Source organism: Conger conger, chromosome 12 (genome assembly GCF_963514075.1).
Source record: "Conger conger chromosome 12, fConCon1.1, whole genome shotgun sequence".
Lineage (NCBI taxonomy): Eukaryota > Metazoa > Chordata > Actinopteri > Anguilliformes > Congridae > Conger > Conger conger.
In genome coordinates, this window is record NC_083771.1 from 33,198,733 (window position 1) to 33,258,775 (window position 60,043).

The following is a 60,043-nucleotide window of genomic DNA, read 5'->3' on the forward strand; positions in this document are numbered from 1 at the left end:
ACAGCACATAGGGCCTATAGGGTTGATACAGCACAGTGAAATGTAAGACTTGAATAGCAGGGAGCATAGATCAGTGGGCACGATGTAACAAGTTGGAGATTTGCCTGAGCCCAAGGATTTGAACGCCGAGGATTTGAACGCTGGCCTCTCACTTGTCCAAAAATTCCATAGACAAAGGTGTTACCAGTCTGCTACCAGGCCTTTATTAAGAAACCAGTCGAACTCCACTCGTTACTCACAGACCTACCTATCTGGGATCCCCACACACAGGCAAGCAGACAAACTCACATAATGGCATGTAAGTAACATGCAGTAACGTCACAGTACATCACAGTAACATGCATGGGCAGATGTAAATGTGCTTGTGTGCAGTTGCACATGCACGCATTGCACAGACACACACAGGCACATCCAGTACCATATAAACACAAGACGGCATTAGCTAACATACTACATAAACTTTATTCGTAAACCAGCACTCAAAAACTGCAGGAAGTCATTCTGTCTTCCGCTCCCTGTTTTTCTTTCCGCCTACATCCCTCATTCAATCCCTCAAATGACTCCCATCAGTAACTGCTGGGTCTTGGGAGGAGCAAGAAATGAAAAATGAACATGGTTTATTACGAAAGTATAATCTAGGATTATTTCCCCCGGTAACCATGAAGTTATAGGCATCAAACAACTTGAAACAAAAAAATATACCTGCTTACTGGTTACTTACAGTTGAAACAGGCAGTTTTCTCTAGTACTGACATTTTCCACTGTTTAATTCTCCTGATGATGATACACTCGGAGATGTATACCTTATTAAACATTATGCTATGGTCTAATAGTATACTAAGCATTTATTTAAATTGCAACAGGCCCAGAGCCCCTGAATCAGAAAAGGTGGGAGCTCTTCTCTTCTTCTCAGGACATTTTCTGTAAGGAAAACAGAATTTTTTTTTTTTAATGTAAATATATCCATTGATTTTAACTATGTTCTGCCAAGCTTAGTCAAAGGAAATACTTGCATTTAAGTGGTTCAACTCTTTTAGCACTTTGGTTTGAGCACCGCCCTCCTGGTTGCTTGGGGCGTGACTGAATGCACTGCAGGATACACTGTCCAGTGTTCATACGCTATGATATTGCACTGAATGTAGTGTGACATCCGGGCAGTTTTAGCACACTATTTTATGCAACTATGGTTTCGGACATACTAATACTATGTTGACATCCCATAAATACAGTGGGCTCCGGAATGATTTGCACCCTTGATAAATATGCACAACAAATGATGTAAGCTAAAAAATAATATAGCTATTTACATAAGCTTTATTTTCCAAAAGGTAAAGCAGTGTGCTTTATTTAGGATTAAATGGAGTCAGCCAAAATCTTACAGTACATTTTTCAAATAAAAAATGTATTTCCCAATGTTCCACAATTATCTTTCTTAATCTTTGGTTTAATTGTGCAAACACCTGTGGCAAAGTTGACAGCCATGAGTATTTTCCTATAATTTGTGATAAGGTTAGAGAACATGCTTTTTTCCAACTTTTCAGAATCATTGAGGGGTTTAAGTCTGGGAACTGGAGTGGCCATTGCAGAATGCAGAATTGTTTTTACTTAACTATTTCTGTATTTTGATGTATGCTTGGAATCATTGTGCTGCTGGACTACCAATCTACTAGTCTACCTTAGACAAAGTCTCAGCTTCCTAGCAGAGGCAACCAGATTTTCTGGTACTTTGTTGAATTCATTGTGCAATTGATATACGGTAAATAGATTAAATAGTGCCCCCGGACCACTGGCAGCAAAACATCTCCAAATCATCAATGACCCACTGTCATACTTGACAGTAGGTATGAGGTGCTTCTCTTTGCATTCCATTTTGCAGCCAAACATGTCAATGGTGTGTATGGCCAAATTGTTTTGGTCTCATCTGACCAAAGCATTCTCTTCCAGTCATAATTACAATGAGGTTTGGCAAACTTGAGATGCTTGCTTTTGTTTATTGTGCCCAGTAAGGGCTGTCTTCATGCCACTCTTCCAAATAATTTTCTGGTATGGCGTTGCCATTTTATGTTTTTTCTTTTCTTTCAGACTTGGTGACCTGAAGACACAACCAATCTCTGCACATCTTATGGCCTCCCTCACAATCTTCCTTACCGTCTGCAGGGATATGCAGTTGTATCCCCTCCCTGTCAAGTTTACAACCATTCCATACGTTTTATGCCTTTTTATTATTGCTCTTAAAGTGATAAGCAGTATGGATTACACCAACATTTTGGGTGTACCTCCTGCGCTCAACTAGTGGAAGATGAAAGGATACATGTGTGTTCAGCGGTTATGGTTCCAACTGTCAAACTTCTCTAAAAACATCATCTCTTGTTTTTACTGTTTTTTTTCTGCGCGTGTATTTCAAATATACATGATACCTGCTGTAAATAAGACAGCTTTCGAGTCACTGTAAGGTGTATTTCTTCACTTTGAAGGAGGTAGACTACTGACTCATATAGGCTTCAAGTCTTTATGCTAAGCTAACATGCTAGCTAACATGGAAACCAAGCCACTGAATGCACAAAAATGAAATTGAACATCTCGTCTAAGTCTGGGTAAGTCAGAAAAAAGGTATATTTCCCAAAATGTCGGTGTATCCCTTTAACCATTTATGTATTTTTTTGTACCCCTTACCAGACTTGTAATGGGCAATTACCATCTGTGTCTGCTGAATTGACTGTTATTCGGCTTTTCCCATGCTGACAGTTGACAAACAGATTTTGCATGCTTGTTGCCTCATTTTTATTCTTGAGTGAAACAGGAAGTGATGGAATAACACAATATAGTTCCTTTAGATTGAGATTAACAGAATTAAAGTAAAATTGCATTGCCAATTTCACGTTGTTTGATTTTATTTGATTAGGGGGTGCCAATTAGGGGTGCCAATAATTTAGTATATTTTTTTCAAAATGAGATTACGAAATGAAAAACATTGAAACATGAAAGTAAATGTGTAGAAATAAAAGTATATAGTTTTCTTGTATTTTTGAACAAAAATATAGTTAGACCATTATCCATGTTTGTTTATTAAGGGTGCCAATAATTCTGGAGTCCACTGTAGTAAGATTGTATATGATTTTAGACACAGCCAAAGACAGACTGGTACATCAAAGGGCAATTGCCATTTTCAGTACTGTCGTTATTTTGCTAAAAGAAGAGTGTGTGATCTTTGTAAATATGATTTGTGGAAAGGTTGCCAATACTATAAAGAAAACAATAAATACACAAATAAATAAAAGCAGGAAAATAAATAAATGAGTACATAAAGGTATGTTTTATTTCATTACTTACATGCTAAAATGCTAATGAGTGCTGTCAAGCAAATTCAAAGAGAAGCACAGTTGACTTACAAAAAGACTTGGGAGTATGGGAGAATGCATTGTGCATACGGTAATAATTCTCACAATTGGCCATTTAGTAAACATTGGACAAGCACACTGTTTCTTTACCATGCACCAGCTAAGCAATGTGAGGGGCAGGAAGCAGTATCAATGCAATGATACATTCATTTGGGATGGGTTTATATGCACAGAAAATAATTGTGCATCGAGCCAGTCCAAAGTGGGTAAGTAGGCACTTAACATTATTGAGGCATTTGATATTTGACCATATGGCAGTATGATGTAGGTGTCTGGGAATTACATTACATTTACATTATTGGCATTGGGCAGACTCTCTTATCCAGAGTGATGTACAGTTGATTAGCAGGAGACAATTCTCCCCTGGAGCAATGCAGGGTTAAGGGCCTTGCTCAAGGGCCCAACGGCTATGCGGATCTTATTGTGGCTACACCGGGATTGGAAACACCGACCTTGCCTGCCCCAGTCATTTACCTTAACCACTACGATACAGGCCGAACCCAGAACTGAGAATGTGACTTGAGGGTTCATTCCCAGGCTGGCTGCATCCTTGAGCAAACTACTTCACCTGCGCAAGCTTTAATGAATTAAGAAAATCCAGTACCCAGACAACTGAACCAATTACAAAACTTTGCATAGAAATAGATTAATGCTGACATCTAGAGGACGTTTACTAAACAGGCATTAGAATATACTGTTGTGACTGGAATGAATTGGAGGCTGTATAATATCATGGACATGATATGACTGCACTCCTGTCTGGAACACATAGTTGCATAATCGCTCTGACAACACAAAATGACAATAGGAAATATATTTTGTGTGAACCCAAACAAACGACCCAGGCGAACTCTGTGTACAGCGACTAGCCTAATGTTGCTTTACTTGCTTATTCCTCACTGAACCAGAAAGTTACTTGCCTACTGACATGTACAGCTTGCATCAATGTGATACCTAAAGTGGTAGGTGAAGCAGGTCCTGTGTGAGGCGAGGACAATCAAGGTCTACCAAAAGACATCCGTAGAGCTGGTCACTCTCCGGAGGAGGATTCAGAACCTCCTCCAGGACGGCATCGTTGTGGACATGCACCAAAACAAAAACCTGGCTAGAGAGGAGTGGGGGGTGGATCATTGGAAGGAATTTATCATATAGTACACCCCCCAAGGAACATAGAAGGGACACAGAAGCCTCTCAGGACAGCAAACCTGAGCAAAACTGACTTTCTTCTTTACAATTTTTCATTCTTCAGACTTTTAATCCACCTTTGTTTCTTTGTATTTGGTACTGATTTTGCTAAGTTTTGTCAAGTTTAGTTTTTCTTATTTTGTAATCATTTGTTCCAACTCTTTTTCTGAAAGTTTGTTTTCATTCTTTTGATGTTTGTTCATTAGTTATGTGTCTGTTTAAATTATTATTTTGACTTATTGAGTGTGTTGAAAAATTTTATTGAAAAATGTTTTTAAATTGTAAAGAATTTGCAATAACCAAGAAAACCACAAGTGGTAGGTGACAGTTAACTCTGAAATATTAGGCTATTACAATTAACCAACGATGAAAACTACGATTTAAGTAGGGACCCAAAATTCAAAGAGAGAACGCTCTTTTACAAAAACCGAACAAAACCCAACCTGCCCCAGCAATGTCGCCGGCATAACACGTCAATTTAACTTATTTTGACATACATTTGTACCAGTGGAACTACGTAGCACTTGTACATTAACTGTGTTGGGTAGATCCACCGATTCTTATATTGTGTGGATGGTACATATATTCGCCTTCCTGGATTTTGGACATGCGCACCACTGGACTAATTGGCGGTAAAGAAAACATTTGCGCCTGGCGCGGGAATTGAAATTATCAGAAAACATAGCTTCAGTAACTGATTTCTTTTACGATATTTAGAAAACACAGTAATGTCTCGCAGATTGAACTGTATCGTTGCCGTTTGTCCTAATATGGGAATAGGCAACGATGGAAATTTACCATGGCATCCGAAACGACTTAGGTAATACAAAACAACATTACAGTGTTAAATATTTGTTGCTGCTGTGGCGAGCTATAGCTAGTCTAGCGAACGACTTTAACCGCACTGATTTATGTTACCACTGATAAAATAAAGCTACAGCTAAAATAAAAAAGAACAACTTGCCATAGTCTCGTAACTGTCACGCTTGACGATAACGTTAGCTGATGTCTGTGACTTCGCTAGCTTGTAATGCCAGTGTTGTGGTTTTGTGCTCCTTGATGCATGCAGCTGGCTAGCTAGCCAGCTAATATGATTCATTTAAAAAATATGTTTCTTATCAGCATAGTATTATGCTTGTGTTTGTTAGGTTTTTACTGTGTTGTAGCCAAATATCACGACGTTAGCTAACTTAAATGTATAATGATTTATCAGTAAGGAATTTAAACACTTCCAGAAGATGACAATGACGTCTATGGGGGAAGGTAAGTGGTAAAGCTCTTTGTATATAATACATATCAACAAATCAGTTTAAAAAATCGATTGTTTAAGGTTGTACATTTTGTTTGAGAAGTCACTTGAGTTGAAGTTAGATTATACTGCTAGAGAGTGTGCATTAACTTGGTGAATAAACGAATACTCCCCTTTCGCTGTGTCTGCCACTACCCACTTTAACAGGTAAGCAGAACGTCGTGATTATGGGTCGGAAGACGTGGTTCTCAATTCCAGAACGGAACAGACCCCTGAAAAACAGAATCAATATTGTTCTCAGCAGAGAGTTGAAGTGAGTATCGTCTCGCCTTTTGAGGAGCTAGCTACACTCTCGGTAAAAGTGTCTAAAAAGTTACAAATTCTTGTCACTGGGGTGTTGCCCTATAGGTAAACACTTGTACTCCGTTCTAACCAGAAAAATAATTAATTTGCCCATTTGTTTGCTTGTACTGTAAAAGGTACTCATTAGTACCAAAATAGAACATCATTGTACTTTCACCGTACATTGGCAAAATTTACTTGGTAAAGAACAAAAATGTACCTCCGCTGTACCCTTTTTTCTGGGAGTGTATGTACAATGTGAATATATCTGCATACATACTGTTAGTGTATGGTGTGCACTTCATATAGGACACAAGATGCAATCAATCATTTACAAATCATGAAACAAATCTCTTCCAGTGCAGTTGAGTCTTAATGAAAGCTGATAACACTCAGTGACCACTTTATTAGACTTATTTTCTTGGATTTATTGGTCTTCTGCTGCTTCAAGGTTCTGCATGTTCAGAGGTGCTGTTCTGCATGCCACGGTTGTAACACATGGTTATTTGAGTTAGTGTCACCCTGCTGTCAACTTGAACCAGTTTGGCCATTCTCCTCTGACCTCTCGTTAACAAGGCATTTTCACCCACAGAACTGCGGCTCAAACCAACCTGGCTGGCACCAACAATCTTTCTACGAAACTCACTTTGATTACATTTCTCCCCCCATTCTGATTTTTGGTCTGAACAACAACTGAACCTCTTGACCGTGTTTGCATAGTATTATGCATTGAGTTGCTGCCACATGATTGGCTGATTCGATATTTGCATTAATGAGCTGGTGTACAGATTTACCTTATATAGCGGTCACTGAGTGTATATAGATATTATAATGCTTTGCTGCATATTTATTTTGGTGGTATCATGTCATTATTGATGAGCATTTAAAAAGCAATGTAATTTTGTGTTAAGTGGCAGTAAAGCTGATCGCCTGTTGGATAACATTGCACATTTTCAGAATGTATAATTGAAGAATTGAGAAAGGTATTTGGGCCTAATTCACTACAGCTACGATACTACAAATTAAATTTAAAGACTACTTCTCCACATTAATTGTTCTTTATGTCAAGGCTACAGTGCAGTATAAGTATTTGGACAGTGGTAAAATTTCTGTCCTTTTGGCTCTGTACTCCAAGAGAAAAAATGAGGTTACATTGCAGACTGTCACCTTTAATTTGAGGGTATTTACATCAATATCAGGTGATCCGTAACTATTTATAAAAATTGACTACACGGATCACCCAATATGGTTGTAAATGCCCTCAAATTAAAATGGCAGCCTGCACTTTAACCTCATATTCATTGTTTAGTTTCAAATCCAATCGACTGGAGTACAGAACCAAAACAACAAAAATTGTACTACTGTACTACTTGTGCTACTGCCCAAATACTTACGGACTGCAAATCTGTTTTTGGAAGTTCATTGTTTGCAGCATGTGATGTTGGCATTTATATATGACTCCAATAGCGCCATTAAGCATTGGACAATCAGGTAGTCCCAGGGCAAATTGACAGCCGTTTGAGTTTGTTGAACACTTTCAAGTGTCTGTGGCCGTGTGCGCTTAGATGTAGGCGCTAAACTGGCGATGATTTAAAATGATAATGTTTTGTAACGGTGAGTTGTGTCCAGTGTCTATGATAAAAGCCTTTTGATGATGTTTGTGCCGTACAGAGAGGCCCCGGAAGGTGCCCACTACCTGGCCTCGGATTTCAGCGCCGCGCTCCGCCTGCTGGACAGCACTGAGGTTGCAGAGCAGGTTGGCCAGGTGTGGGTCATCGGCGGGAGCTCCCTGTACAAGGTAAAGAAGCGAGAGACACTGTCCGCTTCCATTCACCTTTTCAATGGCTTCAGCAAATGGAAATAAAAGAAGTATTTGGTAAATACGTTTTTGAGAAAAGTAGAGGTCCCAACATTGAACCTTGGTACTCCACTTCCTCTCAGACCATGTCCGGATGTGATTCCCCTTACTACAACTCTTTTGTTCTTTGGCTAAAGATGTAGTAATTTATTTATTTTTTTGACAGGCAGGTGCTGGATGAAATTAGCACAGTTTGCCTTAACAGAAAGAGTGGAAACATCAACAGCAAATGGACACACTGAATAGACTGAAATTAGGCTTTTATGGAATATATATATATATATATACGGTATAATTTGCTCAAATAAATGGCGTTTTTTGCAGTTACATTGCACAGATTAAAATGGACAACAACCTCAATTTAAAATGGAGGTATGATTAATTGACTATGTGTGTCATCTGTGGGGGCGGCCTGTAGCGTAGTGGTTAAGGTACATGACTGGGACACACAAGGTTGGTGGTTCTAATCCCTGGTGTAGCCCACAATGAGATCCGCACAGCCATTTGGCCCTTGAGCAAGGCCCTTAACCCTGCATTGCTCCAGGGGAGGGTTGTCCCCTGCTTAGTCTAATCAACTGTACGTCGCTTTGGATAAGAGCGTCTGCCAAATACCATTAATATAATGTCATGTCAAATATCATAGTCATATTCCATAATGGTGTCCCCTTCACCGCCGGTGATTTCCCCTTATCCTTCATTGCAGAGCTCGGTGATTTTTCAGACATGTCGCTTTCCGATTTCTGTCCTACCAGGGAGGGCATTTACCAGTAGTTTTGTCGACTGCACACACAAACCCAACCCCTATAACCACATGCACTAAGAGATTTTGGTGTGGATTTGCACATTCACTAGATCTGAAATGACACCCTAAGGAGAAGCACAGAGAGTTAGTAAGTCCAGCTAAAGTAATTATACAGGCACATTTAAATGCATTTAAAAACTCAGGTACTCAGCAGACTGCATGTTCAGGCCCTTAATCATCTGTAAAACTCATCTGAGGTCAAGCTCAGATGCAAAGACCAGAAGCATCACTAGCACTTTAAAACTAGAGTTTCCTACTCCTGTTCTGAAAGTAATGTTACCATGTACCTGGAAATGTTACCATGTACTTAACACATATCAAATGTGACTTTCATAAACAAGGACTCAAATGAAAGGCACAGGACAATGTCAGTCAGATGTATTTCGTTTTAAATTGAAAGTGAGCACTCTAGTTGCCGTTTAGTTTTAGTTTCTTGGACAGGCATGTCATTTTTTTTTCGCTTCACAAATTTGTTTATTTGCGGCTAGTTTTGGTTTCAGTGTTCTTTCATGATAATACGCTTGCTATGATTGTCCTTCTGCATTTAAATACCCAGATGGGCTGTTTCTATTGAGGTCCCACTGATAAATCCATGAATATTTATTTGTGTATGAATCAGTGAATTGAGTGAACAGGCGGTTTTATCCCTGGCAGCTGGCTGTTATGCTTCTGAGAGAAGAGGAGGAGGAATGCTTTTCACATGGATCATAAGTATATTAATCTTACAGATTTTGACTCCAAAATGGAAAAGGGGGATCTATAGTTTCCTATGCAGGATAGTTAATTGTAAGGATAGTTTCACAGTTGTAATTTATATGCAAATTATCAAATAAAATATAAAAGGCAAAGTAAATGGTAAAAACAGTTACATAATAAGAAGCCAATTCCAGTGAGAATGAAAAGCTACTGAATTACGGTACATTTCAAATCAGACTGCAAGGCAGCAGGGCCATAGAAGCCTGAGTCACCTGTCTGTCTGTGGGTCTGAGGGAGCAGGAGGGGGCCAATATAGCAGCCGTCTTACCTGCTATATGGTAATGTTCGTTAGTAGGCTTTCTAACGCTAGTTGTTACTAGCAAGCAGGTGTTCCCCATCCTAGCCATCTAGCTACCCTGTGTGTGGACCATACGTTTGTGTTTGGTCACAGTTCTAATGTTTTATAAACTTACATTTTGTTAAGCTGCTTGGAATTCTCTCTTGCTTGCTTTGCTTCTCTGGGCGGCAGGTGGAATTAGAGCTTGTTAGGTTGCAGTAGCCTAATTTCCGAATGCAAAAACCTTGAGAACCTAAGGAAAAATGTGCAACCAGTTAAGTTAAGACGTTTGGTTAGTAGCTACAGTATGGACAAAACCACTGTGCTTTTGTAAGTAGTACAATATAAAAGTTGACTGATGTATGGGAAGTTGATGCAGATTCCTGGAGTGTAGGACTGATATGGTGGTGTGTGCCTGCCATAGAAATTGTAACTGATGATGTGTGATCTCTAACGGAATAAGCAACAGGCCATAGTGAGACGCATCACCTAGCAAGAAAAAATGAACTTCAGATGTGAGCTTAGCCACATCAGCATCAGGAGTGTCTTCGTTTGGCTTATCAATTATAGAGTCACAAGAGGAATCTACTCATTAAAAAAAGTGTTGCTATGGTAGCTCCCTCTATACCCCCCTCTGCTATTCTAATAGATCAACTTGAGAAAGGCCTTTGAATTAATTTGTTCTAAATTAATTCCTTTCTAAACACACACACACACACAAATTCAAATAAACACACCTGGGCTAGACCTCATTAGTTTGAGCTCATTTACTGTGATGGTGCTGGGTACAGCAAGGGGAACTACATAATATCAACTGCTAAGCACATTAAACTTAAATTTGCAGCACAGACTCCACTCAAGTAATAGTAGTGCGATGATGATTTCTAAACATTTTCTGAATAACCTGTTCACCCAGTCTCCTGAGTGCTCCTTTGAGCACTGCCCATTGGAAAGGGCAAGATTCAAAACTATGAACTGGTGACTCGACAACATCCTCCCCCCCCTGCCCTCCATCCTCCTCGTGTCTCCAGGTGAACCAAGTCCTTGCTTATGCAACAATAAACTGTACGCGCACACCTTCTCTTTCCTGCCGCCTGTTTCCATGGAGACTTCGTCGCTCAAGGATACGGAGATGACGTTTCGCCTGTCCCCTCCAGTCAGCGTAGCCTTTCGTTAAAAAATAGAACATTTTATTGAAGCTTTTTTTTTTTTTTTTTTTAGTTTACAAAAAGACATGGAACAAAACATCTGTGTGTACAGACGGAAGTGGTGCTGCGCGTGTCATACCTGCGCGTGTCATACCTGCGCGTGTCATACCTGCGCGTGTCACACCTGCGCGTGTCACACCTGCGCGTGTCACACCTGCGCGTGTCACACCTGTGACGTACCTGTGCCTTTGCCTTCACAGGAAGCCATGGAGGCCCCCTGCCCGCGCAGGCTGTTTGTGACTCGTGTGCAGGAGCAGTTCCACTGCGACACCTTCCTGCCCCAGTTCTCCCTGGAAAAATACCGCCTGCTGCCCAGGTGGGTGGGTCCTACCGAGGCTCCTCTCCCTGTCCTTTCGGTGTCCATCTTACCCTCTGAAACCATACTGTTCAGTCACCCGCTTTCCCTCTGTCTCGGTACAATTAGTTTTTTTCCCCTCCCCTGTACAGTTTGAGGCTTTAGTGGTGAGGCGTGTATGGGTAAAGGGGACTGGCGTTGGGGGGAGTGGCAGTAAATGACTTTATAGGCAGTGTAATTTCTCGTTGTAGCCTTATATACTTATATATGGTTATAGCCTGCCGCTGCCCTTGAACCTGCTTTTCTGTCTGGCTATGCTTCATGACTCCAGATTCCAGTCTGCCACAGGCTGCCAGGCTGAATAGTGACCCTTCTAGCTATTACATTTACATTCCAAATAACACTTAACATTTCTTTATAATGGTATTACATATGTATAGAATTTAGTGTTTTTCTGTGTAGTAATTAGCCTTATTTATGCAACTAGACTGAATTTGAGCTGTTGTCACAGCTGACAGAACTCCTAGGCTGGCTGCCAGGAACATAGCTGGGCTCGGAGAGAAACTGTTTTTATTCAACAAATTGTTCTAATTTAATCCTTAATTATGATATTAGGTCTATTAACATTCAGCCTGGCTTTTCCTTAAATTCTCATAGTTCAAGCTGAATTGCACATGTAGTCAGACCTCAACCAATGAGCTGATTAAGAATAGCTATAGATCTTGGATTCACACTCTTAGAATAAGTGATTGTGCTGTTTTGTTACAGAACAATATCACAAAGGCTAATTTTATTGCACTGCCATCAACTTGAATGTAAAAAGTATTTTGATATAGATTGAAGCGTGTGTTCAACATCGCCTCATTTGGCTGAAAGCAGACTCCATCATTAGCTTTCATAAACTAGCTGGTAGCAACAGGGTTAGTCATTTCATGATATAAACACAGAATTTCCTTTCCTGATGCAACAATAATGCATTGTACAAAATTTTTTATTGCATAGTATGGAAAATACACCCATCACATACTGTTAGAGATCACACACAAAGTCTGCATCATCATGATGTCCTGTACACATTCTGTCCCTCTCTCCACAGTTTCCCAGAAGTACCAGAAGGTGTACAAGAGGAAAATGGGCTTCACTACCATTTTGAGGTGTATGAAAGCATTAAAAACTAACCGCGCGGATCGTCAAAATCCCTGCCACACCGCTACACCTTCAGCTCAAGGCCACAGAAGATGTATTGATGAAGGTATAGTGTGGCTCATGGCAGTTTGGTTGTACTTTAATTATGATCTTTGTGTAAAAAACATTCTTGTTTTAATAAAAAAAATCCAGTAAATGAATGGGCCTTCATTTAATTTGGTTGGACACATAATCTTCAGTCAGCAGTGACGACTTGAAAGCCTGAATGCAAATATTGCCGTAACGTATTAGCGACAAGCGCACCCTACAGTATTGTGCAAGACCCTTGCTCAAAACAATTCTACTAAATGTGTCAATATGCTTCTCAGCTTACCCTCACCTAAACCCACACAAAGCCAAGTGACGAGTGAATTTTAATACTTTAGCTTGTGGGCCTTTGCTAAGATTATGTTTTGTCCTACGAAGCGTGTGACTTAAGGGAAGTTAGGTTAAGGGGATGCCAGTTGGACAGTGAGGCATGGCAGTGCACAGTCCACCATCTAATCCAGCCTTTTTACCACAGGGGTTTTGTCTCTTCTTTTTAAATCATCCCAGCAGTTCCTTCCACTGCACAAAGCCATTAATGGCAATTTAAACTCATTTCTGGTACCACTTAATATCCAGAGATTGGCACTGCACTCAAAAGCAGCTCATCCACACCGTGCGCTAACAATGGAGAGCATTTGCATTTCTGATGGAGCCACACAGCCATTATCAGCACTATTGTAGACGGGAACACCTGGTGAATGTATATTAGTGGCCAGCATCTCTCTTCTTTCACACACTGTGTTGTAGTTGTTAGGAAAGGACATTTATTAAAAACGGATTCTCCTTCTGGAGCAAAGGGATAACACAGTTTTTATTTATTTTTCTTTTGTAAATACAGTTGAACCGAAAACATGGAGAACGAACACGGTTCGGAAAACACTGAAATCTTCCTAACACAAACATTAGCTTCATCTAAAGTGCAAACGAATAAGCAATAGGCTGAAATTGGCCTTCCAGTAATGTAGTTGCCAGGTTTCTCAGATAGGGGCAGGTTAACTGCATGAGCGCTGTGGCCAGTCACCTGTGAAACACCGTGTTTCTCGTTAGTGACTTACATAAGGCAAGTCATTGGTGTCTACGTCTTTCCTCAAGGGCTTCCAGTTATGTATGTAGTATGTCCTACCTCAAATTAAACCTCTCCACTGTATAGATTTATAATCCCCCTCATGTTGTTCATTGTCAAATTTAATCCATGTGATTTCTGCCACACTTGTCATGTCCAGGGTTCTATAGTGTAAACCTATTTTAATCTCCATTAAAAAAAAATATACACATTTTTTATTCTTTTCAGCCAAAATGAGACATTGACTATCAATTACAGACCTTCACATCAAGACCTCACTCGGCGGTGCATCCAAGGTGTGATGTTACCATGAAATCTGTCGGGAAAATGTACGGAGAAACAAAAAAATCTATTTGCTCATGTGAGTGGTGGAGACCACAGTGTAGTCTGCTTCAGATTGAATATTGGAGTAAAATTAAAGCACTTGTCTAGTAAAAAAAAAAAAAAGAACCCGATCAGTGCGTGTCTGTGGGAGGTAGACAGTGTCACGTTGCCCCTTGATAACAGATGGGAAATATGGCGTCATTACACGCCAGAATGTTCCTACTGTACGGGCAGCAGGAAATGCGGAGGGGGTGAGGAGAAACTCTAATTACGCACAGATTCTACCTGCAGGCATGCCAACTTCCCCCCCCCCCCACTGCCCTTGAGAGCAGCTCCCTTATTGGTCAGGCTCGTCCTGTCACTCAGTGCCGAGTCTCCACCCATTGTTCCAGACTCTCCACTCAAACCAGTGGCAACACTCACTCTCTCACTGTCCCTTCCCTCTGTAAGGCAGAACAGCACATTGCCACAGACCTGAGAAACATCCCACCTGTTCCCCACACACACACACACACCCACACACACACAGTCCTGCCTGCAGGCAGGTGGCACTCAGTCCACAGACTGCCGCATATCTTTATTTATTTTTTGTGTGCTTCATCACTCCATCCATTACCATCTCTTCGGTCTCTTATTTTGTGATGTAACTTCCAGAGCCGCATTGTACACTCTGGAACGCAGTGGATTGCTTGCTCTTTCATGAATATGTAACATAGCGCAAGACAGGAGGAGTGCATCCAGGAGGCCTTGAGAAGAAGGTTCATCACCAAGAGCTACTGGTGAGTACACTCACTTTCTACCCGCGTTGAACGGATGATGTCGGTAGTACACTTTGGTCTCTTTAGTCTCGGAACACTATGGCAGCTCACCGTTCAGGACACGCAAAGCAAAACCTTTCTGTGCCGAATGCAGTCATTTGTCTTTCCTTGTCACAGGATTTAGACAGGCTGGAGAGCTTTTTCCCCCCTCTCTCTCACTCCCACAGTGCTGCCTGCATCGCTGCCCTTTCCTCCGCTCTCCGAGCGAGCAGAGGCAGCAGGAGAGGCTGTCAGCAGCCACTCCACATTCTTTATTTGGTGTGCACTTGTCCCCCGGCTTCGCGCTCCCGCTGGCTCCTCTCCCTCACTGAAGAGCAGTTTTCAAACAGCGCACCCCCAACCCCCTGGGGGGTTAGGAGCACCCCGGGCAGAACATCGCTGACAGGGCAGGAGTTACAGTCCCACGCCCGCTAACTTCCTCCATGGAAACCAGAAGCACTGGTGTTGCACAGCATGTGCTGAAGTCTGTGTAACAGGTCAACAAATTAGACATGAATTGCTCATGACTGCAGAAACATCCTTGCACAACAAATTGAAAGGTGTGAAAGAAAAGTTGATTCTGGAGGAAAATTTACATGTAGGGTATCGTTTGCTTTTTTCTTGCGAAATTATGGCAGAAATGACCCGTTGTATCAAGCTGGCTTTGATTTCATAAGAAAATTCTACCTCTGCTTTCTTAAATGTTTTCTTTTTTATGTGCATGCAAAGTAAACCCTAAAGTTTTTTGCTTAAGTAAGAATTAATTTGTATTAATTACTAGTGCCCATGTTCTGTTTACTGTCAGATTGTACCTTTAGCACATTGGATGACACCAGGCACTGAGATTGATCAGCGTGCCCATGATGGCTGGGTGTTTCTGCTGGGGTCTCTGCTGGCACTGGTGCCTTTTCTGTCTCCCAGACCCATAACAGCACCACAGATAATGAGGAGGCAGGATGTATAGAGCCATATAGGGCTGGCGAACTCATTGAAAAGTGCATTGGTGGTGAGGGGGAGCAAATCGGCTGGCGCAGCTAAAGGCTGGTTTATAGCTTTGTTTCCCCTTGCGGCCGTGTCCTATAGATAGGCAGTTGGCTGAGATCCACCTCGTATTTGCTTTGCTCAGGTACAAAACCAAAGAAACCCAGAACTACGCCACCAGTCCCTTTCAATCCTATACCCGGGATGGGGCTGAATTATTTTCTCCGGTTTTCATACCAATCAATGAATCACAATGACAAATGAAGGTTAAGTTTCGATTCTACCGATACAGGTTAGATGGAGAAAAAAAAAAATTGCAACAAAAATATTGTCACCATTGACTCATCTCTTCCATCCCAAAGCAAAAGTATAAATTATTCTGCCTGTGACTAAAATGATGGAGGATTCAGTCAGTGTATGAAGAGTCACTGCTAGCATCAGGTAGATCAATGGGTCTGAAGCGGGGGCCCAAAAGCTTGCCTCAGGGAGCTGCAAGGGGGGCTTTCGGATGATGGGAAATTACTGAAAGCTTTAATTAACAAAACATAACGACAAAACTGATTATTCAGTTAAATTAACGCAACGCAAGCAATTCATAGTACATAAAATACAATTGCCTTTTTACTTTCTGAATCACACTCATGCTTGCTATGAATGGGAGAAGGGAGATTAGGAAGGATTTTGCTTTGCAAGTATAAGCTTGACTACATGCACTGGACTGTGTACAGATGGAGTTGAAATGATGACAGGCTGGAATATTTCCATGGACACGGTGGACCTTGGGAGAATAACGCTTGAGAACGCTTGTTTTAGAGGACCAGAAAGCATATCAGGAGCTATCAGGGAGCTTTCATTATGCATTACATCTCTGTGAATATCTCTTAAATACCAAACTAAATTATCTCTAGGCTGGCTGTATTATTCTTATTTTAAAGAAGAAAAAAAATATTGTGCTATCATTATGCTTAGCCCTGTAATCAATCCAAGGTGTTTGCTCAGCCCCCTGAATAGCTCCATCAGCCTTTGTCACTGGCTTTTCGAGAGAGCGACTGCCCATAATGGACTCTCTCTGCTCAGCCAACGCTTCAAGGCCATAGATGAACAAAATGCTCACTGCAGATTTAAATTCCATCCAGCAGAGCTCTCCTGAGTCTGGGTGTACAATGCGAGAGAACACCGCAGAAACTATACAAAAGACAAGGTTACATCTGCATTTAACGCGCAACTCCAGGACACCTTTTTCATTGGTCAGGGCAGGGTTTGTTCCACCATTTCCAAAAGAACAAATTAATTGGTGTTACAGCATACAGCGGCTTCAGAAATTATTCAGACCCCTTCACTTTTTGCACAATTTAATAAAATTGCAATTTTTGCCCATAAATCTACACTCAATAACGCATAATGACAAAGTGAAAACATGTTTATACATTTTAGCTAATTTATTAAAAAGTGAAATCTCTTATTTACATAAGCATTCAGACCCTTAATTCAGTACTTTGTAGAAGCCCCTTTGGGGTCTCTACAAGCTTTGTACACCTGGATTTGGGAAGCAGATCATCAGAAGCTCTGTCAGATTTGGTATGAAGTGTCTGTGAACTGAATCTTTAGGTCTCTCCACAGATGTTCTATGAAGTCTGGGCTTTGGCTGGGCCACTGAAGGACAGTGAGAGACTTGTCCCAAAGCCACTCCAGCGTTGTCTTGGCTGTATGCTTTGGGTCATTGTCGTGCTGAAAATCGCCCCAGTCTGAGGTTAAATACACTCTGGAGCAGGTTTTCTTATAGGACCTCCGTATTTGACTGCATTCGCCCTTCCCTCAATTCTGACCAGTCCCTGTCCCTGCCACTGAGAAGCACCCAATAGCATGATGCTGCCACCACCATGCTTCACTGTAGGAATGGTATTGGCCAGGTGATGAGCAGTGACATGCAATGGGACCTTATCTACACAGGTGTGTACCTTTCTAAACATCCAATCAATTCAATTTACCACAGATGGACTCCAATCAAGTTCTTGACACATCTCATAGATAATTAAAGCAAATAGGTTGCAGCTGACCACCATCCATTTAAAATTAAATCTACAACACAACTGTGCAAAAGGTAAAGGGGTCTGAATACTTCCTGAAACCACTGTGTATTTAACCACTTATCTACCTGGAGCTCAATACAAGCCATCACACAGGATAACAGTATCTGTCAGCCAAATATGGATTAGCAAACAACACTTGTGTTTACAGTATTAATGCTCAATAAGAGTATCAGGGTGCTTAGCATATTCTCATACACCCAAGCATAATACCCAAGTATAAAAGTTTTTTTTAAGCTTGCATTTTCAGTAAGTTCTTTTCCAAGTCCTCACCTTGAAGTCCTCAAATGTATACCTAAAGACACAGACTTCATCTGAGATGTTGATTGTTAAGAAACTAGATTTCCATTTTTTACTACTGTGTAGAGATACATTTGCTCAGTGTTTGCTGGTCGCTGGTTTTCCATCTGAGACAGAACAGTCAGCCAGTACACAGAGAGCTTAGAATGGGGTAAAAATACACAAAAAAAAGGTCAATTGGAGTTTTCTTTTCCAGAGAGGGTGGAAGAGAAGATCATGACACTGAGAAAATAGCTACTGCTGCAAAAGTCACTGTTTAACATGTTTATAAGCACTTAAAACAAAGTCCAGGTTCACCTTTATTCTGCACACCTAATACAATGCAGTTGAGACAGAGCTAAAGACAGAGCTAAAGCAAGGCTTTACAGTGCAGACAGGGTAGAGCTGATGGAAAAGGCTTCTCCCTGGTGAAAGAGAGTTATTAATTGTGCTGCGCGCATTTAACAATACATAAACATCACCATAATGGTAAATGAAAAACAGCATACCACGACGAGTTAAACTAAAGAGCACCTGTCAAAGCAATTCCATGGCAAATGCACTTAAGAGCTCCACTGTCTAGAAATCATATTTGACTTTTGAATCCAAAGACGCAAAATAAACTGTCACTCCACTCCATTTAGAAGGTGACTGGTTGAAGACTATTGAAATAAAAAAACAATAAAATGATCACAGACAGACAACAGTCTTCTTTAAATAGGAAATATAGGAAATAGGACATTTCTATGGGCTTGTTTAGATCTGTCAAGTGACCATGCAAACATCCACTACAGAAGGTACCCACTGAAGCTTCCATAACAGTGTGATTAGTTCCCCTAGCTGAACACCTGTTGTCGTTACCTTGGCAAGTTAATCATATCTCTTGTGGCAGGCAGGAAATTTTGTAAATTTTTTTCATGCTGTTCCGTTAATAATCTGAGCACCTCTGTTTATGCTGTTTTGAATATCTGAGTGGCAGATGAAGGCTAATATATTTTTGCAGTTCAGTTAGAATTTTACTTTCTTGTTAGATTATTGCCTTCTTTCACCTGCAGTATTGCCAAGCTTAGTTTTTTGACTGTAAGCGACAACATCCCGCGAGTCCGTGAATTAATTAAAAACCTTCATTTGATTTCGGTTCCCAGGGCCTCAGAAAGAGCGGCAGGGCCAGGGGTCTATGAGGCTGCAGTCTGCGAGGCCGTGAGCAGCGATGGCGGACGTGTCTGAGGTGCGCAGCGACGGCAGCTCCCTGCTGAAGGCCGTCTACCTGAGCCGCCTGCGCCTCACGCGCCTGCTCCTGGAGGGCGGGGCCTACATCAACGAGAGCAACGAGCGTGGCGAGACGCCGCTCATGGTGGCCTGCAAGACCAGGCACGCCGACCAGCAGAGCGTGCCCAAGCCCAAACTGGTCAAGTACCTGCTGGAGAGCGGGGCCGACCCCAACATCCAGGACAAGGGCGGGAGGACGGCGCTAATGCACGCCTGCCTGGAGCGGACGGGGCCCGAGGTGGTGGCCCTGCTCCTGGGGAGCGGGGCCGACCCCAGCCTGGAGGACCACGGCGGCTCGTCCGCCCTCATCCACGCCGTCAACACCGGCGACAAGGAGACCCTGCGGGTCCTGCTGGACTCCTGCAAGGCCAGGGGCAAGGACGTGATCATCATCACCACCGACAAGCTGCCCTCCGGGCACCAGATGACCAAGCAGTACCTCAACGTGCCCCCGTCCCCGCACCTGGTCGACTGGCCCTGCGCGTCCCCGTCCGAAATCGAGCTGCACGCCGCACCCCGGCCCCCCCGAGGGCCCCTCTTCACCTTCGGGGACAGCCAGGGCCCTGGGCCGGGCGTGGCCACCTCCCAGCCCGGCTCTCCCACCCACCGGCCCAGCCCCACCCACAGCAGCCTGGCCAAGCTGCTCCACCTGCAGCGGCTCAACTCCGAGCCCTGGCTGAAGATCCCGCCGGACCTGCTGGCGCAGCAGACCAAAGCCTCCTCCCTGGCCGAGGACCTCCCAGACATCTCCCCCGAGGAGGAGATCTCCTTCAGGCTGAACGGGCTGAGCCTCCCGAAGGCACCCGCCACCCGCCACCAGGGAGCAGATGCCCGGGACGCCCCCTGCTGGGGCCAGGGGATGGAGCAGGCGGGGTACGGCGACGGGACGTCCGTGGGGGGAGCGTGGCCGAGCCAGAAGAACCCCTACGAGGACGTCTCCCTCCTGCGCTCCTCCGCCTCTCACCCGGACCTGCGGCGCCAGTGCAGAGCAGCGACCTCCGGCGCCGGCCGGGACACGGACTGCTTCCCCAACCTGGCGGTGTCCAGCCTGCGCAACATCCTGCAGCGCCGGGCGGTGGGCGTGGAGCACTACAGCTCCGACTCCCAGCTGTGCCAGCGCAGCGCCCTGCCGCCCGACGACAGCAAGGGCCTGCTGGAGAAGAGACGGCTGGTGTCCTCCCGCTCCTCCACCCTGCTGGGCTCCCGCGAGGCCCAGGAGGGCCCGCCGCAGGGGCCCCGCAGGCACCCGGCCCTTCTGGAGCGCAGGAGCTCGGGGACCACCCTCCCCAACCCCGTCCCCCACCCCAGGCCTGGCTACCTGCCCCCGCTCAACCCGCACACGCCCATCCCCCAGATCGGGGTCACCCCCTGGGCGGGGGCCGGGGGCAGCATTGACGTGCTCAAGCCCCTGGTTCCTGTGGCTCCCAGCTTCCCCAAAGAAGATGCTCCTCAGGCGACACTCCATGCAGCCGGAGCAGATCAAGCAGCTGGTTAACATGGAGGAGGTCTACAGCCACTGAACCTCACGCAGACTAGGAACAAATGAAAAGAAAATGACCGCGCATTCTGTGCTCTTAACATGGCATGCACACGTGTACACCATGTCTCACGTGTGCAAGCTCTACCTACATTCCATCCAGCTTTAGCAACATATAGATATTTTTTGTATGTTATTTTATTGTTCTTACATGTAACTATAAGAGAAAAAGTTAATCTAATGAGACTGTACTATGGGGATACTCAAATCTACTCAAATATTGCTAGTTCTCTCTTCTGCCTGATAGTCCATAGTCCAATAATGTCACTGATTGCCAGAGTTTACCTAGTGTATCAGTTATAAATCATCAGTCCCTGATTAGAGGGGAGGAATTAGCAGATCTGAGTATCCCGGCTGTGCGGGATTCATGCCGGCATCCTTGAAAGGGTTTGTAAACACTACTGTGATTCACCTGGCCAATATTTGGTAAAAGATGCTACATTGTACATAACCATGTTATATAACACTTACGTGCTCATTGTTCCTCTGATTATAAGCAAAGCGATAATGTTGACAGTACTGACTCAGAGGGAGTCAGTGTAGCATAGTCGTGCCAAGAAACTGGGCTCAGTAATCTAAAGGGTATCATTGTTCAGGCACAACTGAAACATGCTTAAAAAGAGCCATTGTTCTAAAGAGCCCTCTGACCAGGTGTAAATGACTGGCATCCAACAGGCACGTACTGAGTCACAGAACAAATGAGAGGCTAATGCGTACGAAAACGTCTCTGGGAATGAGTAAATCTAGAATTTCAAGAGGACACAGGATCTTAGTCATTATTTCTGGACTAAAATTGTGCAATTTTAGGAATGTACATGCTTATGATTAAGAAAGCTAAAAGGCGGCTGCAGATAAATTATCCCACTTCATAACCTGTATTAATTCCTGGAGAAGGGTCACTAATGCAAGAATAAGTGTGTCATTTACTGTATGTTTAACAATGTCACCTGTACAACAGTTATTCATCTTTCTTCTCAATGGCTATGGCAAGGAATCGCGTCTCCCCACCATATTCACATCTGAAGCTACACCAATGCATTTGCTATTCTACAATATTCCTCACTGGTTTGTCTGTTCACGACTAGAGGCTGTGGTTTGTGTAAATCTGTGGATCATTTTGTGCAAATATGTTACGCGTTTAAGAGGATAGGGTGGGGGGGTCAATACAGAGCATGCTGCATCTGTAAAGATCTTGAAAAAATAAGAGTAAGAAAAAAAGCTGATCCTTAAGGCTCATCCATTAATAGGTGATATAGTCACATCTGAAATAAAATAAAGGCATTGCTGAACCACGCTTCCTTCCTTATAATTATTTTATTTGCGTATTTTCTGCCCACTGTTTAAACACTAATTTCTAGCGCATCACACATTCTAGAATCAGGACTGCTGCTTCTGAGAAATTCATTCATAGTTTTCTGCTCTCTGTCTCTACTGAGCAAGAATTGCTCCTGACAAGCTGGTCAATGTCTTGCATGGCAGCCAATTGCCGTTGGTGTGTGTGTGGGTGTGTGTATGAATGGATGAATGAGAAGCATCAATTGTATAGCGCTTTGGATGAAGGCGCTATATTAATGCCAACCATTTATCACATTAGGCCAAAGTTTCCGGCAGATAGGATGGCTGGATCATTCACGTTTCCTTTTGCAAGGGAAATGTTCCCATAGTTCAACAGGACACTTCCATCCGAAATGGAGTCTCCATAGAAGTGAAGAAAAAGATTAATTTACTTCTTGCATTTTTGAAATGTTGGACATGATTATGCATAATGGACTCATATTTGTGTACACTTACCTGGAGCAATATTTGTTATACACTTCATCAGTTCTGAAGTGCTGCTTTCCAGTTGATTCTACAGAGATTCAATGAGCAAGCTAGACGCCCTTTCCAACTGCTGCAAAACACCATTTGCATTTAAACTACTTTTTAAATGAGAGCACAGACATTGAATAACAATGTATTACTAATTTTATTAATGCATTTTGTTACTAACTTTTCAGTCATTACATTTTAAGCATTTTGCAGACATTCTTAACCAGAACAACCTGTACAGCCAATGTTCTTTACATTCAGCAGTGAGGCAATGCAGGTAGTTTTGTGGATAAGTTTCTCACCTGTACAAGAACAGTTTGTACAAGCCCAGTTTCTTTAACAGTTATGCTAAAGCTATAACCCCCCTTGTCATTTTCTTACCTTTTGTCCATGTTGGGTCTGCAGGAATGCAAACATGCAGAAAAGCACTGACCAGTTTACCATTTTTCTTGCATAATTCAAATACATTAAAATGCAGTCACTGCCTGGAGGTTCAGAGGATGTGTAGGTAGCATGGAGTGTGATTGCAGCATAAGAGAAGGTATGTGTAAGAATGAAAACATGGAGAAAGGTATACATTACATATTGAATATACACTCAGTCAGCACTTTATTCGACTTGTTTTAGCCTTCTACTGCTGTAGCCTATCCACTTAAGAGTCATGATGCCTTGTGTGTTCAGAGGTGCTCTCCTGCATACCACTGTTGTAATGTGTGCTTATTTGTGTTATGGTCACCTTCCAGTCAGCTATGACCAGTCTGACCATCTTCTCTGACTAGTCTCATTAACAAGGCGTTTCTGTATGCAGAACTGCTGCTCATTGGATTTTTTTAGTTTTTTGCATCATTCCTTGCAAACTCTAGAGACTAGTGTGTGTGCAAACCCCCAGGAGATCAGCAGTTTCTGAAATACACAAACCACCCAGGTCTGCCACCAACAACCATTCCACGGTCAAAGTCACTTAGATCACATTTCTACCCCCGTTCTGATGGTTGATGTTAACTGAAGCTCCTGACCCGTATCCACATGATGCATTGCACTGCTGCCACGCAATTGGCTGATTAGATCATTTACATGAATAAGTAGGTGTAATAAAGTAAAAATGGTCGTAATAGTGCTCGGTGAGCTTATGTATAAAGAAAGAGAGTGACACCCTCGGCCCGGTTTGAGTGCGGTAAGGCACGTGGAAGCAGTGAGGCTGAACTGGGAGAAAGGCATCGAGCATCGCACAGCACAATGGAGAGAGTAGCCCCTGGAAACCTGTTGCTAAGTGATGGCACAGTTTTTGCCGTTGTTCATATCGTTGCAGAGCGTTGGGATGATGTCACTCACTGCCTGATGGGAAGGGCACCAGTCAGTAATGTCCTACAGGCTGTGAAAAGAGCACGGATCCATCGTTCAGCTGAATAATGCCAACCCAAGGAAGAAACTAAACCACAATTCATGCGATAAAGTAAATTCGAATGAATCGCTTCCTGGCTGGCTCTTGACAGATCATGCAATTCTGAGTCTCAAAATGTTTTTCAAACTCACAAATTGTGACGTTGATTTAATGCTGTAAAAAGCTTCCAGAATGCATTGATGAGAACACGCATCACGTGCTGGATTTAAGGGCTAACCTGCACTGCTGTACGTACACACCACGAAGGTCATATATGCAGAAATGCAACAGCGGCCCCACAGGCAAACAATACTGCAACATGGCATTTTTAAACGACTGTTATTGTGTGAACACCACACAATAACTCGGTCACAAAACACACTGGCTGGCAAGCTGCCTCCTTTCATTTAGCACTGCAAACCATTCCAACACACAGATGAGGGATATGCATTTTACACAATGCTTGCATGATGAATGCAGTTGCTACCAGATGTACATGACTGTTACAAAAAAAAAAAAAACAGTAACTAGTTTACCTACTCCACAATGGAAAAATGAAAGATCCAACAACTGTGTGACATACAAATAATATTTTATTCTATAGGCAATACATCTATACAAATGTATTTTATGAAGAAAAAAAGATCCTTAGCTCCCAGATGTAAGTATCATCAAATGCATCTGCTGGTTTTCATGATTATATACAGGTACATATACAATTCACAAAACGGTACAGATAAATAGCTCCTTAAAAAGCATAAAAATACATTTTGTCATGACGTGAATGAAAGCTCCATTAATCAACATCGATCAACTTCATATTAAACAGTGACAAAAATAAATTAACCCCTTGACGTTTCACGGCAAACACACAGGAGCAGAACGTTTGTCTTTGTTTAAAAATGCTGCAAAAATAACCTTAAACTTAAACACAACCTCTTTCCTCTGCATGGAAATCTCTGGAAACCTCCATCTTAGAGAATGTTCACAAAACCTCCTTAAAGCCATATAGTACTGTAGTAGTTCAATCAATATTATGTTTGCTCCAAAGGTTAAATTGCTTTGTTGCCATGGATATTAACGCACACAGCACTGGTGTGATCATTTAAATGAACAAAAGCACAGCATTAATAAGGTTGGCAGGAGTGCACAGAGCTTAATACCTCTTCATTTGTAGTGTGATTTAGACTGGAACAAGGAAAGAGTCCGAGTGATTAAGTGGAGAAGAGGGGTGATTTATTTTTATTTTAATAAAATCATAATATAGGATGAAAATAGCTGTACAAACCCTGCAGCGAATTACATTATAACACTGTGCCAATGGGGCAGCTTTGTCACACAACCATGTCAAAAAAAGCATGTTATGCAGCATACAGGCCCCATCAAGCCCATGTTTATTGTGTAATATGAAATAAAAAAGAAGGAATATAAAGCATTTGAGAGAGGTGTTGTAGTTCAGGGTTTTGTAGTCCGCTGCACTTGACAGCTTTGGCTAATCAGAGGCCGAAGGGCTTTACAGAAAGGCCACGGGGTCCAGGATTGGCTGAGGGCGAGCCGTGCTTGTGCATCTCCGGGCAGAAACATAAAGAACAGAAAAGCATCGACGGCACGGTCCCACTACCCCCATCTAGTGGCCAACACACAGCACAGCATGGGCTCCTCCGTCCCTCAGCGAATAAATTAAAGTGCAAACGCCAGGGGTGTTTATTTCCTTTTCCCCACATAGTCATCCTCCCCCAGCATGTTCCTGAATTCCTTCCTAAACGGGCTGGCAGGTGCAGAACAGCCCGCAGGGGCACCATGGCAGTATTAGCAGCACTGGACTCATCTGAGTCAACCAGAAACTTAGCAGCACTGGCTGGGTTTGTGGCACTGACCAAACCTTTTCTTAAAAAACCTTCCAATTCAACCACAGGCACTCTGCACTCGCTATGCGTCACCCCTGGGTCATTCAGTCTCATTACCAACGCAAGAACCTTCAGCTTGCCTGAGCAGGCACCTCTCACACTCACACACACTCGCTCAAAATGGGCTCCAGCAAAGTATAAAATAGCCTAATTTAAGGGTTTAAGTCACAGTCGTCTTAGATGCTTATCAACTGAGGCAAAAAACGTTTATGTAACGCATGACAAACGGTTTCTAAAGCTGTCTTTTTGTATGTTTATAGTATCATTTGGAGGCTAAGCTTACACATCCAAAAATGTCCTATCAAAAATATTAATTTTAGTTAATTCACGAAACCATTCAAAAATATGTTTAAGCTCATTATTCAGAGCTTGATATAATTTCAGTAAGCTTACATTTTCTATACAATCACAAAAATATAATTGTCAGGTGTGTAACTTTACACACCAACAGAAAAAAGCATTGTACTTCACCAAAAGAAATAATCATCTCTATAAATCTGCATCTATAATTTATAGGCTTACAAAGTTACCTTAAAACGGCCACAATATGAAACAATACTTTCAAATAATAGTCATAATGCACATCCGTAATTCCTCTTCAGGAGCGGATACGGCATGTCAATCTTGAAGTCAGTGTTTCTAAAAATCTACGTAGCATTTCAGCCTGCATTCCCACATGACCATCATCCTTCAAACTAAAACCTCAGAACTATTGCTTTCAACAGCAAATCAGTTTTGAAAGATTAAAAAAAATAATAAATTGCCACACCCATACTAATACATGCGATCGGGACAGTGTTCTCACACTCCTTCATAACTTGAGTAGTGTCACCCTAGAATGGCTGAACAGCACCCACCTGCTGATTCAATCTGCTCGTAGAAACCTGAGGGCTCCGGAAACAGGGCAGCCCAAAAGGACACAAAATGGCCGCCGTGGGCTCGGTCTCTCTCCGCTCTTCCCCGTTGCCAGGGGTTGCGGGGTGGAAAGGGGTCTAAACCGCACCGGGTCCCTGACAGGGGCTGTGACTGAGGCGGGGCTCAGCTGGTGCACTCGGTGATGTAGAAGAGGAACTCCATGTCCATTGGCTGCTGCGGGACGCTGGACCCGCCCCCGTGGATGACAGGGATGAGGGCTCCGTCCAGCTCGTTCATGTAGCGCTGCGGCAGGAGCTGCCCGCCCGACCCGGCCTGGTACTCCACCTGCACGACACACACACACACTCGTCTGCACGCACACGGATATGCACACATGCATCTGCTTGAGTCCGAGGTGGGATTTGAACCCGGAGATTTCCTAGACAAATGCACTACCTGTCATCCATCCATCCATCCATTATCTTAACCCGCTTATCCTGAACAGGGTCGCAGGGGGGCTGGAGCCTATCCCAGCATACATTGGGCGAAAGGCAGGAATACACCCTGGACAGGTCGCCAGTCCATCCAGCTAAAGGCAAATCAGTAACCTGCTACGAGCCTTCGTACTTCACCGTGCTTTTACTAACAAACTAGCTAACCCTGCTACACATGCACATGTGTACCCCCCGGCTGGACATACGCACGCCTGCGCAGTGCACACACATACAAACATGCGTGAACTGTAAAACACGTGAAAGGGACAGACCGCGGCTCGCTGACCCCCCCCCCTCCCCCGGCGCGGGTTACCATGTCGGTGTCCGTGGAGACGCGGAGGGCCAGGCGGTTCCTGCCGCTGGCCATCAGGACGCTGAGGTGAGGGCAGAGGGCCGCGCAGCTGGCCATGGCGATCTCCCGCGGGAACGGGCAGCGGGAGGGCAGGAAGGCCGACACGGAGCCTTCGGGGGTCTTGGGCAGGTAGAACACCTGGGCCAGGGGACACAGAGGGGGGTCAGAGCCAGGCCGGAGGTAACGGGAGGGGGGCCTCTTTCAGCCCGAAAGGTTAGACTCTGAACGTAAAGCAGACGCACCTCGGTGCACTTTATGGTCTTTCCGTCCAACTCGAACTCTCCGTCCTGGTGAATACGGACGCTTTGTGCCCCTTCAAGAGACTTCCCATCCACCGGGCTGGACACACTGCAGAGAGACACCACACACCATAACATACCATTAACACCAAAACACTCCACACAGTGAATACACTCCATTCTGCTCTAGGAAGCTGCTTTCACAAACTCTTCCACAGATGAAACTGTGTATTGAATACTGGAACAGCTCTCACTGAAATGAGTTACACACGTAACTAGTGATGACCTGCATTTTGTACAAACACAAAAGCCATATTCTTTGGCTTATTAGGTGTGTAAATCAGCTGAAGGGACTGAAGGTGTGAATGCGACAGGCTCTGGAGAGGCTCAGCTGAGGGGCGACCTGCGGAAGGTTCCGGGCGTGTGCGTACCCGGTGTTGACGGCCGGGGTCCAGTCCACCCAGCGCACGTGGACGGTCTCCCGCACCTCCTCCGAGTCGGCCCTGCCGCACGGGATCTGGAAGTCAGTCTGATCCCGCAGCGCCTGCCGCAGAGCCTCCATGGTGTCCGGAGGGATCTGCACCATCAGCCCGTCTGTGGGGTAGAGGGAGAGGGTCATACACAGAGACCAGCGTCACACAGAGACAGAGACAGAGACAGACCAGTATTATACAGGCACACAGCACCATCAGCCCGTCTGTGGGGTAGAGGGAGAGCGTCAGAGACCAGAGACCAGAGACAGAGACAGAGACAGAGACAGAGACAGAGACAGAGACAGAGACAGAGACAGAGACAGAGACAGAGACAGACAGACAGACAGACAGACCAGTATTACACAGGCACACAGAGCACCATCAGGACGTCTGAGGGTTAGAGGGAAAGGGTCACCACCACCGCCCCACACACAGTTTCTCAGTACCTTCCACAATGCTGGACTTGGCAATGAATCCTGAGGAGGCTTTGAGTGCGCCGTTGAACACCACAAAGCTGGCCCCGGTCACTGCAACACCAACAGCATCCAGACACGGTCAATTAGCCCAAACACAGCTCACATTTCAACCATTAACACGTGCTCTTATGAAGAGATACTTACACAGTTTACACTGTTCCACATAAAACACATTTCTACAGGCGAACATTAACTGAAGGCAGCTCAGAAAATTGCTCAGAGCCACAACAACAGCCATGCACATCCCAGTTCAGTTCATCTATATAAAATTAAATCCCAATATAGTGCGTACAATGACCACCTGTAAGTAAAACCAGGCAGGCCCAGCTCACCTTTCCTGGTCTTTCCCAGCATGCTGTTGGCCTGGGTCTGGTAGTTTCCGTCCTCGTTCTGGAAGCAGACCAGGTGGGAGTCTGCCTCCGTGCTGAAGTTGGCTCCCATACTGATCACGTGCTCGTTGGATGCATTCACCACCTTCAGCATCTGAGAAACACAGGCAACCAGACGCTACAGTGAGCTGCACTGTACACTCCAGACCTGCTCTCTACTGACACAACAGTGCTAGACTGACCTGCTCTGTACTGACACAACAGTGCTAACCTGACCTGCTCTCTACTGACACAACAGTGCTAGACTGACCTGCTCTGTACTGACACAATAGTGCTAGCCTGACCTGCTCTCTACTGACACAACAGTGCTAGCCTGACCTGCTCTCTACTGACACAACAGTGTTAGCCTGACCTGCTCACTACTGACACTACAGTGCTGAGCATGTGTTACTGCCTCACATGAACTAGCACCTTCTCATAGAGCACACTTCTACACGGTTACATTGCCCTTGAGTTCGTAAACATGCGTACATACTGTAACCCTTTAATGTTTGATACCTAGCTGTATGTCTGTGTGCCTCTAACGCACACCACGAACCACATCAGAGGGGACAGCCTCCACTGCAAGGCTTATAACACTACTATACTGTGAGCCCCACCAGGTCGACACTCGACTCAAGTCCAACTTCCAATGATACGCTTTGCTCCTAAAAACGAACGGTCAGCTACAAACTTCTGGTGCAACACAATCTTGCGTAGGTGGGTCTCCGATTGGAGGCCAAGTCAATCCCTGTGACAACATGTAACGCAGAGCGTAAGGCCCCCTGACCTCCTGGAACCTGGTCCTGGGGATCTGGATGCTGCTGTTGCCCATCTCCATGTGAATGTGCAGCCCCTCCACCAGCGGCAGGCTGTACTGGTAGTTCCTCAGGTCCTGGAGAGGGAGAAAGACCGCGTTCAGCAGCGGAACGATGGTGCTACTCGCTCATGGAGCGGAGGTAGGAAAAAAGGAGAGGAGAGAATGCATAGGTGCGCTAACACGCAAGCAGGACGAGAGGCCTGAAGATGGAGGCACAAACACTCAAACACACCGCACTTTTACAGCCGCATGCAGGGCCACACACTAAAGCATTTACCTCCCTTCACAGGTCTGAGACTCTCCACACCGTGTTATAATTATTCAGTAACGAATTCAGACCGCAGACTGGCCAGGTCGAGGTGGAGGTCTGGGCCTTGCTGTTGGTGAACGGAGCACGGGCCTGTCGTCGTTACTGGGCAGGATGGCGAGAAGGAACAGAAGCTCCATGACTCACAGAGGCGAGCAGACTGCCTTTGTTCTGGCGAGAGGGCCGTGCTAAGCAGCCTCCGCGAATCTGACACTTTAATCCCCCTGCCTACCTGCCCGCCCTCCGTTCCCTGAACCAAACTCAGTGACCCGGAGAGATTACCACGGCGGATCAGCCAGGTAATGTCTAAACAGCGCAATCTGAGACAGCCAGAGCCAGCCAAAACAGCCACGGCACTGCATCACGTGGCAGAGCCAGCGCCCTGCCGCATCGCCTCATACAATAAACACACGCTTCCGTTTGACGCGCCATACTTACTAACATGGCCCATTTACCATGTTCATTGCCGCAGAGGACTGATACTTCATGTGAATTGTACCTCATCTGACCAGTTGTTGGACTAATTATGCACTTATTGTAAATCACCTTGGATAAAATCACCTGCTAAATAAATGTAATGGAATGAAAAGTGTAATGAAAGGGAAAAGGGGAGTGGGAGGTAGAGGGGAGTTCCAGTGAAAAGCCTGCACTGCCTACAGAGCCACAGAGCCACAGAGCCACAGGCCTACAGTAAACACAGCCTTTATTCAGGGGGGGTGGGAACAGAGCTTCCAGCAGGGGGAGCTGTTGATTCCCGGGACAGGCAGGAGCAGGAGCAGGATCACACTGGGATAAGCGCAGGCCTGATTACTGTCACAGAGGCAGCTGGAGGAGAGCCGCAGCTATCCTGGCTAAGCCTCTGTCTGTCCCTAATGCACCTGCAGGCTTCACAGTGAAGCAGCCCACAAATCCAATTACAGCACTTAGGCCACAGCAGAACCCCTCTATGACAGGATGTGCCCAGCCAGCACCCAGCCGGCTCCCAGCCAGAACACCTCCTGCAGTGGCTACTGACAGGGAAACTGGAGCGCGCGCACGCAGCCACGCACGCACGCACGCACGCACGCACGCACGCACGCACGCACTTACATGAATGAAAAGTGAGGGTACCACACGCTATTCTCACACAAACGGACCAGGGACCAGGGACCAGGGGACACTTACAGCCAGGAGGTTCATGATGGTGTGCCCCGTCTCTCCAAACACGGCCTTCCGGAAACGGACGCTCAGTAGGGTGCAGGGGTACACTGCGGGGAAACAGGGGACAGTGTCAGACACAGAGACACACACACACACATACACACACAGTGTCAGACACACACACACACACACACACACACAGACAGACAGACACACACACACACACACACACACACACACACACACACAGTGACACACAGACTCACCGCTGTGCTCGGCCCCCAGCCTGAGCAGCAGGCGCAGGGGGAAGACCTGGGCCCAGGGCACCTCCAGCTTCAGCATCAGCACCCCGCACAGGAACGGCCCGGGGGGCAGCGCCAGGCCCTCCAGCGGCTGGAAGGTGGGCGAGAAGAACAGGAAGCCCCCGTGATCCTTACTGCCCAGGAAGCCCTCTGTGAACGTCACGTTGCCCAGGTCCTCGATGAACTGGCCTATGAAGAAAGAAGAGAGAAAGTTCCGGGCCTTAAAAAACCTGGCCTGTTAGCCCAGGCCCTGCCTCTCTCCTCAGACTCACACTCGGAGGAGGAGGCAGTGAAACAGCAGCTGTGTGGAAACCAGGCCAGGCCAGCTGTACTCAAAACCACAGCTGTATTCACGGTGTTCAGTTGTGATTACTACTATTGTGCTTAGCAGACATTTATATGCAGAGCAGCTTACACTACGAACAATTCCTATTCCTAATCCAAACTCTACCCTTTCATAAACCCTTTTCCTACCACTAAAGTGTACCTCACACTTAGTTTACCCAAAAGCTAGACAGTACCTCTCTGTGTGTGAAAAAAAATACTTAAAATATCTGAGCAGAATTTAGCCTTTGCCAATATTCATATATGTCCCCATGTTCTGAAGCTGTACAAAACGGATGACCTTGAACAAGGGTAAACAGACAGAGGGATGGAATTCAGCCCCCTGAGTTACGAGCCCGGTCCCGGGCCCACTCATTCACACTGCACCGCAGCACGTGAAGGCCGTATGCAGAGACGGTACCTTTCTGCGCATCCTGGTAGATGGTGATGTACAGGCTGAAGATGTCCCTGGGAACGCCCTCCTCCTCCGGGAGACACTGCACCACAAACACCAGCTCCCGCTGGCCCAGGGCCTGCAGCCCGTTGGAGCTGAAGCACCAGCACTTCTTCCCGGAGTCTGAGCAGAGGGGCGCAGGGGAAACACAGGGGTGAGCGTAGTGCAGAGCCTACCAGAACAGGAATCTACTGCACTCTTTACATGCTACCAGATACACAGGATTTACCTCGCTCAAGATCAGCATTTCACTTTAGCAACTACCTTAAGTCATTGACAAGGAGGTATTCTGGATTTATTTCTTTCTTTCTTCAAAATTCTAAGTCTGTGTTCTAGAACTCCATTGCTTTCAGTTACCAGTAGTGATCAGCACTGAATATTCAGCTAAGGACATTCTAATCATATATTTGTAATCTGACACCCTAAAGGGTTAATGATTGCACGGTCATGATAATCTTCAGAAGAAGCTTGTGGAAAGCGGGGGGTGAACGTACAGGTGACCAGCTTGACGTTGACCAGCAGGTTGGCGTTGAGGACGAAGGTCAAAGGTCGCGGCCCGCCTTCCTCTAGGAGCAGCAGGATCTGGCCGGGTGCAGGGCGCTCTTCCACCAGCACATCTGAGTTAGAGAGCAAGCAGAGCGTACTCCAGCTCAGAGACGCACGACAGGCACCTTTCTCACACCTTCTAGCATTTTCCATTTTCAAACCTCAGCTCATTTCCTCAACTGAACTGAAATGGAATGAACCGATATTTACACTACATTGCATGTGGGCGTTCAGCAGATGCTCTTACCCAGAGTGACTTGCACAATTATTTTTACATAGTATCCATTTATAGAGCTGGATATACAGGAGATAAAGTCAGGACCTAGCTCAACACTGCAAAAACCAAGTAAGTTAAACAAGTATTGAGTCCTGAAATTATATTTCTATTTTTACCTTTGCTAAAGAAGTGAAAAAAACATATTGACATATAGTTTCACCAAAGGGCTGAGAATTGAACAGTAAATGAAAACAAGCTCAGGTAATACATGGTGTACAGTGCACAGGGGAACACCGACACAGACACGCTGGCCCCACCTCCTCCACCCTCCTCTTCGGTGGCGATGAGCAGCGGGGGCAGACCCTCGTCATCCTCAGGGATGAGGGTGGGGGTCCTCTCCACCTGCCCGCTCACGCTGCACAGCAGGCTGCAGTCCCAGGGCCCGCCCAGCGCCGGGCGCTCCTGCTCCTCCGGGCCTCCAGGGGGCGCTGCAGGCTCATCTGGCTCGGCCTCCAGTCCCCGAGCCCCCTCCGGCTCCACCGAGTCCTCCTGTGGCTCTGCGCATTTCTCCTGGGGGGGGGGGGGGGGGGATTAAAGCATTAAAGCAACTCTTAGGGAAAAGGAACTCTCAGCTCAAATCTTAACCAAAATAGTCCATCGATCAGTCCTGTGACTGAAGTCAATAATGTGAGGCGTTTTTTGGGTGTGGTGGGAAGGGGCAGCAGAACCACCATGGAGGGTCAGTAGTGCCCTAGGGCTGGCACTCAACAACTCACACTAATAGTAATAAAGAACCTAGTTCAATAACTGCAGCCATCAAGATGAAAAAGGCCTGTCATTGGGACACTAAAACACTCGACAGCCACATAAGGAGAAGCGGTCCTCGGGGTATCTCACCACTGGGGGTTCTGGCGTGACGGGGCTGGACTCCTGTGACGTTCTCCTGCCCCCCACGGACAGTTTGGTGGTGTCTGCCACTTCGCCGTTGGGCAGAATGCCGTCAGCGAACCACACCCTCTTCTGCTCCCGCGGGAACCCTCCCGCTGTGACGAGAGAAGAGGATGACTCATCACCAATGTGCCGAGTCATAATTTTCCCCACACCCGCTCCCCAGGGCTGAACTTCCTCCATCACTGGAAACTGCAGTGCTTAGCAATCATTTAGCTGATGCTCCTATTCAAAGTGTGCAAAAATGGAAATAGACTAAAAATGGTGTGTTAATGTCTTCCTATGACATGGCTGTTTAGTGTCTCCATCTGCAAAACACACTTGGCTCTGAATGATATAATATAATTTAATATAAAACCTATATTAAAATAAAAGGTTCTGCCTCGTGCACGCGGATGACATCAGCGTCTCCGTGCGTGTGCTGGTTCCTTCGCCGCGCGCGTTCCATTGGCCTACCCTCGTTGCCGGGGTGCTTCAGCACGGAGACGGGCACCATGACGGTGGGCGGGGGCGAGTTGAGGGTGCCGGCGGCTCGGGCCTGCTGCAGGGGCGGGATGGTGGAGCAGTACTCTGACGGGATGTTGGGGTTGGGGCTGGGCCCTGTGGGGCTCATCATCCGCTCCAGGGCCTGGGCTGCAGAAGGTCAAAACGCACCTCCACTCATCTCTCAGGTCTACACGTTCATCTCGTATCTCATCCCATGTACGTGTGCCACGAGCCTGTGCACATAATGTGTACTGGAACACGGCGCGAGAGACTTTATATTACCGATTCTTGCAACGCAAGGTGACTTACCTTCCAGGAAATCTCTATGCAAGGACTTTCACACAATCGGTCATGTTCACATTACCGGATATATCTCTACGCATGCATGTACAGTGCATCTTCACCCATAATGGCTTGAGTTTCACAGACCATGTTAAATTCAGAGATTACTTCAATCTCTACATGCACAGATCACATCCCTGCAACCTATTTTCAGTGCATCTTTGAGATTCACCTCAACATATGACCCCTCTCATTTTCATGTGTCCAATGTATCCAATAATCTGTTCATGGAAAAATGGGAGTGCTTAAAGTCTGTGAGAATAGTTAAACCCTACAAACTTACTTTCACAGAGACCCCATGAAAAGCAACTCAAGGACATGCAAGAGAGCGGCATCACACTACTCCTCTCAGGCCATCCAGAGATCATATGTACGTCACATAAGGTGCATATCAGTATATGGCCCAGCCTATATATAGATGAGCTGCAGACATGTGAAATAGTGTCCAAAACCCCCACGGAAATGCTGCAGGCTCTAAATGCCCCACACCATTATTGGTGAAATGACTACAGGGCTGGGAAGATGAAAAGGAGGTCTCCGTTTCACCAGGAAAGGTGTTGAGAGGGCTGCCATCTTGGGTTACTGCGAGTGCATCAGTGGCACAGAGATGGGGTTATCCCAGGCTGAGGAACTCCACGAGCCCCACCCTGCCCTGGGAGGGAGGCATAAGGTCGACACTGTCTTAAACCCAAAGGTGTCTGTGCGAGAGCTCTCTACAGAAGGCTCAAGCCCAGTCTACATCAAACAGCCCACTGAGAGCGAAATCCAGAAATAAACAGAAACAGAACAGAAACCATCCACGAAAGAAATGAATGATAGCCATATAGAGGCAATACCCAAAGATTAGAGCACAGCTGGAAAAGTATACTCAGCAGAGGACCTTATCAGCTAATCACAAGTAAGAAGAACGGACCAGCTGATTTTTTGAGATCATGATTTTATCGACTAATAAAAACAACACAACACTGAGCAGGAAGGTCATCACACACACACACACACACACACACACACACACACACACACACACACAAACACGCTGACTCACTCTGGCATTACGGAGCATTAAAGGGCATTATGCTGTGAGAAGCACCAAGGGCACGTGCTACACTCATCTTATTGATCACACATCATAAGAGCTTCATCGACCTGCTTCTGCCGGGGCTTCCGCTTGTTTATCGTCTAACAAACGGTTCCACTTTGCAGCATGAGCACAACACAGCCGCAGACACTCAACAGATCAGCGTCAATCATATGTATGACAGACACGAAAGAGAGGGCTCAATTATGAAAAAGCCAATAAATGATAGTTCCTTTAAAACACCCATAAGTGCCGGGTCACTGCCTGGCACAACGCTATGGACCACATTCCGCTAGACCAGCATTATCATCCAGACACGCAAGCGGTGCACATCTACGCCTGTGTGCACGGTGTGTGTGTGTGTGTGTGTGTGTGTGTGTGTGTGTGTGTGTGGGTGGGTGAGTGAGTATGAGTATGAGTATGAGTATGAGTATGAGTATGAGTATGAGTGAGTGAGTGAGTGAGTGTGTGAGTGAGTGTGAGTGTGTGAGTGTGCGAGTGTGTATGAGTATGAGTGAGTGAGTGTGTGAGTGAGTACGAGTGTGAGCGCATGTGCCATTTTCCTCTACGTCACCAAAGCGCTGCTCACCTCCTCAGAGTTGCCTCCGTCCTGGCTGCTGCTGCCGTACTAACAGAGCAGAGACTGCTGGCCTGCCCATACAGGGGAGGGGGGGTGATACTGGAGGCCAAGGGAGGGAGAGATAGAGATGGGGGGTAAAACAAGGAGAGAGGAGGGAGGGAGGGGAACTGGGGTAATCACATTCTGATTACCCCCGATTCTCACAATTCCGGGGCACAAATGCACAGCCTCTGTATTCAGCCCCTGACGGACAGACGGACAGATGGAAGCAGAGATCAGCCTGTACATCAATTAGCCACTGGACACTACTCATACATTGCGGGTATGTAGATAGTCCTGTTTTTTTACAGGAGGTAGGCGGATGTCACTTCAGCAGAAGTACCTGTGTGTTTCAAAGGCTTCCCAGAATGCCTCAGACAATGCAGTAATTCACTATTTAAAGGCAAGAAACACCTTATCAAATTATGCTTTTTGTTTTTTAAACCACTTCAAAATGCATGGCGTTCCCTTCTCAAAAACCCCCCCTCCATATTCAATGACTTTGCAAGGGCATCCCTCTGCATTATTTACGAAGAGGAGATTTGTTGTCAATTCCGCTGATCTCCAAAGTTGATCTATAACAGGATGCTGATGCCCATTATAACCCTGAGCCACATTCTGAGGAGTGAAATGTGCCACTCAGGCAATGTGTTCCTTTTAGCCTGGGATTTGGGCTCACCTTCCAAAGAGCTTTTAGTCAGGCAACCAAATACCCTTAGGGAAACTCATTTCTGGGGTAAATGAAAACCAAAGTTCACTGAATGCATCGGGGCCAGTCAGGTAAAACTACCCAGCAGTATCCTCCAGCCAGCCAGAGGTCAGAAATAGGCAGAGATAGCACATCATTTCAAACAGGTGCAGCAATGAGTGTCCTGAATAGACACACGGTCACCTATTTCTTTCCACCTCAAAAACAGTCAAATTATAACAAATGAGGAGTTATCAGTCCTCACCTCCTTTACTTGATAAAATACATTTTGAGTTACAACAATAACAAGCAGACTGGAGCAACAGGATCAACAGGCTCTCCAGGCTCGGCTGCCACTGCTTTTTTTACAAGAAAGGTATGTCTGGAGAAGACGTTTTAGAGGACATCACTCACAGAGTAAACGCTACATTACACATTAATCCCATGCGATTCAACCTAATACTGAAGCAATATACCAATGAGATTTCCAACTGAACCAGAGCTGTCCAGTCTTTGTTTCCATAAAATCCCTGTTGCCCACTGCAAGGGTTTGGCCCACCAAACATATTCAACCGTTCCTAGAGTACAACAGAAGACACAATCCAATATGCCAGAATGTCTATGTCTCAAGCATTGTACATATACATTTTCCTCTCAGATGTCCAAGATGGAAGTAATTTTTAGGAGTCTTAAAAGTGATCCTTTCAGCACAGAATTTATTTCTGAACATCAAATGGATACAGCAGGTCTTTCTCACTAGCCTTCATACTCATATGTTCAAAAATTAAACCCATGATTAAATCTTCATTTCTTCATTTTTTAAATGTTTTTATGATAGTGTAACAAATGCCCCAGACAAATGCATTATTCAAATCCCTAGTGCCTTTAGTTTATCCTCATCTCAATCAACGTTGCTAGATTTTTACAAGTCCATCTTTCGTAACATCTCTCATGCTCCAAACTTCCACCTCAAGACAAAAGAAGCACAGAGCATATGGTGAATTGACAATATTTATATAACAATCAAGTGTCAAGGAAAGCTAGCCTCAAAACTTGCAGATAAATAATTAATGATAATGAACAATACTTTTTCCGTAACTCTACATCATGTAGTCATGATGGATTCACCCTAAAGCTGAACATGCTCAGTCAACAGGCTTTTCAATTATAATGTCATGGCAAAATTCGACTACTTAATATACAGGGCAAATATCCCATGCCTCAAAGATTTGAGATGTGGAAGATCAGCAAGACTGGCCAGATTTATGCCAACAAGTAAAACAAACAACCATCAGTCACAACAGAGACTGAACCCCTGGCACAGAATAGCCCATGGTTTTAATACCAGGAGCCAGCTAAGCTTCAGACTCCTGCCTGGCCTTGGAGGCAGCTAGGGGAACAATACAAAATGAAAATAAATAAATAAAGACTCACCGCGGTGAATAGTGTCGTAGCAAACAACACACACTCTGGCCTCCTTCTCCAGGTACTTCAGTCTGCATTTCTTGTTGCAGCAAACAGCACAGTACACCTGCAAAACAAGCCAGAAAGAAGGTGTTGGTCAGGGAACGATGCTGACAGACTTTGCACCAGCATCCCCCAGCCACTGTACCCAACCTTCATTGCACCTGGCGAGAACAACCCCATTATCAAAATCCAGCCAATGTTGGACAGGTCAAGAATACTGAACATAGGGACAGGCGAGCCAGTTTAACAATACCAGGTGCTGCACCATTGCAAGCTTAATTTTTTTCTAAAGCTATGATGTAGTCCCAGGAAATGCTACTCAGTCTGGAGCCCGGAGAACACACCGATGCAGATTTATTTTATTACCTGATTAATTGGGAACATAAACAAAACTGCAATCCCTCCATGGTGTGCTTCAGTTGCAACAGACAAAATACACCCAAGAGTTCTTCAGGTCAACAATCGATTTCAGAATACGCACAATTTAAACAGCACCAGCTCTGCCAACCTATCTGGACCCAGTCTGTGTTAGAGAGGTAGAGGGAGTGAAATGCATGATGTGGGATGTCAAGGTGAGTTGGACAAGACGCATTAAATGAAAGGTAATGTGTCCATCCTGTCTATTGAATGCAGAACGTGCTGATCCGTGTAGAGTAAACAATTGGGAACCAGAGGAAAAAGACAGTACAGTGTAATTTGAGTTTATCTTTGTAACCGATTCCTATTACTGTTCATCCATTTGTTGTGGCCAGTGCAGCCTACCCAGAATTCCCCACTTTCATTAACGGCTATAAAAATGCATTCAACCATCGACTTGCAGCTCTATACTTGTCAGTGAAGATCTACAAATGCATTAAAAATACTAACTGCCGAGTCAAGCTTTTATCATCTACAGCATTAATGTACAATTAGAGATAGAAAAGGACACTGCAGACAGTAGCATATAATAACACATCATGACATGATGGAGGACTCAGTGCACCAAAAGGGCACAGATAATCAATCCTCACCATGTCAGGGGCAGGACAATAACAGTCGTTCTGTTCCCTGCCAGGTAATGACCAGAGAGCTTGTAGTCGAATTATGCAGGCATACACAGCAATTACAAAATGCTCTAATAATATCCATACAGGAGCTCTTCATTATGTTGCAGTTAGGCTAAAAAAAGAACAAGAACGTTATGTGAATACAGTGCAGTCCGTAAGTCTTTGGACAGCGGTGGTGTTTTGTTTTTTGTTTTGGCTGTCTCTGGCTTTTTTTGCTATGTCTCCCTTCACTGTCATTGGCACAACTCTGGTCTGAATGTTAACAAACGCCAATAACGGACTCAAAAGCCTAGACTACATACTGAAAGTTCTTATACCTGCATTAAGGAAGCGACTGAATAAACCTGACGAACCAAAAACTGCAGAGAGAAGCCTAGTGTCCAATTAATTTTGGTCCCCTAAAAATGTGGGGACAATTTATAAGAATTGATGCAATGGATCACTCAATACGGATGTAAATACCCTCCAAGTAAAGGTGACAGCCTGCAATTTAACTTTCATGGTTGATGTTCAAATCAAATTTGAACTTTGAATTGTACCACTGTCCAAATACTTAGACTGCACAGCAAATTACACTACTCTATTCATTGATGGAATGTTAGGGAATTTAAAAGCCACAAAAACACGCCAAAAAAGGTTCATCCATTAAAGGTGAAACTGATATTTTAATCACAATCTTGTTGATTTATGCAAATACATTTTTCTGTTTGTCTTGCCAACTTATAGTCTATTTGGTTGAGCAATGAGGGGGCACTATGCTAGGGTTTGCCAATTTTACTTAGTTTTTCCCATATGCTGGTAGGTGAAAGTCTTCAAATTTCCTGCATGTCTTCCTCTGCTTGTTGTCAGGATTCCATGACCAAATTGGACTTACTAAAAACTAGTACAATCCTGGTACTGAAGTATCAGTTCTTGGGATATCATCAGTCCTAGCCACAGTTGAGTGTGGGCCTGAAGCAAAAATGGTCCTAAAAAAACTTAATGACAGAGTTCTAAGTGCAAAGACAGATATTGGGTCAATGTATAGAGAGAAGCCCCTGTAAATATACATTTGCAAGTCAACAACAAAATCAATAAATTGCCATTATCACAAAGACCAAAGAAACTTGAAGGAAAGTTCTGTCAAAATAAACATATCATGTACAAGAATGGAATACTCTTATAAAACACCTTTTCAACATTGAATCTGACAATTCAGTTCATTCAAGATTCATTCAAGAAAGTGCAATTTGCAAGATCGCTTCGTTTGGTATCATAAAACATTCCATAATATTCCACTGACACTTGAATATAATGGATTCATTAGCTAGCTACATTAACAAAGCTTACTTACTTTGCCACATGCTCGGCAGTGGTGCCGCCTCCTGGTGAAGGTGAACTTCTGAAGGCAGTTCATGCAGTTAGGAGCCTCAGAGTCAGGCACCCAGGGGGGCTGCTGTGAACCCAGTCCATTTGCCTCTTGCTCCAAACTGTCATCAAGGCAACCATCCCCCTCTGACCCAGTCTCCCCCGGGTAAGGCAAAGGCTCTGACACCTTGCCAAACCCAATGGCGTTCTCATAGCCATCTTGATAAGGAGAGCCGGTAGACCGGCCGGGGGCCTCTCCTACAGCAAGAACAGAAGGAGTATGAATGTTGTTCACCACCGTGTCTCCAACATGTGGCGACTCTGAAATCTCGCTCCCTCCGTGGTCCTCACTCTCAGTAACTGGCAAGGCCCTAGGAGCTTGGCCATGCAGCTGCTTGGGTCTAGCACCTCCAAAATAAGGATGCTGGTTTGCTTTGAGGATAGACTGGACTACAGCAGGGTCAGAAGCCTCCTCTTGACAATCCTTGGGACTTACATCAGTCCCACAGGGGTTGCAGTCCTGAGATGGAGTGGAAAGGTCAGAGCTGTCACTATCCTCCACTGACGGAGGCATTCCGTCACTCTCTGGTGAGGCAAGCCCATCACCTGTGCCCCTGACACAATCCTCAAATTCTCCTTCTGCCAACCCATCTTGAAAAGCTATATGGTGTCCCTCCATATCTCCATTCATTTCCGAAAACCCCTCATCTGCGGATTTCTCAGAGGCCATCCCCGCAGGTTCCTTCTCACCCTGCCCCATCAAAAAGGCGTCCAGCTCTTCATCCGTCACAAGCATTCCACCTGGCTCACTTTCAGGGAGGAAGCCATCCACAAACTCAAACTCCGGGGGGGTTCCTGGGCTCAGGCGTGTGGAGGGAGACTGAACTGCCTCAGCAAGGCTCCCAGAGTCTTCCTCCGGAGATGAGCAGGCTTCAAACGCCTCACAACTGGCCTGAGTGACAACATCATAGGAAGGTGGCATCACCTCTGGGTGTTCCAACCGATTAGCGCCATTATCGAAGGTGGCATCGGGACTGGCAGAAATTTCAGCTAATGGAGGAGCGTCCTGCTGTTCCTCTGGGATGGCAGAGGCTTCAGTCACTTGCATGGCAGAGGACACTACCTGAGCCTCTTCCTCGACCCCAAGTCCCATCCTCTCCTCAGAGTCCATTGAAGATACAAGAGATCCGCACATGGAGACAGCTATGGGGATGCAGGAGAGGGAGGACTCCCTCTCTTCCATGGTACACAAGGCAGCCCGGCCGTTACCTTGTGGGGGTGAGCAGGCAGCCTGCGCATCCAAGCTCTCCAGCTTTCCTTCTCTCTCCGTCTCCATCTGCAACTCTGGCCTGTCCTCATTCCAGTCTCTAGTCTCCCCGCTCTCTGTGGAGTCAGACATGGGGTGCACAGTGTCTGCCTCCTCCCCGCTACCCTCACCCCTATCAGAGACCAGATTAACATCCACCTCAGCATCCGCAACACACAGTACCTCAGCGTCCTCCTCAGAGAGTTCTGTGCTTGCAGAACTCTGGTCATTTTCAAGAATCTCTTTCTCTGTGCCTATACACTCCGGACTCGCAGAGTCGCTTGGGCTTGGCAAACTGATGCCTCGAGGCTCTGAGGAAGTCTCTGCAGCCGCTGGCAAAATAATATCCAAAAGGCTCAGTGAGGCTGAACGCACTTCAGTTGCCAAATGGTCACTGGCCTCCTGCCCCAAGTACCCCCCACCAGGAAGAAAATCACTTGCAAGAGTTCTACCATACCCAGCCTGCAACATGCCTCCGGGAGGGGACAGTACAGGAGAGTCAAAGTCCACCAGCAGGTCGTCCTCCAGCTGCTTCTCAATGATATCCAGCTCCTTGAAGGCATCATGGCTGTTGGCCCGCAGGAGCACAGCAGACCCAGTGTCACTTACCAAGTCACACACGGGCTTCAGGGCCCTGTCAGGACATGGCGGCGGTGTGCTTTTAACTGCCCTACTGTCCACAGAGGAGAGCAGGTCCACACCTGTTAAAGGCTTCCCTTTCACATCACTGTCCTTCGGGTAAAAGCTGTAGCTTGGTGGAGGATCAGGGTACTGCAGCGAAGAATTGTAGTGTAGGTTGCTGACGTCAGGAAGAACTTCGGCGGTCGCGGAAGGTTCCGGGGCAAAGCCATGAGGGTTGAGGGAGGCGCCAGGGTAGAGGGAGGGGGAGGCTTCTGACTGAGCGGATTTGCAATCAAGCTCCTCTGAAAAGGAGAAGGAAAAAGGCAGAATGTTTATACACATCGGTAATTGGAAACTCAATTTGATGAACTATAAAAAAAGAAATGCAAATCCTGGCTCAAAGTTTTCCACAACAAAGTATAATTTGCTCTCTTTATATTCTGTCATTTTTGATCAGAATGAAGACATATCCAGTATTGTTCCAAGGACAACATCTGGCAAAACAGTGTTTTACATTACCAGTATTCTGTTCAAAGTCGTCCAGCAGCTTATCCAGGTCACACACTGCTGCCTTAAAGAAGCTGTCCATTCTGAGCAGGGACCAGAGGCTTTTCTCAGCCCATGCACTGACGGAGGAAAAGTTGACATATTACAGAGGTCATATTATGACATATTACACTTCAACTGGAAGTGGAACAGATCCACACACTTGGCACTCGGGATGGTAATGCTTAATCAATGATCGGTTATTCGGCGTTAAGAATTTGATCAATCAAATTTTACAATTTGGGGCACACTAGCTAATAGTTGTGTTTGGGTGGAATTCTGTTCTAATTTACTTTCTACACAAGGTGGCACACTGTGACAATGCCAATGTCCTTAAAATACACAGAGAAAAGAACATGGAGAGCCCAGGTTACAAGTGTGATTAAGACAACTTCCCAGACATGTTCTCAAATTCTCCTGCCATAGTGTGGCACTTGTCTGTCTTGAACCACTCTATGGGAGGGATGCACTACTCCAGTAGATTGTAATGAAAGCCGTAACATACACAATCTGCCCGTTATTTGCTGCGTTTGTGTAATAGAGTGGACCTCTATTACGCATGAGATCTTTGCTTTTGAGGCATCAGTGGTCGGAAAATCGTACAGCTATGACTATCTATAGCTATCACAAATCTTAAAATCCTCACTAACTAACACTTGGGGGGGGGGGGGTGAACTCAAAAGTTTGCTCTTGCTGGAAAAACATTTAATTACAGCTAAGGATCTGAAACCACTTGTTTCTAGTCCCAGTTCTCTTTATTAGACCAGATGTCTGACTGTGCAGTTATGCCTGTGTGATCCAGTACTTTAGACCCCGCGCACCAAATGCCCAGCGGTCAGAGATCTGATTCACAACATGCACATCTCACAGGTAAAGAGATTCATCAGTTCAGGTAATGAAAGAGGCCACCAGTCAACAGACTTGCAAGCTGTTGCCAACAGCAGTAGGGATTCCATGACACCCAGTTTCTCTTCTCTACAACTCAAAATGGCTAAGAAATATAATTGTAGCCAAGGCAAAAAGGGCCCATGCACAATCATAGTCAAAAGCTGTGATAGCTAATCAGTGAGTGCCTACTATATTAGTTTTGTGTCTCTCTTAACTTACTATTCGTCATTTATGGTAGTAAACTAAAATAGTGAAAATGTTTGCTAACCAACGTCACCGTCACTGAGCACTTGGCTCGCTGTCCAGTAATAAACGGGGTGTAACTTGCTAGCTAGCTTGAATGTTATCCATGGCGCTAACGTTGCCCAATAGGCAATAAATGGGAATTCTGATAGCTTGAGGCTTTGCTAATGTTGGCGACACAGTTAGCTAGCAAGCTAAATAAATTGTTCGGAATACAACCACTTATCTATACAGACGTGGCAGTTCATGTTAGCTCGCCTGTTTATCTCTTAAGTGTGCTGCCCCCATAAGAATAGCACTAACGTCAGCTAACTAGCGTAACGACCATGTTGCAAGTAAGGTAAGTTAGCTAGTTAGCTAGCTGGCCACCTCTACAAGGAAATTGCGAGGGACGGTGACGCGCTAGCAGAGTTAGCTAGCTAGATTGAAAAGAGCATCGTTTACGAATGACAAAGCAGGTTACAATAAGATGGCTAGCAGCAGCTAATTATTTGACAAGTTAGTACAGTTCGAAAAATAACTCATCCCCGTACAGACTACAAACATATATGAAACGCTGTCTAAGATATGTTAAATCAGGTTACAATTTCAGTCAAGTTTGTGGTCCGTTGGAAAACTCTTAGCTGAAATGGGAAATGCGGGTCAATTTCAGCTCAAATTAGACGAAGTTAACTAGCTAGCTAATGATAAACGATTCTCATTGTGGAAAAGTCTAGCAAGTTAACTAGTCTAGGTAGCATAGCTGGTTAACTAACGTTACGGTTCACAATCACCAGTATCATGCAAATTAGCCAGTAGTGTTGTCGGCTAGTAGACTATAAATTAGCTTGCTAACTCAGGTAATTTATAACTTGTTACAGCCATAGCTAGCCAACTATCAAGCTATCCTTAATTACCTGGCTTAACTTACTGGCAAGCTAAACGCAATCAACAGGCAAAGCATATAATGCTGTGCTAGCTAGTTAGTCAGTAAGTCAGTTGTTTTAACTTAACTGACCCCAGCTAGCTACTAAGGAATGAACTTGTTTTGATTGCTGGATACCAACTATATGGCTAGTTAGCTAGTCTAGACCAGGAAGTTAGCTAGCTAGATGGAAGGTGGAACATTACTCAGCGTTAGCCAATTCTGAACTAGATTACCTAGCTAAATTAACCAACTAGCCAGCTAGCTAAATACCCTGAACCTAATATTCACCGAAAGTATTTCGTAGCCAGTGTAAGTTAGTAGCTACGGCGTGTATACGCTAGCTAACGTTTGTAAGCTAGCTATACAGATGTATAACTTAGCTAGCTAGTTAGTCGTCTTCTAAATATATCTTCCAGACTGCTAACCAATGTGTTAGACTAACTCGCATAAAAATCAAGGAGGAGAATAGACAAGGTCTGCCAATCTCTTTCTATTTGATTATTGTGTAAAGATAGTAGCGGCTTGCTTGTACTACGTTAGCTAAATTAGCTAGCTCGAACGTTACTTAGCTACTATTCAACTTGATTCTGACAAGCTAACAAAACAGCTAGGTAGTTAGCCTACGGTTAAAAATAATAATAATGCATTTCTCATGTCACCTGAAACAGCTTCATTGTGGTGGTCTTCGCCCCTAAACCGCTTCTTTTCTTTTCTTTCTTTTTTTTACTATTAATAGATAGGTCTGTAACGTTAGGTCAGTTTTTTGTTATTACTGATTCCATTTGGAGTTTTGTTGGATGCCCGCACTACGCACCGCACCGAAGAACGACCATCTTGGTTCTGGTGCTTACCGGTGCAGGCACAATCACACCGTTCTTAAAGAGATAGCTACACTTGTTTTTACTTTGTTTTAGTTTCAAGATGTGTCGGCCTTGTTAAGTCTGTTGTATAGCTAGGTTAACCCATTTATTACTCGTCGCCCTCTTTTACCATTTTTGTAGGGTTATGTAGTTCCATGTCTGTGTATTCTGTGGCTAGGTGAATGATGTCCAAAAGAAGATTTGTCTAGTTAGGCATTTTTGTTCATCCAACAATTCATGATGCATATTATTACTTGCCAAAAGGACAATGACAGTCATAAAAAAAAGAAAAAGAAAAAAAACACATTCTGCGTGGGTTCCAAGATGTGCACAACCTTCTCTTTGACAACTGGTGGATAGCCATCACAGTTAGGGTTGGGGTAAATTCTATTTCATTTGGTCCATTCAGAAAACAAATTGAAATTGCATAAGACAACAAGGAGGGCACAACAAGACAATCTTCACTATCTCCCCTTCACCTTACCCTTTCTTGTTCACTGTTGACTGAAGGTTATAGCCCTTCCACAAAGATATACCTGAACAAAGTAAGGCTTCTGGCATATGATATACTGAATAATTCCATAGCTATGCTTTGCATCAAGAGGTTCAGCTACATGCCAGTTTAATTACATTACTGCAGTTTTATATACACTCACTGTGCACTTTATTAGGAACACCATACTAATACTGGGTAGGGCCTGCCTTTGCTCTCAAAACAGTCTCAATTCCTCATGGCATGGATTCCACAAGATGTTGAAAACATTCCTTTGAGATTCTGTTCCCTGTCGACATGAGTGCAAAAACGCAAAAAGATTCTGCAGATTTGTCAGCTGCACATTCATGTTGCGAATCTCCCATTCTGCTACATTTACATTACATTAATGGCATTTGGCAGACGCTCTTATCCAGAGCGACGCACAACAAAGTGCATACCCATAACCATTTGAATCTTTTTTTTTCTTTTTTTTTTAACGAACAAAGCAAAAGTGACCAAACTTAACTATCCAAACACTGCTTACCTAGCCAACTAAAAATACCGATACACAAAGTAAATCACAAAGACAACAATTAAGGTTCACAGGGAGGTAGGGAGGGACAGGAACATCCCAAAGGTGTTCAATTGGATTCAGATCCAGTGACCAGGAAGGCCACTGAAGAACATTGAACTTATTGTCATGTTCATGAAACCAGTTTGAGGTGACTTTTGCTTTGGGACATGGTGCATTATCATGCTGGAAGTAGCCATTAGAAGATGGGTATATTGTGGCCATGAAGGGATGCACATGGTCAGCAGCAATACTCAAATAGGCTATGGCTTGCAAGCGATGAATGATTAGTATTAACAGACCCAAAGTATGACAAGAAAACATTCCCAACACCATTACACCACCACCACCAGCCTAGATTGTTGACATCAGACCAGGCTACCAGTCTTCAACTTGTTTTGCTGCTGTAGCCCATCTGCCTCAAAGTCCGATGTGTTGTGCATTCTGAGATGCTTTTCTGCTCACTACGATTGTTCATTGTATTGTTTTTTGCACCATTCTGAGCAACTCTAGAGACTGTTGTTCATGAAAATTCCAGGAGATCAGTAGTTACAGAAATACTCAAACTAGTCCGTATCTATGATTGTATGCATTGCACTGCTGCCACATGATTGGCTGGTTAGATAATCACATTAATATTAAGGTGTAGAATAAATCATAATAATGTGCTCAGTGAGTGTAGCTTTCTAGCTGACATTACTTCCCACTGACTTCCCCTGGCAGCTGTGCTTAAACTGTGTAATTAAACTGAGCACACACCCAATTGTTATTTTTCTTTTTAGATTTGGTTATTCTGTTATTTTCAGTGTTATTACAAGGATATTATGGAATGTCCTGAGCGCAAAAATCCCAAAGAATTAGGAGGTCAAAAGAAGAATTGAGGCTGTGCTTATTTGGGATGTGGCAGATGAAGCCACTTCTTCTTTTCTGTTCAGAAGTTCAGAATGTCACATGGGAATGAACATGACACATCTTAAAACATCTATCTCTGTATATCATTCTTTTTTCCCCATCCTGTGAGTGACTGCTGGCCAATGTCTCGTGTGCATTCATACATTCATACAGTACATTCCTTCTCTCTGCTTTATCTCTGTCTTGGCCACCTCAGCTAAATTCATCTGTGGTGGCTTATCAAAGAAAATGTGGCATTTTTTTGCAAAACGTGAATTCCAACTTCCATGTTTAAGGCTTCTGGGCCACTGAGTTAGCTTTGCTTAATGAAGACAAAGTAACTAACCGATTAATGGTGACATTAGTGAAGCCATGTCTAGTGTATGTGGACCAAATAGTTACTTTTGGGGACAACTGGCAGTTTTCTAAAGGATTAAACTGCATTATTATTGGTGTGTAAGTCTTAAAAGTGCAATCAACACAAACATATGTACAGTTTAATTAATCCTTTTTTTTGTGTTCACAAGCAACATGAGCATAAACTGATATTTAGCTAATATGTTTAACCTTACAGTACATTCAAGTAAAATATTGAATTATAGTTTTGAAGCTACAATCATAAAATTTAACAGGAAAAAGGCAATAGAAGCCATTTTGTCATTGTTTGTTCGTGAGTTTGTGTGTGTGTGTGTGTGTGTGTGTGTGTGTGTGTGTGTGTGTGTGTGTGTGTGTGTGTGTGTGTGTGTGGAAGGCCCACATGCTATGTGGTTGCAGTAGAATTTGTACTTTAGAATACATCTTTGTGGAAGGGACAGTAAATGATTGTTATACAATTTCATGACAAACTCCACCAATTTCCAAGGATTGGGTCAGTGCGCTAAAAAGATGTGTTGCTGGAGGTTCAGTCCCATGGCCTGGGTTGCTTGGCAGGGGTAAGATGATTTAGGTTCTTCAAACAGCTCAGCTGCTCTGGAATTGGCAGCCACCAAAGTTATCTTCATCTCTGTTCAGGTTCTAATAGATCTCTGTCAGTCAGGGCTTCAAGTGTCAGGCTATAGACTGCGACAGTTGGGGAGGAGACCCAGACAAAGAACAGGAGCTCCATTTCACTGTCCTATTTCAGTTCGGTCAGATTTCATAACAGCAGCAGTGCCCCAAAACTGAATGACCAATGCTATTTATATGAAAATGTTTGTATGTGAATGTACAAATTGAGCCCGATGTACACTTCTCATTCTCTGCATCACTTGTTATCATCTCAAGTATGTTAAATGTATGAGTGCATGGCTGGCCTCTCAATCTATAAAATGGGTTATATATGCAACCATTGAAGTTTAGTTAAAGCTTAATTAAAGATTAATTTATTGGCTCTTTGGTGTTATTTCACTTTTGTTGTATTTTTCAATTGGCCAAGACAGATTTAGGCTTACTTGCGAAGCTGTGAAAACAGTTCCCTCTATATACCACCAGAGGGAGCCATCTTACTTACTTACATCCTGGTCCACAACAGTGATTTTGCTGGTCATATCAGAGCTTAGGATCAGAGCCATGGGAATGAAACTAACGTGCTGGACAGAAAAACACAACAGCAAGACACATGATCTGGGTGCCCTGTCACGAAGTGCCGATTGCACCCTCAGTGGAATTGTGGCTCATTTTTATTCTATGGGGAAATAGTCTAAATTCTACTTATGCAATAAATGAATTAATTGATTTAATGAATTCACCGGTGGTCGGTTAGCAGTCAAACTGGCTGCAAGAGAGCCATGAGAGTCACAGTTAATTGAATATCTGAAGAAAAGCATGAAGGTTAGCATTCTTAAATGCAGTGCCTTACTGATGTTGCATTATTTACTTGCTGGTCTGCAAGTGCATTACTTCTCTTGGAATAAAAAAGTACTAACATGTTCAATATCTCACACACAGTCATCTGGCACATGACATTGTTAAATCTAGTTTAATGTATGTATAATACGAATGATACTATGTCTGCATTGCTGGGCAATTAGTTTTCCAAAAAGAAGTGAATTTTCTTTTAGCTTTTCTGTTCAAATATACATCACATATCCTTCAAATTGAATAACGTAGACTACATGCTTAGAAAGTTAATGAAACCTGAAATGACATGTTATAAAAATGAACGGAAATGCTTGTAAAGCTCAAAAGGCCTACACAAACATGTGTATAATACCAGGAAGGGTCCCAAATAATTATACACAGCAGCCACAGAAAGGGAATATAAAAACGGAAATGTGAAGCAGGGGTTTGAATTCATACAACATTATTTTTTCCTGCTTAGATTATGAATAATCGTTTTACAGTTTGGTTTATTCCAATCTCACTGTCGGGTAGCCGACTTCCTACTTGGCAGTCATGCTTCCAGGTAGGTTGCTCTCGACGGGCTATTGGTTGACGTCACTCTCTGGGATGGGTGGATCACGTGGTTTGTTTCCTGGCGCTTGTGGACCTCCGATTTTGGACAAGATACGGATTGTAAAGGAAAGCTAAGAAGTTTGCTTTAGAAAAGAGACTACTTTACTTACAAAAGGTACGGAAAGAGTATTTTAAGAAGTTAAAGAACGTGCATCAAAAGTTGAAATGAACAAGAATACAGTAGGCTATGAATGTAGTTTCTGTGTGCTATTCTAGCTAAGTGTTCTTCGCGAGTGCTTACAGCGCTTTGCTTGTCACAACATGTTCGTGTTTTGGTAGGCTATATAGGAAGTACAGCCAAAATAATTTGTCTAATATTACCTGTAATCCGTAGAACCTGAAAGACTTTTACATAATATTTGGCTTCATAGTCGATTGATACGATTCGGAGTGCCTGCCGAGCTTGCAAGTGCACTTTAAGTTGGATGCACACAACCGCAGCCTGCAACTTCGCATGTGTAAACTCGGCGCTTGCTTGTTCTCGCCGTTTTGTAATCCTGCCAATGTTATTAACATGTGCTGACAGATTAATTTACTAGTTGCTTCAGAGTAATCAGCAAACTATTACGTTCTTCAGGGAAAAAACAGGCTGAAACATTAGTAATTAATAATATTATCTATGTAGTTTTTTTATTGATTAACGGAATGAAATACAAATCTTTTTATGATCGTTTTATTACTTTTAACCAAATTTATTGTAATGTATGTTCAGTCACATATCATCATTGTTTGTGTGAAATATGTGTCAAAGAATATTTAAATGTCAGACTCGGAGGAAAGATATGTAGTATAAAGTATATTTGTAGTTTTTCTTTGTAGTGCTCTGTAGACTGTGGTTGATGTATGAACTTATGTCTCTTAATGAGAAGACAAACCTAGCTTTGGAATGAAGAGTTTGCTGATGGCTTTTGTTTCGTATGACTGAGTGATGCTGACAGGTGAATTTTGCCGTCAACATTTATTTTAATTGGTGAATTCCTCTTTTCTCAGTTCTCTATTGTGTTGTGGGATTATGAAGGGTTTATTTTTAACTTCTATGACATTTTATTTCACATCCCTGTAATAACTTTGTGTGCTCATCATTCATTTGTTCAAGCTTCACATCACAAAGTGGGCTTTACCGATGGCAAGCCCCCTGGAATTTTTTTTGTCTTTTGCACTCATACTGATAATTGAGTGCAGCAACTACACAGTAAAATGTTTATTTTTAAATTGACTCTGATGGAGTGCATTTAATCCCTCTCGGACTTGCATACTGTTGGAGTTAAATTAACACAAAAAATGTAACTATACTCTTAAATCTTGTGTGCTCAGTCACTCACTCACATCCCATCCTTTCTGCTCGATACCACTATCTCTCACTCACTTGTTCCCCTCCTTCATCTCTGTCATGCTAGTTTAGTCTCCCTCACTTGCTTGCACTCTTCCTCTCCCTCCCAATCTCTCCTCTTTTTCTTCCACTGAGCAGGTGTGAGCACGTCGCCCATGTCTTCTGGAGGAGGGCCGGCCTCCCGCAAAGACCAGGATCGAGGCGTGCGAGGCAATGACCAGGTCTACAGCCAGAGGGATGATGACTCCCTCCCTCCTCTCCCCGAAGATTTGCCCGTGGGCCCAGAGTTCGACCCCAGCGGCAGCGAGGAGAGCTACAGCGGAATAGACCTCAAGCCCGTCCACCGCTTCGTCCCCGACTCTTGGAAGAACTTCTTCCGGGGAAGCGGATCGAGCAAGAAGCCTCGGTCCACTCCGTCTGACAACAACAACAGCAGCAGCGGTGGCGGCCACAGCTCCACTCCACAGTCCCTCCCCGCTGCTGTCCCTGGTCCAACCGCGTACCAGAACCAGAACGGGGGCCCGGGGAACAACCACATCTTCCAAAAGGAGCGAGAGGCCGAGCTTCTGGCCTCAACGCTGGACATGGTGGATGAGCGCAGCACCCAGGCTTACCGCGAGCGGCTCGAGGCTTACCGCCGTCGCCGTGGATTTAGGGCCCATAAATCATGGGCGGGCCTGCTGAGGGTGCTGGGCTGCGTGGAGCTGCTGTTGGGCGCGGCCGTCTTCGCCTGTGTCTGCACATACATCCACAAGGACAACGAGTGGTACAACATGTTCGGCTACTCGCAGTCCCAGTCCCAGGGCTACGGGGGCGGGTACTCCGGGGGCGGGTACAACGGGGTGGGTATGCCCTATGGGGGTTCGGGGGTGTACTATTCGGGCCCGAAGACGATCTTCGTCCTCGTGGTAGCAGGGCTGGCCTGGGTGACCACAGTCTTCCTCCTGGTGCTGGGCATGACTATGTACTACCGCACCATCCTCCTGGGCTCCACTTGGTGGCCCATCACCGAGTTCATCGTCAACCTGGTCTTAGCGGTCCTGTACATGATCGCGGGCGTCCTGTACGTCAGGGACACCACCCGCGGCGGGCTGTGCTCCTACCCCATGTTCAACAACGGCCTGAGCGGCTCTTTCTGCCGCACCGAGCCAGGCCAGACGGCCGCCATCGCCTTCCTCTTCATCACCATGGTGGTGTACGTGATTGGTGCCATTTTGTGCCTGAAGGTCTGGAGGCATGAGATTGCCCGCCGGTACAGGGAGGACCTGCAGCAGGAGGTAGGGCTGTACACTACACGCGTTTGCAATTTTAAATGCTTTATTCCTTATTTTTGGTTCTGGTGTCCGCAATTTTAGATTTGTGATCAAACAATTCACATGTGGCGAAAGTGCATATTCTCAGCTTTTATGTTGTACAATTTATACAACCATGTATAAATTACAGAACTTTTTATACATGCCCCCCCATTTCAGCGCACCGTAACGTTCAGTTTAATGTTATGTAAATGAAAGTGAGTCAGGTTTAGTACTTTAGTACTTTGTACTTTATCCTTTGCATGCAGTAACTGTCTAAGTCTATGATCTATAGAAATCACTAACTGTACTGCAGCCATCTTCAGCTCCTGTCTTTTTCTCTTCAGCATATTAAATGCATGTTTAATTGGATTCAGATCAGGCGATCGGGCCCTTTGTGGTTACTGAGCTCACCAGTGCGTTCTTTCTTCTTAATGATGTCACATACAGTTGATTTTGGTAAGCCTAAGGTTTAGCCTATGTCAGCGGTAGTTTTCTTTTTTCTCAGCCTCATAATGGCGTCCTTGACCTACACTGGCACAGCTATGGTCCTCCTCCTGATAAACACTATCTACAGGCTCCCAAGGCAATCAAAGCAGAGAATCAAAACTGGATACTGAAAGCTTTCGTATTTCTGCACTAAGGAAGCAATTGAGCACACCTGGCTGATCAGAAGCGCCTGTGAAGCCATTTATCCCGAATATTATGGTGCCCTGAAATGGGGGCAGACTATAAAAGTGCTGTCATTTATTTCTACATGGTGTGAAAGCAAAATATATTGAAATCCGCTTTAATGAAAAAAAAAAAAAGAGAATTAGTATTTTAAACACATTGAATTGTTTGATTACAAATCTAAAATGGTGGAGTATAGAGTCAAATCAAGAAAATGTCTTTGTCACAAACATAATGGAACTCAGTATCCAGCACCTGAAGTCACCTTCTATTGCCAAATTGTAGTGCCAGTTTCTCATGATCCACTGAATGTGAGATTGCATACTTTGCTGATATGCAATGATTAATTGGTAGTAATGTACTTAAAATTGATGTGGTACATATTTACTTTGTTAAATGTCAAGTATGCAAGAGTTTAGTTCATTCCCAATTTGGTTTTCAAACACCCTGCACTAATACAAAAACTATTACAAAAGCTGTTAGTGTGGTATGTGCATATATGTATGTAGCATTTTGATATTGACAAACTCATTCTTTTTTCGTACATCTGTGTGATTTGATGCTTCCGATGTCTCTTTTAATTTTCTTTTAAAATATTGGTACATTTTTCTGTTAAATGTTTGAGGCAAATACAAAAACACGTATTGTAAATTTTCACCTCATGTCACAAGTAGTGTTGTTTGGTTTAGTTTGAAGCACAAGTATCTCTACTTGCAAGGCATTGCTGCCTGACGCACCTCCGCCGGTGCCATTGGGCCAGCTGCAGGGTCGTCAGCTGGGAGCCACCCTTCACAGATAGATTTAAGAATATGCGTTGTATTTTTTATTTCATAATTATATTGGTGAAGAAAGCTAATCATAACTTAGCTGAACCCACCTTCATGTTTGCCCTGCTATATATCACTGTTGAATATTTATTCTTCTCCCTGTGGCCATTGAAGAATGCAGTGGGTTTGACGGCTCCGGAGATGGTACAGGCCGTACCCATGGCGAAGCAGCCGGAAGTAGTCAGAGGACACATCCCACCTGCTAGACGCATGCCCAAGACCTTGATCATGCCTGATTACATCACGTGAGTATTCAACAGTTTCACTGTTATCAGGGTGGGTGGGTTTCAGTGGTCTCATTGCACATCAACTCTGGTTGATTGGGCGCCTACAAGTCACAGCACGTGAAGTGTCTTCACTCTGTGCGGGGGGGTTAGGATTGGGAATTCCAGACTGAGTACCAATATAAACAGTGCACCCCTCCCCACCCCCTGCAGGAAGTACCCCAGCATTCGAACGGACGAAGAGCGGGACCAGTACAGGGCGGTGTTCAAAGACCAGTATGCAGAGTACAAGGAGCTGCATGCAGAGGTGCAGGTGGCCGTGAAGAAGTTCGAGGAGATGGATGAGCTAATCCGCAGCCTGCCCCAGAACCCTGCCAGTCACATGGTCAGACACCACTTCCTCTTCCTCACAGTTCAACCGTGCGGACACACTGTGATGTATTGTACCTGTCCCAAGCCAGAAGTAGTTTATTTCCATGTTCACACATCCCAGTCTGCGCTGAGCTTATTATTGCTTTTATGTTTATAGTTGCTATGTACATCCTACCTTCTCTATTAAAGCGTATGACGGTTTTGGTATTTTGCTATTGGCCGTTTGCATAATTTCATCCTCAAGTGGGAATGTACACCCAGCTTATGGACACACACACTGTTGATGGATTCGGTGAGCTGCATTGGAAGTGAACCTTCATATTCATATTTTCCCTCCAGGAACGTAGCCGGATCAACAAAATCCTTCAAGAATATCAGAGGAAAAAAATGGTAAGTAACTAGTTATCTCGGATGTTAACCTGTTTCTCTGGAAGGCATGAAGACGTGAGAAGATACCACCCCCTTCATGCCCCTCCATGTTCTTGTCTCAGGTTTGTAAGTAGCAGATGCAGGGTGGTTGGGTCGATGAGACCAGTAGGCCTTGCTTTGTCATTGTTGTCTGCTTTTTCTGGAAGAACAATGAGTCAGGCCAGGGGGCGTGAGCGGGGAAGTGGGGGGGAGACGCAACCAGTCAGCTCTGGGTCATTCAGCCGGTCTTCTGGAGCAGAATCCCTCTATTGTGCCTATGAGAATGCTCAGGAACAGAGGAGAATTCCATTAGCCTGTATAGACCCCGACGTGATTTTCTCACACACACACACACACACACACACACACACACACACACACACACACACACACACACACAGGGAATGAGTGAGGGAGTGAGGGAGGGAGCAAGGGAGGGAGAGAGAAAGGGAGGGAGGGAGAGGGAGGGAGGGAGGGAGGGAGAGGGAGAGGGAGGGAGGGAGGGAGGGAGGGAGAGGGAGAGGGAGAGGGAGGGAGGGAGAGGGAGAGGGAGGGAGGGAGAGGGAGGGAGGGAGAGGGAGGGAGAGGGAGGGAGAGAGTGAGGGAGGGAGAGAGTGAGGGAGGGAGGGAGCGAGGGAGGGAGGGAGCGAGGGAGTGAGGGAGGGAGAGAGCGAGGGAGGGAGGGAGCGAGGGAGGGAGGGAGCGAGGGAGTGAGGGAGGGAGAGAGCGAGGGAGAGAGTAAGGGAGGAAGGGAGTGAGGGAGGAAGAGAGTGAGGGAGATGGGATAGTGAGCAAACTCTGTAGCCTGCAAGCTAAGCAGCCTCTGCTAAACAGTCATAAACTAAATAATATGCACAGTGTCAACCTCTGACCATAAAAAAAATCATTCTCATTAATCTGAGCTATCTGGAAATGTTTAGAGATCACAGATTTGAGCCTATATACTGAGCCTATATCTTCAATTAATGGCTTAACCTTCTGCTTGCCCCTGTGGCACAGCTTTAGTTCCTGGTTGCAGTGTTCCCTTGGTGACCAGAGAACCAGTTTTCTCAGGTGTACAGCTTGTACTGTAGTTGCCCTTGTGGAGGTTATATCATGTGACTGCACGCTGGCTGATTCATTACGGAAAAAGAGAACGCTTATCACCGTACATTCCTCCAGCTCTTTGTATCGTGCCTTATCTCTGTTCCTGAGTCTGAAATAGTGTTGTTCTGTAGGGAATGTAGTTTGGATTTAAATGCATATAAATATAATTGTGAGTTTTCCATTTATATCTTGGGCTCTGTTCAAAATATTGATACTGCAGAATATCATAAACAGCCCATGTATTGATACATAGTCGTAATAAAATTCTATTAAATCTCATGAGATGCTGTGCAAATATTTAAGCACGAATACTCAAATTTAGTCAACTAAATGTTTTTTTAGTTTTTTTTCTTCATAATGCATAATTTATATAAAATTCTAATGCATTGTATAGGTGGTCATTGGACCTCATAGGCCTTTGTGGTTTTTTTGGGGGTTTTTTGGCTGGCTGTTGTTTTGGCATGATGTAAAGGTATTAAACAACGTATTAAAAATACCGAATTATCTGCTGTCTTCTAGGATTCACACCCAAAAAATACAATGTGATTTCATGAGAATGTAGCATTTACTACGGATACATCAGTTAGCTGATTACATCACAGCATCCACGTGAGCAACTGCAGTTGAAGCAGTTATTTTAAGGATTTGAATGAATGTGACATTTTTAAATTTGTTTTTATTTGCATGTGTTTAACCACAATTAAAACTGCTTTAACAGGATCCTGCATTTCTGGAGAAGAAGGAGCGGTGTGAGTATCTGAAAAACAAACTGGCCCACATTAAAATGAAGATACAGGAATACAACAAAGCCACAAACTGGACGGACCGATACAGCTGAGCAGCATCTGGACAGAGACACGGGTCTGCAGTTTCATTTTCTACCTGTCCGCACACTTTCTGAGACATTTCACCGAGCAGACTCACATCCTCCCGAAACACACCCAGACGTGGATGTGAAAACACCGTGTTACACACCGAAAAGACACAGGACACCTTCTTCCCCTCTCCACTGCCAAGTGAATAAAAATGGGATGCTGTTTGATGACTGAAAATGTTACTTTACCTGAATCCGGATTAGTTACCAAAAAAGTATTATTCGTGCCATTGTTAACTTTGTTTTAAATTACAGTAATCTGGATTGTACCTGGATGTTGCTTTCTATGCAGATAATAATCTTTTTTGTCTGCATACCATGATAAAGGGATGTCATTTTCACTCTTTTTTGATATTGGTTTATCTTTCTCCATTGTTTTTCAATGGTATTGTTGCTGAGCAGGCTCTGCTGCCCTCTTCCTGTTGCAGATTGTATATACTGAATTGTTTTGGAAAAAATACATTATTTATTTCTTTGGCAGGTGCCCTTACCCTGGGGTAACTTTCCATAGCTTAGAATGTCATTCCTGTTTGTACAGCTAGATATTAGCATAATAGCAGCCAAGTCCGCAACCCATGTACCTGATATGAACCACTGCTACAGATTGACTCTGAATACATGTCAGTCTGCTTTAGTTATGTGCAATCAAGATTTAAAAGGTCAAATAAAATGAAAAGAGGAAATTGTAGGTGGCCTCTGTTCTGATCTGTAGATCAATATGATGGTTCTGGTTTTTGTGCTGGTGAAAAAGTGGCATGTTTTATGTTTTGATTCTGTCAAAAGTTTTATTGAAAATACAGAGCATCATTTCAATAGAATTTCTATCTTTACCATAACAATTGCCATAACAAACATATCAGTGAACAAGGTATGATATATGTTCATGTCATGAAAATATTGTCCAAATTGATGGACGAGGCTGCTAATGAGTGCTAATAAATATAAAAGGCATAAGAAATGAATGGCACACTGTGCCACTCATTGACATTGTAGGGATAGTCTGAAAACTTTGCCACGTAACATATTGAAAGGACATCTACCAGGTTAGTAGCACAGGCATAATATAAAAAAGGAATAGCAGGAAAGAGATGTGCACACTGACAGTTCTGCACTGTCTGTCTGGAACTCAAAGCTGTGGCTCCAGAATGTTCTCAGTGTAATTGTTTTCAGGCACTTAGCCTGGCAGGTATCGTGTCCACTGCACACACTGGCCAACAAGAATGGAATCTTAATCCAGTGTCCCAACCTGTTCCGAGATCCCGCTTTTCATTCACTCTCATTTCAGTTTAAGAACAATTAACGGTGATTACCAACAATGAATAGCACAGATAGACAAGGGACAGTTCAAGAAAATTAGTATTTCTGTGTACTTGAATTGTGTGGTTGTCTGCTTCATGTAATTGTACGGTGTATACATAAATATATCATTTCAGCTTCTATAAAATGGTGAAATCAGAGGAGGGATCCCAGAGGCCAAGCCCAGTTTCAGTGGGTGAGCAGTGCAGGGGTAGTGGTAGGACAAGTTTCAAACCAAAACATTGTACTTTCATTCACACCTAAACAAACAAGTGTCTATTTCCCAACATTGCTGAAATCTTGCTGGTTGCTACTTCTAATAATTGGGTAACTATACATTTGATAACATTGTAATGATTGGAAAAAAAAAACAGTTACACATTACAAAGTAATTATTACAGGATTATTAATACAGAAAATATTGTACCAGAGCTTTAACATAATGCTCTTAGGTTGGGGATATCGTTTTTTTAAATGCAGATAGAAAAAGCGGTCA

At 44.3% G+C, this 60,043-nt stretch overlaps 4 protein-coding genes across 6 annotated transcripts; 3 read left to right on the forward strand and 1 right to left on the reverse strand.

Moving 5' to 3' along the window:
* The first annotated feature begins 5,204 nt into the window (after window positions 1-5,204).
* Window positions 5,205-12,716, forward strand: LOC133105506 (dihydrofolate reductase-like). Its single transcript, XM_061215648.1, has 6 exons — window positions 5,205-5,403; window positions 5,797-5,846; window positions 6,040-6,145; window positions 7,846-7,972; window positions 11,276-11,391; window positions 12,467-12,716. Exons 1-6 carry the CDS (start codon window positions 5,312-5,314, stop codon window positions 12,546-12,548), a joined length of 573 nt encoding a protein of 190 aa, XP_061071632.1. The 5' UTR covers window positions 5,205-5,311; the 3' UTR covers window positions 12,549-12,716.
* A 6,628-nt stretch (window positions 12,717-19,344) lies between these two features.
* LOC133105509 (ankyrin repeat domain-containing protein 34B-like) lies at window positions 19,345-20,898 on the forward strand. Its single transcript, XM_061215650.1, has one exon. It carries the CDS (start codon window positions 19,345-19,347, stop codon window positions 20,896-20,898), a length of 1,554 nt encoding a protein of 517 aa, XP_061071634.1.
* A 3,807-nt stretch (window positions 20,899-24,705) lies between these two features.
* Window positions 24,706-46,764, reverse strand: LOC133142223 (zinc finger FYVE domain-containing protein 16-like). The gene is made up of 18 exons (XM_061263307.1): window positions 46,596-46,764; window positions 43,872-43,978; window positions 41,412-43,654; window positions 39,000-39,096; window positions 34,809-34,985; window positions 34,302-34,447; window positions 33,722-33,974; window positions 33,136-33,258; window positions 32,609-32,764; window positions 31,828-32,052; window positions 31,586-31,668; window positions 30,085-30,189; window positions 29,259-29,409; window positions 28,897-28,977; window positions 28,409-28,571; window positions 27,981-28,086; window positions 27,700-27,876; window positions 24,706-27,237 (listed from the first exon to the last, which is right to left on the reverse strand). The coding sequence occupies exons 2-18, from the start codon at window positions 43,939-43,941 to the stop codon at window positions 27,076-27,078; spliced, it is 4,518 nt and encodes a 1,505-aa protein (XP_061119291.1). The 5' UTR covers window positions 43,942-43,978; window positions 46,596-46,764; the 3' UTR covers window positions 24,706-27,075.
* Window positions 46,765-51,146: 4,382 nt separating this feature from the next.
* On the forward strand, window positions 51,147-58,934 carry LOC133105561 (MARVEL domain-containing protein 2-like). 3 transcript variants are annotated; one of them, XM_061215737.1, is made up of 6 exons: window positions 51,147-51,281; window positions 52,635-53,773; window positions 55,402-55,532; window positions 55,725-55,896; window positions 56,223-56,273; window positions 58,096-58,934. In XM_061215737.1, exons 2-6 carry the CDS (start codon window positions 52,652-52,654, stop codon window positions 58,213-58,215), a joined length of 1,596 nt encoding a protein of 531 aa, XP_061071721.1. In that variant the 5' UTR covers window positions 51,147-51,281; window positions 52,635-52,651; the 3' UTR covers window positions 58,216-58,934. The 3 variants fall into 3 exon arrangements, with proteins under 3 accessions (XP_061071721.1, XP_061071722.1, XP_061071723.1); XM_061215738.1 differs by having other exon boundaries at window positions 51,195-51,281; window positions 52,564-53,773; XM_061215739.1 differs by having other exon boundaries at window positions 51,213-51,281; window positions 52,569-53,773.
* Window positions 58,935-60,043: the final 1,109 nt, after the last annotated feature.

Coding starts and splice junctions, on each gene's coding strand:
- LOC133142223 (XM_061263307.1), bottom strand. CDS start 43,941: ATGGACAGCTTCTTTAAGGCAGCAGTGTGTGACCTGGATAAGCTGCTG. Junction 28,572..28,896: donor CAAGTCCAGCATTGTGGAAG/GTACTGAGAAAC, acceptor TCTACCCCACAG/ACGGGCTGATGGTGCAGATC. Junction 27,238..27,699: donor TCTCCACGGACACCGACATG/GTAACCCGCGCC, acceptor TGTGTCGTGCAG/GTGGAGTACCAGGCCGGGTC.
- LOC133105561 (XM_061215737.1), top strand. CDS start 52,652: ATGTCTTCTGGAGGAGGGCCGGCCTCCCGCAAAGACCAGGATCGAGGC. Junction 53,774..55,401: donor GGGAGGACCTGCAGCAGGAG/GTAGGGCTGTAC, acceptor TGGCCATTGAAG/AATGCAGTGGGTTTGACGGC. Junction 55,897..56,222: donor AGAACCCTGCCAGTCACATG/GTCAGACACCAC, acceptor TTTTCCCTCCAG/GAACGTAGCCGGATCAACAA.
- LOC133105506 (XM_061215648.1), top strand. CDS start 5,312: ATGTCTCGCAGATTGAACTGTATCGTTGCCGTTTGTCCTAATATGGGA. Junction 5,404..5,796: donor TGGCATCCGAAACGACTTAG/GTAATACAAAAC, acceptor ATGATTTATCAG/TAAGGAATTTAAACACTTCC. Junction 7,973..11,275: donor GCGGGAGCTCCCTGTACAAG/GTAAAGAAGCGA, acceptor TTGCCTTCACAG/GAAGCCATGGAGGCCCCCTG.
- LOC133105509 (XM_061215650.1), top strand. CDS start 19,345: ATGGCGGACGTGTCTGAGGTGCGCAGCGACGGCAGCTCCCTGCTGAAG.